Below are 72,089 nucleotides of genomic sequence, written 5' to 3'. Positions count from 1 at the left end.
GTGTAATGCTGTTAAAGCCTAGATTTGGAATTGCTGTTGTCATCTGTACTCATATTCCAGTGACCAAAGCAATCACAGGACGGAATCCAACATAGTGGGGCAGAGAAATATACTCCATTGCTAGCTAGTCAGAGAAAGTCTGAGGTCACATGACAGAGAGAAAGCTAGTGACGGGCTTGAAACAACAACAATCAAATCTTCCACAATATGAATAAATAACTGTCATACAATTACAATTCTAATTATATTCTTGGTTGAATAGCAGCTTCTTCTTCTTGATTTTAATAAACAAGAGTGTTTGCCCAGTAAAAAAAATCAATATTCTCTGATATATTTTTATGGAGACCAATTGATTATATATATATATATGAAATACCTGGGAATAGAGGGTTATCTATAATGCAAGGTAGTTATAAGTCCTTACCAAAGTGTTATATTCTATTAATAATCATTGCTCTGTTTTAGTTCTTTTGTGACACAAATTTTACATGCCTTTGAATTATACTTTTGCAAAAGCCCGAGTATACCTTGAAATTTGTTTTTATATCATTCAGAGGAAGAAAAGAAGGAAATTTAGCTAATCAGTTTACTTTTTTTAGAAAGTTGAGCCACTAATTACTAAATTGAATATCTTTAACGTATTTGTTAATAGGGTGATTCTGGGGCTTTATATGATAACACTAAAAAAAAAAAAAAAAAAAAAACTCTGGAGATTGCTTTCAAGATTGCTCTGTAGAAGACACTAGATGGGGATATGTTTCAATGGCAAGACCACTGGTCCTCACTGGTTTCATTCTAGAGTAAACTTATGAGATTAATTACATGATCTTTGGAAACACACACTTGATGTCATCTTCTGCTTACTAATGGTGTGGCCAAGGTCAAGCTATTCAACCTCTCTAAGTCTGGGAAGATAATTGCACAATCTACCTCTTATCATTGTGAGGGTTCAATGATAATCAAAGAGAGTAAAGAGGAAGACTCATGCCCTCTTCATCACTTCTCTTCTAGCACTTAGTGGAGTACTTGGATAACAGTGTACCCGTAGGTAATAGTCACTGAAGATATGAATGGGTGGCTATGGAGTCAGCAGTTTTCCAGATTTATGTAGGGTTTAGGCCTGACAGTTTTCCTCAGATTTATGTTGAAGATCCATTGAAGTTTCCAGTTAGGTTGATCTTATATTTTATCTTCTAAATAGTGACATTTTTTTAGAGAGAAAGAGAGAGCTATTAATAATCATAATGGGACAGTAGTCATAAAGCAGACCATTCCAGGCAATCAAGATATTCTGGAAACCCTAGTTCTAGGAAATACAGAGTATTTCTATAAGCTGTAATTATTTCATTCTCAGGTGTCAACTCAAATTCAATGAACCTCAAATATTGTTTGTTCTGCCCTCTCACAATGTTATATAATAAACAGATCTTTATTATTCACATATGAATTGTATTAGTCTGAGTCTTAAATCCCAGAAACTTCTACAAAAACATTTTGATTTTCTGTATAACTTGATTGTTATGGGCTGAACTGTGTCTACTTAAGATTCACCTTTTGAAGCCCTAACCCCCAGAACCTCAGAATGTTTCTGTATTTGGAGATGAAATCTTTAAAGAGGTACAATAAGGCTGAATGTGTGGGCCATCATCCAATGTGACTGGTCTCTTTATAGGAGGAAATTAGGACACAGACAGACAGAGGGGAGGCCATGTGAAGACAAAGGGAGAAGACAGCCATCTACAAACCAAGGGAAAAGACTTGAGAAGAAACCACACTGCCAACACCTTGATCTTGGATGTTCAGCCTCTGGAACTGTGACAAATGCATTTCTGTTGTTTAAGCCACCCAGTCTGTGGCACTTTGTGATGGCAGCCCTAGCAAACTAATATAATGATAAATATTCATTATATGTCTGTATTTCTTTCCCAGTCACAAAACCCATGGCTGCAACAGATCATTCTTGAATTACTACAGAACTTTTCCGATAGACTTCCTTTAAACAATTTCTTTCTCTCTGATACATTCTTTGTATAATACACTCACTTTCTTCTTTCTAAAAACACCCATCATTTCTACCATCCCTGAAAAACTTCCCCAAGATCAACTTATGACTCTTCAGACAAAACTTCAAAGATTCTGGCAGCGAATTCAATTTTCCTTCTCAAAAGTATTTTTTATTATGTTTCATGTTGCATTATGTATATTGTTTAGCACAAGCTCTGTCCCATGCACTATGAATATCATGTTTGTACCACCTGTATTTTCTGGCTCTATCACTTACTTCTGGTATACCTACTTGGATTTTTTTTTTTTCATTTTACCAATTTTATTAGAATATTTTACTATTCTGTACTATACACTATAAAAGTATGAAAAAAAAGGCTTGATTGGGAAAAAACAATACATACATTGTGTTTTCATTGCCTCTAGAGGATGAAGAAATATGCCCATAAACTTTTTGTTACCTGTAGTTCCCTACAATAACTATCAGAGCATTTAGTAAAAGGAACTTTATATCAGAGTCAGAATTTAAGGGCTGGTAATTCTTCTAGAAATGTTTGCTGAATGGTGCTCAGAGGATTATCAGATGTCAGTTTAAAACTTCCTCTGGGAGCCCAAAGTAATTTAGATTGTATGCAAAAGTATATGAAATTCCTCACGCAAACAGAACAATATTGAGACAAATAGAGTTAGCATATTATTTTTCTAGCCTGGTTTAAGAAGGGTTTAATGGCCAGCAATAAAGATGCAAAACATTAGCTGGAAAATAAAGGGATGATTTGTTACTCTTCTTTGATGTTATTGTACATGTAGAAAACCCACAAAACAATCATAAATTGTTAGAATTAATGAGTTTATCACATTTTATAGATACAAAGTTAATATACCAAAGTTGAATATATCCCAAAGTTGAATATATACCTATGCATCGTTTACTAACCAATAACTGATTAGTATCAGTAGAATTTTAAAGTTCCATTAGTAATAACATGAGCATAAAGTGCTTAGAAATAAATCAGATAAACAATGTACATTTATGGAGAAGATTAAATAATTAACTAGATTATGATAAAAAGAAACCTAAATAAATGAAGAGTTAGGCTATTCATGAAAGAAAAATTCACTATTGCAATCAACTGATTCAATGACAAGCCAATTGGAGTTGGAATGGGCTGTTGGTAGAAATGAACTCAATTTTGAACAAAAGGTCAAAAATATCCAAGGCTTTTGAAGAAGCATGAGTTGAGGGAGCTTAACATACCAGGTAGGTGGGCAGGGCCAGAAAAATGGAAAGTAGAGCAGAGATTCTAGAAATAAACTCATGTGTATAATAATATTTTAACTTGTGACAGACGAGAAAGGGTAGATGTTTTAACAAATGATGTTTGGACAATTGTTTGTCCATGTACAAAAATATTTCTGTCTATCTGTGTCTATCTGTCTTTAGATATTTATATCTATGTCTCTACTTACACTATATTTATATTATGACTGGATACCTCCCCCATATCATACATTAAAATGAATTCCAAGTTTATGAAAGCCTTATATATATAAGACAAAAAAGAAAATCTTAATGGAGATTATGGCAAAGTCACTTTATGACTTAAGAACAGAGGCATTTTTAAACAAAGCACAAAAAGCATACCGCAAAGTAAAAGACTAATCAATTCAACTAAATATATTTTATTAAAAGTTACCCTAACAAGTGAAAGACAAGTTAAAAGGGAAAGACATTATTTGCAAAACTTATAAGTGAGAGTTCATAAAGAATATATAAAGAATTTTAAAATACATGATGACCCTAATAGAACAATAGGAACATTAAAAATGAATGGAAGGAAAGATAGTGAAAGACTTGAACAGATATTTAACAGAAGAAGAAATGGAATTGGCCCAGAAACACATGAAAAGAAAATCAAACTCACTTGAGATGGCATGGTGCTTCAGGTCTCTGATGGCGCCAGAGAAGTGCTCAGAAGAAATAAACAAGAAGGAAAGAGGAAATCTCAATCCTAAACATTCCTTGAAGGACAAAGCATACAATATCACAGATTACAAAGAGCTACAAATGAAAAGTTTATAAGATGGTTTATAAAAGTTTATAAATTAAATAGCAAATATCAAATGAGTACAAAGATGAATTCACCATATTACAAAATTCTTTAAAAAATTACACACATAAAAATATTTAATTTAATTTTAAAAATTATACTGCAATAATTAGCATTTCTTTTAAATAAAGGAGAATTAATGAATGTGAAGGAAAATATCTTCTGATTTGAAAATTTTATATAAATTTCTAAAGCCCACAAATATTTTTTACAATTAATTTTCAGAACTCAAGATATTTCTAACAATTGGCAGTAGTAAGTCTTGTTTCTTTCAGGTAGGATTTCTTTCCTTTATCAACTTAATTTTATTTTCTGCAGCCTTTTATCAGACTGGCCTATGCAGGAGAGAGCAATATTTGAATCACAAAACATAACTATTTTTGCATCCTACAATGCAAAATTACTTTTTTATGGTGGAGGTTGGGGTAGAGAGCCTCATATCTTCTTCAGATTCTTGTCTGGACCACATTCTTCATTTGCCACATAAAATTGAAACCCTAATGTAGGCACTAGATTTTGGCATAGTATTAAAATACTGTGAAACTACCAATTAATATATTTAATATTTTATTTCTAACTCTATAAGCAACACTTCCACACTCAGTAGTCATATATAGATTGATATATGAACAAATGACCTGCCCAGGTATCACAAATGATGGGTCATTTGTATTCAGGAAGGAATTGTTTTCACTGTTAAAAATTGCTTTTTTCTGACACTTGTTTTCCTTTGTGATGAGCATAGATTCCCCCAAAATATAACATTTTCAAATTTTACATGCCAAATACTATTCTAAAACATGATAGGTATTTAGATATGGTATCTTTGCACAGGATTATTGTCTACATTTAGAGAATATGTAGCTATTTTAAATTTTTTATATTTTACATTTCAGTGCATTTTAAGCAGTTTAGAGCAGTTTTATTTTTATTTTTTAATTGAAGTATACTCAGTTACAAAATGTCAATTTCTGGTGTATGGTATAATGTTTCAGTCATACATATATATACATATATTCTTTTTCATTATAGGTTACTACAAGATACTGAGTATAGTTCCCTTGGCTGTACAGAAGAAATTGTTTTTTATCTATTTTATATATAGTAGTTAATATTTGCAATCCTCAAACTCTCAATTTATCCCTTTCCACCCTCTTCTCCTCTGGTAACCGTAAGATTGTTCACTATGTCTTCGAGTCTGTTTCTATTTTGTAGATGAGTTCATTAGTGTCTCTTTTTTCCTTTTTTTAGATTCCACATATAAGTGATATCATATGCTATTTTTCTTTCTCTTTCTGGGTTACTTCACTTAGAATGACGATCTCCAGTTCCATCCATGTTGCTGCAAATGGCATTATTTTATTCTTTTTTTATGGCTGAGTAGTGGAGCAGTTTAAGGTTCACAACAAAAGAGTGGAAGGTACAAAAATTTCTTATATACCTCTTTCCCTCTCACATGCACAGCCACTCCCATTATCAACATTTCCCACCAGAGTGGTACATTTATTAAAATTGGAACCCTTCTCATTCTCCAATGAGATCTTCTGAATACGATATTTCTTGCCTCAATACCCCTTACATATCTCCTCCTGTCAGCTGGAGTAATATTTCAATTCGTGTTCTCAAAATAAAGGAATCCCAATTTGCTTTGTTTTTCAAGGCATGGTATAAAATTAGCCAATTAATGTAAAGAGAATATAATATTACCTCCTTTTAGGGCAAAATTAGAAAAAAATAGCAAGAATGATAACTCATGTTGTTCAGTCTTGAGATGAAAAAGTCCTCTGTTCCCAATTTTAGATGTAGTTGTAAGTATATCCTACTTGGCTGGGATAAGAGTGATCTTGGAACATGACTGTGCATTCAGTTTCTTCATTACAAACAATAAATACACCAAATTGATGAAGAGACAAACTCAGGGATGAGTGAGGAGAAACCCACTTTGGAAAAGAAAAGAGAATGTGCTATTCTGACAGAAAAGATATAAACTTACAGGAAAAGGAAACAGTAGGGAGAGCTGGGGTTAAGAAATCAGATAATGAGGATCTGGTGAAAGTCCCAATCACTGTGGGGTGTATGGTTTAATATGAATTTCTACCTCCAAAATGTCAGTGCTCCTCAAGATTCAGTCTGTATTTGCTTACTCTTCGTTGAGTCTACCTGGGAAATTCAAATCACTTTCAGGTTTTTTTAGAATAAGGTTTATTGGTTTATTGAAGAGACTTACTCGTCCACATCCCCCAATGCCGCACATTTGTTCCCGCATCTTTTTGCAGGATTTCGCTGTTTTGATATTCTACTATTAAGTGCTTCTCAACTAATTATTTACTGATTTGTCCTTTTCATCTGGCCTTTCTTCTGAAGATTTTGACTCAGACAATCTAGGAAGGGAAGAACCTGAGAGTTGTTTATTTTTAAAATCTCCCCACTGAGAACCTCTTATATATAATCTGTGATCCACACTACCACCCATGAATCTCTCCTCCTTGTCCTGTTATATTTCTATGGTTCATAAATATTGAATAGTCTCTCTTTCTACAGAATAGGGGAGAATCAAGGTTGCACCCACAGCAGTCTGGCCTTTGCCTCCCTTTTCATCTTATGTTTTATTACCCTGTAGGGCATTTTTTATTTCAGCCCTCCTGATCAGAAACACACTTTACACAGTCTAGCATCCACACTTTATTCACATTTATCACCAGCCCTGAAATATCCTCCCCTTCCTTCTCCCATTACCTAAATTTTATCCAGCCTTTGGATTTTAAATAAAATCCATCCTGTCTGGTAAATCATTCTCAGACAGCCATGAACTGCAGTGATTCCTTCCTCCCTTTTCTGAACTCTCAATGCCCCTATATATTCTACTTCTAATTTGTCCCTCTCCATACATTGAGATGAATTATCCGGGTTTTTCTTTTTTTTTCCTCCAAAGCATGACTTTGATCTACCAAAATGACCTGTAAGAAAATGCTTTTGTCTTTCTCCAAATGCCTTGTATAGTACTTTGTACATAATACATTTGTAATAAGATGTCTATCTGTATATCTAGTCCTGGCTATGAAGTAACTGGTACCCCAGAGAACTATAAATAAAATAGTCACCCAGCCATCCTGAGTGTCAGAAAATGTGTGGTTTTTTGTTTTGTTTTGTTTTGTTTTGTTATTTTGTTTTGCCTCTCACTTGTCACTGAGTTGATCCTACCAACTTTTATCTACAGCTCCCTGGGAATGAGTTTCTGCCTTTACAGAGCTGCCATAGTCCCCATCAAAGGCTTAGACTGCTTGTGCTTTTTAACTGGATTATCTTGTCCACCTCTCATGGTCATAGACTCCTGGTTCTTGATTCTTTCTTGCACTTCTAGCTCCTTCTTATTTCTTTCTTTTAATTTTTTGAGTGTTTTTTATTGAAGTATAGTCAATTTACAATGTTGGGTTAACTTCTGGTGTACAGCATGTTTCAGTCATACATATATATGTATATATTTGTTTTCATATTCTTTTTCAGTATGGGTTACTAAAAGATATTGAATATAGTTCTCTGTAACTTGTTTATCTGTTATGTATATTAATTAGTATCTGCAAACCTCGAACGCCCAATTTGTCCCTTCCCACCCCCTTCCTCCTTGGTAACCGTAAGTTTGTTTTCTATGTCTGTGAGTCTGTCTCTGTTTTGTAAATAAGTTTGTCTTTTTTCAGATTCTACATATAAGTGATATCATATGGTATTTTTCTTTCTCTTTCTGACTTACTTCACTTAGAATGACATTCTCCAGGGTCATCCATGTTGCTGCAAATGGTATTATTTTATTCTTTTTTATGGCTGAGTAGTATTCCGTTGTATAAATATACTACAACTTCTTTATCCAGTCATCTGTCAATGGACATTTAGGTTGTTTCCATGTCTCAGCTATTGTAAATAGCACTGCTATGAACACTGAGGTGCATGAATCTTTTTGAATTAAAGTTCCCTCTAGAAATATGCCCAGAAATGGAATTACTGGATCATATAGTAAATCTTTTATCAGTCTTTTGAGGAATCTCCATACTGTTTTCTGTAAGAGCTGCACCAAACTACATTCCCATCAACAGCATAGGAGGGTTTCCTTTTCTCCACAGCCTCTCCAGCATTTATCATTTGTGGACTTTTTAATGATGGCCATTCTGACTGGTGTGAGGTGATACCTCATTGTAGTTTTGATTTTCATTTCTCTGCAAATAATTAGTGATACTGAGCATTTTTCATGTGCCTATTGTCCATTTGTATGTCTTCATTGGAGAATTGCTTGTTTAGGTCTTCAGCTCTATGCTCTTCTGATCCCAATATGCCAAAATGTTTTCAACCAATGGCTTAGAACTACCATCTTAAGAGGGCAAAAGGTAGTATTTGAGGTGGGGAGAAATTCTATGTTCAAATAAAATTGAAATTGCTGGTATAAACAAATTAGTGTCCTTTAACTCAGTGTTTTTAATATATGTATTGCACATCTTGTATAAGAGAATAAATCTGGTTGCATTTCTCAGAATTCTGCACAGCAGCTTGAAAACCCTTCCTGATTATTGTTTTAGAGAACTCCCAATCCTGGCCATTTCTTGCCTTCCCAACAGAGTGACTGATGATAAAGTGAAAATTCATACCTCGGCTAGGCTACATCAAATGTGATTCCATAAATAATCTTCTGCTTCCCTACCTAAATATAATTGACCCTTTAAAGCATATGGAAATTATTTCCATCTAAACAGCTTAATGAGTGTTATAATTGATTTAATGACTCACCATGGAAAATTAGGTCAACATCAGATTTTGAGAATCTACTGTGTGAAAAACACTATGAGATATGCCAGGAGTATAAGAAAAAATAGGACTCCACCCTTGGTCTTGAGGTGTTCACAAACTGCTTGGAGTGACAGTCTGATAAAAAAGGATGAAAGTATGATACATGTGGTTAATGCTATGTCCAAAGCAGCAACAGAAACCTGTTACTATGGAAATCCAACAGTCAGGATCTGGCCTACTGAGTATCTCAGTGATGGTCAGTGGATAGAAGAGATGATGTATGATAGGTTTCTTCTGGGGTTTCTGCTCAACCTATGGCCACCTCTGAAAATTGTCTCCAGCCCTGAGGGCTTCATTCCCAAAGCCACACGTACCATGAGATCAGTCCTTGTAATTGTTAATGGGATGGGCATGTGGTCTGACTGAGGAAATCAGCTTTGAACAGAGCTTTTCTAGTGCTTTGTTTGTGAACAGTAGATCCTTTTAGTTTAGTCATGCTAAGTTATCTGGAGATGGATCCACAATCTGGGTCAAAGAGAGCATTATGAAATGGTGCTGAGCCACAGAGGGAAATAACACCAAGAGACTAAATGACGTCAAAGAGTTAGAGACAAATAGGTTGCTGCTGTGAGTTAAATGTACATGCCCTCCCCAAATTTCACAGGTTGAAACCCTCATTCCAACTGTGATGGTATCTGGAGGTGAGCCCTTTGGGAGGTAATTAGGTCATAAAGGTGTAATCCTAATGAATGAGATTAGTGCTTTAATGAGAAGAGACACAAGAGAGATAATCTCTCTCTACCCTGTGAGGATACATAAAGAAAGGGGTCATCAACAAACCAGGAGGAAGGCCCTCACCATACATGAAATCTGCTGGCACCGTGATCTTGGACTTCTCAGCCTTCAGAACTGTGAAAAATAAATGTTTGTTATTTAAGCCACTCAGGCGATGGCAGTCTGTTGTTTACCAAACTGATCAATATGACTGACTTGAATTTTGATGGCTTTTAAATTCTCAGTACCATCTCTCACTAGCCCTGACAATACTTTCACCACTTAGATTCACCCCAAATGAATCTCTTGAGCATTTCTGTTCTTTGTAATTGAACAATCATTAACTAAGAAAGGCTATGTTGAATCAAATCGTACAGAAAAGAAGTTGAGATGAATTTGGGTTACAATGGAAAGAGGAACAGGAAGTGTGGCTAAGGTGAAGAAAGAGTCTAGGATGACAACAGTTTGTTAGCTATTGGATAAGCATGAGTAATCATCCTCTTATCCTTCTCCAGTTTCCCGAAGCATCTCCTCTGAAAGAGTCCGCCATTTAACAATGTGGTATTCAGATAGAAAATATTAAAGAACTCTAATTCCCTCACCTGAACTCCAACCCTGAATGAGTAGAGCTCAATATAGTATCACTTGATTCAAAACAATGCATAGGGCTAGATGACAATATGATTCCCTCTTCTGAAGCTCTGTTTCAGTTCTTTTCCTTTGTGAACCCAACCATAGCCATATTTATAGGATTGGGTACATCCCTTGGTTTCTCTCTCCTTTGGGCCCAACCAGCTGTCGAGCTCCTACTTGGAATATGTGGATTGAAAATTTGTATTTATTTATTTACATGTATGTAATTTATGTATGTATTTATAAAAAAATCTTTTTCCAGGAATTGGAACTTATTTAACGAGAATTATGTGCATTCCACCCTCTTTTACGTGGTAGAGTATTAAAATACAGCCTCAAATGTCAAAGTAGACCTCAATCCCATCACTCTATTCCCCTTGTAGCTCCAACTGTTTCATTCCTCAATACATCATAAAACCCAAGCACTTACTATATTTGCTCTTTTGATAAAAGGTGAAGTTCTTCTTTTAGCTTTGGGATTAAATAGATATTTAATAATAGAAAATTGTGTAAGGTTTTCATACCTCAGTCCCCAAATTTATAAAACCTGTGGGTAATTCATATTATCCAAAGATTGTCATAACAGTAGATTTTTCTATCCTTATCAATCCCAATTATATCATAATATACTTTTTCCTTCCTCTCTCAATATTTGTTCTCAAGTACTCATTTTACTGAGTGTGTCTTGCACAATATTTTAAAGCTGACATTTATTAATCACTTATTGAGAATTAGACACAGTTCTAAGCACTAAATATTATTAAATTATTTAGCTTTGTGAAGGCCCCATTTGCATCACTCTCCACATTTTATGCATGAGGAGACTGGGTGAGAGAAAGGCGTATTAAATTACTTTCATGGTGGTCAGGTAGTTAGGAAATAGATGAATCTAGATTCAAATTTTGACTGTTGGGTACTAGGGCATATGTGTCTGGCCATTATATCATACTGCTTCTCACTTCAACTGTTATCTCTCTTTCTTACTTTGTCTTGCTGCAAAGACATCACTTGCTAAATTGAAGAATTCTGAGATAGCAGAGGAAAGTTATGGAAGATTACAGAAGTAGAAAATGAATGATCAATGGTGTTCCAACTGCATGTATGTATGCATGCAGTTCTTCTGTAATTATTAACAAAACAGTAAAAAAAATATTGGGAGGTGTTCATCACCTTCATCATAAGTTCATTATTTTGATGAATTCATAAATTTAAAGGTGCACCTTAGTACTGTTGTACTGTTGTAATTTTGTTCCTTAAATTCCTTAAATTATAGTCTCATGCTTTTGCCCACCAAGACTAAATAGAAATGGGATAATAATTTCCCTCTCCAAGCTTGTAAATAAAAAATATTTTTATAAGCAAAACATTCAGACACCCAAACTCCACAAGCTGTGTTATGGTCTTGCAAACGGCATCATCTCCTGGTTGATATAATTGTACATTTCTGCCTGTATTTGTACATTTCTGTTTGCTCAAATAAAAATCAGCTGTAGGAGATTTAAGAAATCTCTAGTTCTGAAAGGTTATATTTCTAAATTTGTTTTGAACAGTACCATATATATGTGATATCATATACATATTATATATGCACACTAAGTAAATATTATTGGATTACAGTGTTCGTTTAAAACATTTATGTGAAATTGTCAGAAATGAAATTCAGATGTAGAAGAGACTTTACAAATGAACTGTGGGAAATAGAGAGCTGCTTTTCAATGAGTATAGAGTTTCCTTTATGCAAGATGAAAAAATTTTTGAGATCTGCTGTGCTTATAGTTTTAGTTATAGTTAAGAACACTATACATTGTGCTTACTGTTAACAGTACTGTACTGTAAACTTAAAGATTTCTTAAGAGGATAAATCTCATGTTATTTTTTAAACACAATTTAAAGAAATAATGAACTCTGTTACCCTTACATTTTGTAAGTTTGGGAACCAAGACCCAGAAAAGTTAAGTGACTTTTCCAGTATAGCTAATGAATCACAAAGCCAAGATAACAACACACAATACATGACCATCCTTGCATGATGTAAAGCCTGGGACATAGTAAGAAAGCATTGAATGCATTATAAGTGTATTATTATTTCCTTGTCCAGTAAGTTTATTTTTGCTCCTTTTTCTTAACTACGAATTAACTCAAGATTTCAAAATAGAGCCAGAAACTGGCTTCTGCCTACGTAGAAGCTGACTAAAAGTCATTTTAGAAACAGATGTGCAGAGAGTGATAGGAATGCAGACTTGATCTGTTTGACAGATGATATCTTCCCTGCACCAAACAGCTGGATAAAAGCAGGATCAAGAAAGAAAGCAATTGAGTCAAATGTCCAGATGTTTGATACAGATGCCCAAATGATTAATGTTTACATAGCCAAAACCATTGAAAAACAATTTTCCAAATTGTAATCAATTTAGACATTTAAAGAAAATGATAATAAACAAATGATATTTGGTTGACATTTTATCAATTTCTTCTTAGAAATACTTTATATAACTTTATATAGAAATATGACAATATGTGAGTCCATGAATCAGCTGCTTTATTTACTGGGGAAAAAATGTGATTTAGAAGAACCAAATGTCCCAGAGTCTTATTTTGAAATATGTTGTTTCATTCAGTGGGAGAAAAAGTCATGGAGAACCACCATCCACATAATTTTGATTACTAATCACCAGGAGAAAATTAGTCATTACCCAAAGGATATGACCTTGGAAAACAAAATTATTTGAGAGTAGAGTCATTTTAAGAAGACTTATATTTATACTTTGGACCAAATACTTAGATATAGACCAGTCCATAAAATATCTTGATGAGGGAATTTCTCTAATAAATTAATAGGCATTTTCTTCAATACTTGTGGAAACCAGTGTATATAAAAATGAAAATATGACTGATCAAATTGTATTATTAATGTCCAGTAATTGAAAACATTCATTTCTTAACCAACTAAAGGTAGTGATAGTATTCCTTTTTTTTTTTAGTAGAATGATCTGGTCTTTAGGAACTGCAATGGCTTATATTCTCGATGGTAAATATGGTGAGAAACTTTATGTTTTGAGTGACTCTAGTTAAAGCAGCCTTAAATCCAGTAGCAGTCACTTGAGAACTCCAACAACTAACTTACTTGCCTCTGTAAGCTACAGCCCGTCCTTACCATCCATGTGTTATAGCTTCTGTAAAGAATTAGATGTTCACATTGGAAAGTCACTTGGGATGCTAAAAAAAATTTAACTTAGCTGAGTCAAGAAGCACAAGTCATTTAAACCAGGTTTTGTTTATTGGCTTTCTTTTGTATTATAAAGTAGAATAAACATAATAATTTTAAAAGTCTTTGAAATATAGGTAACCTATTCCCCTAGGCCTCTATTATTATTATTATCATCTCTATTCCAGATCAGAAAAACAAATCAATTTCTTCATTCTTTCTCAGGAAACAAGGTAAAGGTTTAAATGTTGCTAAATAGAATTTGACAAGTCAATATGATAAATGAAAGCTGGTGAAAATATGCAAGGTATTCTTCCTAAATGCACATGATCGTGTGTAAAAATTGAGACAGTTTTAAAGCTAAATAACAATAACAAAAACAAAAATGGGTTAGGGATAGGTAAGTGCAATCATTTATAAACAGTTACTTTAATGAGCTGGATGAGTGAAGAAAACAGCCAAATAGAAAAGATGGTGCATTTTCAACTACATTTGAGGGTAAATCACATCTTGTCTTGGAAGTAAAAGTAGCAGAACACCCCAACAACAGCTGTAGATGTAGTAGTTGATTTGGTGGTTTTTGTCTCATCCAGACTTTTTTCAGAGTTAGTATCCTTCAGCACCAACTGTTATTTTAGTAAAATACAATCAAAAGAGCAAAACTCTCTTATGATTCTACAGAAATATTGAGTTCTGTTCTTTTGAAACAAACACTTAACTAAGCTTAAAATAGATTTGAAAAAAAAAAAAAACCTGTGTTTTCATCAGATTTTAAAAATTTCTTCAGATATCTCCCCAAAGCTTAAAATCCCTTGGTTGTATCAACAAATTATTCAGTGAAGACTGATTGGGAGAAGCAGGGATTCTGGCATCGTATATATAGAAAGAAAAGAAAATAATTACACCAACTGGATGTTTTATCCTCATATGATTCTTGAGTGAACTGAAATCAGTTAGCTCTCTTAATATTGACCAGATATTCTGGAAATCACATTGTTTTCTGAAGTCTAAATGTACCTTGAGTTTTCCAAGGGCGAAGACTTGGCCAGCTTTCCAGTCTTGATTTTGAAGTTTACTAATCACATCTGAATAATGGTAATAAGGGTAAGCTGGATTTTGGCCCTGCTTCTAGAACTTTCAAACATGTGGAAAGTTTACCTTATCTCTGTGAACATTTATGTATTTATGCCTTCAGCAACCCTTTCTCAAAGAACCAAGAGGCTATAGGAAAGAAGGGAGAACATTCAATAAGAGTAGGAGTGATTTGAATTTCATTGACCTAAATAACCCTCCACGTGCCAAAAACAATGCCTGGAAAAATATATCATGTGATTATATATATATAAAGTATATATATAAATTTTTTTGTTGTTAAGTGTTTGGTCGTTTCTAGGACTTTCTCTGTTAAAGACACTGCCAGATACTTAACTTCAGATCAGCATCCAGAATGCATTACTTTCTTTATTTTATCTAATTGTTTCACAAAGAAAAGTAGAAGAACTTGAGAGAAAAGAAGGCTTCAGGAGATATGTGATTTTTATCAGGAAATATTGGACAGTGTCTCTAGAATTTTTTTTTGTTGTTTAGAACAAGAAACAGGGGGAAAAGAGAAAATATATGTAAAAGAAAGATGTTCCATGAGCTTCGTGGGGTAGGACATAACCGGGCACAGGAGGGAAGTAGAGAAGGGGACTTGGGTTGTAGACATGGTGGTGAGTGTTGCCGCTTATTGCATCTCTTCTCCCCAGTGGGCTGGTGGACTGGTAGCTGAGGCCACAGTCCCCCTGGGGAATAGGCAGATGACTTTGGCAAGGGGCAGGGTGAGGGCTGGGGTTACTCCATCTGGGTGTTGTAATTGGCTCCCTGCCTTCTTGAGCTCACTCTTAAAGATATCTTCCTCCAGCTACTTCCCATCACCGATAACAAACACTTAAGCAAAATTCTTGGCTTCAGGACTCATCCCTACAAGCCTCAGTTTCCTCATCTGTATCCTAGGGTTTATAACAGCATATGGTCCATGATGAATAAGCCTGGCCCTCCACACATGATCCCCAGCACCACTGTTAACAGGCTACTTGTGAACCTGGAGAAAAGAAATCCTAGTGCACTGAAAGTAGATTATTTGAAGACTTTTGTTGCTTCCTAAGAACTTGACGTAGACATACTGTTCTGAATATTTTTGAAGAACATTTTATACGATCAGTAAAAATTTATTTATTGGATACACACATACACACACATAATACATACATAGCTATTAAATTTTACAGAATTTAGATAAAATAAATGAAAGCTATAAAAGTCTATTTTCCAAGAATTCACAATTCCAGATCAGGGAGAGATATGTGAACAATTTAAAGATAATCTGTAACAGAAATTCAAACAATGGAAATATACACAAAGAATTTTGTGTATTAATTTTGATTTGTGGAAAATAGAAACATTTTATAGACAAGGTAGCATTTGAATTAGATTTTATAACAAGAATATAATCATGGCAGCAAGAAAAAGAAAACAGAATAATATAAACAAAATTACAAATTATTCTATAACTGTGAATGATCAGAGACTGAGTGCAGATATGTGAGAGGAGTGGGCAGAGATATGACTACAAAGGTTAGGCTTGGATTCTGGAAAGGATCGTCCACTTCATTGAACCTGGACTTTGTTGAAAGAGGATGAGCAAGAAAAAATTATCATAGGCTTTATGATCTGGTGGGAGTAGGATGTACCACAATGAGCTGCTGAGTCCAGAACAATAATTCTATGGGAAATGGATGTATATTTGGGGAGAAATGGAGGAAAGATTGGAAAGAACAGAAAATGTTAAGGACAGGGAGAGAAGTTAAAAAATGTCTATAATAGTTCATGTGAGAAAGGCAGCGCCTGAACTGGGCAATGAATTGGAAGGAAGATTTTTAAAAGTAACCAGAAAAAAACCCAATATTCTTAAATTTAAAAAGAATTAAAAAGAAAGCGTTCAAAAGATCAATCAATTAGAGGCATGAGAATCGGGTGAAAGGCTATTAACATGTAACTGAACACTTGTTTACTGTCAGAAATTAACTTAGGCAGACATTTTATTAAAACATAGGCAGTTTCCTTTTCATTCCTAGTAGTAAGTTGTGAAGTTTTTTGCCTGTGGTTCTAAGTATCAACAATTAAAAACACAGAAAACTGCCTAAGGAAGTGAACACTTCTCTTTCTCAGTTTACCATTATTTAAATATGTCACGATTGTATTCAGCAAACCTAATTTTGCATCAACTGTGCTTTCGCAAAGAAAATATAAACAATGAGCTTGGAATATAGACAACATTCTCTCATGCACGCACTTATTTCACAATCAATAATCCAGCATAGAGTGTTCAGGATCAACATGCAACAACAAAACTGTATTTTCAAGCCAAAATGACAGATGACATAGCCTAACTAAGAGAAGGGTCCAATCTTAATTACACAAACACGAAAGGGTGATTTTTTTAAGTAACATCCTCTTAGCTTCCTTTTATTGGTTGTCTGTTTTTCAAATTTAATATTGAGCTTAAGCTAGATTTATTTGCTCATTCAGTCCACAAGTATTTATTGAATGCCTACTGTATGTCTGTGCTCTGTTCCATCAGAGAAACCAACATGGAGACACATTCTGGTGAGACAGTGAATGTGAACTCATTGTTGCAATGTGTAGTGTGGTGTGCAGTGTGTAAAAGAGAGCATAGAAGAATATTGGTAGGTAAGAGCGGAGTGTCCAGTGCTGGGGGAAGCATATTATTTTCTAGAGGAGGACAGGCATTCATCCTTGAGCGGAGCCTTAAATGACATTTAGAAGTGATTCAAGAAGAAAGCAGGAGGACTACTTCCACAGGTAGAGAGGGATGAGAAGGTATGATGAGATCAGAAGAAGGGCAGGGAGTTCTCCGGAGGTAGAGTTAAGGGAAGGAGAAGTGGAGATGGATGAGCACAGATTTTATTCTGAAAGTTATGGCTTTGGGGGAGAATTGTGGAGAAAGAGTTTAAAACTGAATTACGACGTGATGTGTATATGCATGTGTCTGCACATCTGCTCATATGTCCATATCTCACTTCCTATATTTAATCCCATGCAGTCCTCACAATGTGTGGTCAGCATGATGTACCCTTTTTGCAGAGGAGAAACCATGGCTCAGAAAGGTCAATAAATGGGCCAAGGCTATACAGATCACAATTACCAGCAGTAGGATTTGAACCTAGATATGCACTCTCCGAAGTAAGAGGAAAAGACAGGGAAAAGTGAAAGAACAAAACAGAAAGAAGCCAAGGTCAGAGTCGTGATAGTTGTGGGGTGGGGGCAGATGAGAATGAGAAATGGAAGCCCCTGACCTCCCCTTCACAATTATCCTCAGTATTCCCCTATTCTTGCGTAAAAGGTTTTTCTGAGATTCTGGGTGTTGAGGTCTTTTCCTGGTACTAAATACTTTTAATGAAAATGGTTGAAAGCAAGCTAGGAGACATTTGTCTTCAGGGTGCATTGTCAAAGCATAGTTTTCTGGTAATCATTAACTCTACTGCCTGTATCTTCTTTTGTAAACTGTCAAAAGGCAAATTGCAGAGAGGCAGTGTAGCATATTAATTATAGACTTTGGGGAGCCAGATGTCATAGATCAAATCCCTGCTCTGCTAGAAACTGGTTCTGGGACTTTCAGGTAATTAGTGTCTTTGTGTCTGAAGTTTCTGTTGTTTCTATAATACTGGAGGAAAATATTGACTCTATCTTGTGGAGTTGTTGAAATGATTCAAATCTTTGATACACATAAAATACTTAGAACATGAACGGGCACTTAACTAAATGATCGATAAAAATTAGTTGTTATTATTAGATGTCTTTAATAGATTTCATCTACTTTTAATGAATCATTTTTCCATTTTGACTGAAGGAGTTCTTTATGCATGACAAATAATGAAGATAATAAAGATTTTCTAATTTATCTGTTGCAAAGATTTTTTTTTTCTGTTTGCCTTTTAAATAATGTTATCTGAGATACCCGACACATTTAATTTTATGTAGCCACATTTATTAATAAAAAGACAGTATTTTAATCCTTAAATATCTTTTCTAGCTTATTAATCCTCTTTACAGATACCTCTAAAATGTTTTCCAATCATATCTTATTTTTCCAAAACACTGCTCTACAATGTACACATACAATGGCACTGACTTTTTTGGTGAAGCAATTTTTTTGAGGGGGAGGGGCAAATTATTTACTTATCTTTGAAGGGGATGAAATTATTTTTCTTTTTAACACCAAAAATTCAGGGCCTTTTAAAGTTTAAATATTATTAGGCTTTTGTGAATCAGAGATTTTTACAAAACTATCCAAATGAGTTTGCTTTGTCTTAGCTAAGACAGTGTTATACAATGTGAAGCTTTCCTGACCATATCAGAGTCCTCTACTGTACACCGAGACCCCCTCTGCCTCCTCTGTGTTTTACCCACTTATTTCTCCTAAGCCTCTACAGTGGAGACCAACCCTGAGGTGCTTGTCCAGCTCTTGCCACAGTGACTAACCAATGACCTGACCAGGGCACAACCCTTGGGCATCACACTCTATGGGCGCTGACACCCCCTGTTCTCCTTCTGCTGGAAGTGCTGAGGACGTAATACCTAGAAGGTGAGTCTGACCAACTGAATGTGGGAACCCACAGTCTATACCTTTCTTTCCTCTTTTTGCCCATTTGGGCTACCATAATGGAAATACCCTGAACTGGGTGGCTGATATCAACAAATATTTATTTTTCACCGTCTGGAGGCTGGAAGTCCAAGATCAGGGTGCCAGCATGATGGAGCCCAAGTGAGAGCCCTCTTCCTCATCAAAGACTGCTGACTCCTCCTTGTTTCCTCACATGGCAGAAAGCAGAGAGGGAAGCAAGCTCTCCTGTGACTCCTATTAGGGCACTAGTTCCATCACGGGGACATCACCCTCATGACCTTCTCTAATCTCTATTATCTTCTGCAGTCCCACCTCCTAATGCCACCACATTGAAGAGGACAGTTTGAACATACGAATTTTGGGTGAACACATTCACTCCATAACATCCCCCATCCCATCACAGACTGTCTGGAGAGACAGAATTTCGTATGGTTTCTTGGCAGATAGAACAAGAATTTGTCCCTAATCCAAGCAGTGGCCGTCTGGGAGACACTCTTGTTTGTTCTCCCTTCTTCACTGCCTTCTTTCCTTCCCTCTCACATCCTTGGATGGCACTCTCTAATAAAATAGTGACATAAATTTATGCCTCAGGCTCTGTCTGACTTTTGAGAGCCAGGATCACAGTGAGCTACAAAAAAAAAATATCTTAGAGGAGAAGAAAATATCATTCTCAGTTATATCTTATTTCAATTAAATTATACAGTAATTATTTTTGTGTCCAAATCACTGGCATACTTTTTTGGTGTATTTAATATCTTCAACACCAAGCACCGAGGAACAGAGCTAAAATAAGTTAAGAGTGTGACACCCTGAAATCGTCATTATAAAAAACATGAAGAGACTAAATTCTTAAAATAATTTTTTATGAGCTGAGTTGCCAAATACGTACTCTTATGGCTGTTATGTTTTGGAGCTCAGAAATGCTCCCAGTTTTTTGTTTCGTTTTTCATTTTTAGCAGAAAACTAAAATATCATTTCTTGATATTTCTTAGGTAACCTAAATAGCCAAAAATTTATGAGCTCATAAAACCCTGGGAACTTAAGATAATTAAGTAATATTATAATATAATTGCCCTTGTTTTTAACAAAACTAAGATGATAAATTATTTTTATGATGATATAAAATGTGTATTATTCTTAATTTAAGGTTTAGTTAAAATAGCTGGGAAATTAGAGATTCTATCTTTTATAAAAAGTTGTATAAAGAAGTATAAGGAAGAAAACACTTGGCTGACATGTAATGAAACATACTTGGAATTTAATTTGAGGCCTTAATAGAGTTGTACAAAGGCTTTGTTCTGAAATTTAGATTTGTGAATTATATTGTATGCAATGAGTATTTGAAAAAACTTACTTTTCTTATAGCTAATGAGACTTCAAAAATAAAAGATATAAAGAGACCAGATATTTAAAAGAATGAAGTAAAACTATAATGTTTAAACACAAGAGATTTGGCTATTTCTTCACAGATAGGAACAGACTGGTAGAGCTGAAGCTGGGAAGAAACTATTGCCCAGGGGAAAAGGCAATAGAATTCAAAGAACTGCTCATGAGCATTACAATACTTTTATTATAATCTGTGGTATTTTTCTTCTGTAGGAGGTATTGTAACATAACCTTCTCCATCTGAAACATGGCTGATAGCTGCGTAGGAGGTGGTTTGGTGTGACTATAATAACCAAAAGGGGGGGGGGCGTGGTCTGCAACTTAGAAGTAGAGTGACAGAGGGACTTTGAAAAGTTATTTAAGTTCATTGAACCTCAGGTTCCTTCCAAACAATAACCACCCCAGAGCACTTTTTGTGAAGACAAAATAATGTAATAAAACAACACATTTATTAAGTCCTCATCTTACGATGGAAGAGTCAACAAATGCAAATCTTCCATCCCCCTGGAGAAGAAGCTCTCAAGTACTAAAACTGTCCACACAACATAGCTGGGGTTTCACTCTTTGTGTTTAGTAAGCAAGTTCGATCAGCATGAAGCCGAAATGAAATGACTCGAGCATTATGATAATTTTCCTGCTTTCTCCCTGTAGAGCAGTTTGTGCTAGACACCTCCTGCCCCCTGCCCATTCAGTATCCATATGGGCCACCTTTATCTCCAGCCTTTGCTGCAGACACCAATTTTGTATGAATGCAATCTTGCCCCACTTCATTTTGGCTGCATTGCAAGCCGTCCACCTTTGGTCTTTGCAAGACGCAGCTTACAGGCTAGCTAATGCCATATGGGGCAACATGTGATAAGTGGACACAGATATCCATGAGTTTATGTTTTGTTACTTTAGTGGGCAACTTAGTGGACAGTTACTTGAGTGGACAATTCCAAGACACATTCTAAAGAGCACCTCAGCAGGACGTGGCAGGAGCCAAGCCCAGCTGCACACAGTGGTATCAATTCAACCCAAGACTGTCTCCTGGCTTGGCTTTCCCACCTCCTTTCCTTTTGCTTTCCCCAGTCACAGGCAAAAAAAAAAAAAAAAAAGCTGCATTCAAGTCTTTATTCTAGGCTCTTTTAGGTTAGTAGAATGGAGGAAATCCAAGGTAAAGAGAAGCCACTAAGAGATTAATTAAAACATGTTAATAGGATGGTGACTTGTAGTATTTAAAAAGGAAAGACACAAAATTATTTGCCAACCTTATAATAATAATAGTAAAAAAAATAAATTTAAGATTTGATAATAAAAATTCAAAAGGAGCATTTAAGCCCCCTAAAGCTATTGCTATTCTAAACAATTAAGGCAACTTATGTCCAAGTTACTGTCTTCTAAGAGTGAAGGCTATCTGTTATTTTTCAATATATTCCAATGGAATGAAGCCAGAACATTGAAGAGTTCTGGAATTTCCTTACTGCTTGGCTTGGCAGAGATTCTGACTGCAATCTGAATCCACCTAACTCCAGTTTATGCTTTATCGTTTGCATAAATCATGTACAGAGTTTCAGAAAGACATGAGCTATTCAAACACACCGATGCCTTTTCCCACAAAACTTTCCACATCACAGCTGATCTCTGAGGATTTTTTTTCCTTCAATTCTCAGAGGCCAAGGGAATTTTAACAACTAACAATATGGATTATATTTATATAGTCCCTAGTGTGTTTTTTCACAATGAAAGTATTTTCCTTTACCATTTTTGTCACAAGTCTTTTCAGTCCCCCCTCTTTCTGTTCCCATGAGCATATTTACATAATGACCCAAAACACTTCTCAAAGCAGCTTCTGAGTATAAAGCCCATAAACTGCAGGACACCAAAGTTGTGTGTGTCCTACTTCCAAGTGCCGTTCATCTTGGTCTATGATAGTGAGGTCTCCTTGAAGATGTGCAGCCGGCAACCTTCATAGCCACTCCCCTTAACCTCTCAGCGTGCTTTTCCCACCTGCTCCATCCTACACTTCCTACAACTGAGTGGTAATCACAAACCCTCCTACAGCACATCTTATAGAAGTCAATGCTCTAAGGACTTTACAAAACTCAGCTCAATGAATCTTCTTTAATGCTTTGGGAGGGTTATAAAAGTAAGGTAGAGAGTAATCAAATAACTTCCCAAGATGACAAAATAAGCTCAGGAGGCTTTTGGGAGTCACAGTCAAGCTGTTCCACCCTGTGTACACGTTCTTAACCACTGCAATATGGTTTCTCTTGAGGTAACAAAAATCCTTGCCAGACTAAGAGAAAGGTTAATGCAGAAGCAAAAAGCAAGCAACCAAGGAGCAGATACAGAGAGAAAAGCACCTCTAAAGAGAAACAATAGCCATGTAGTCACTATTTAAAAGTAATAACTGCTCTTTGAATCTTTCATAACATCTATACATGCAAAACGAGAGGTAATGGAAAAGACTTCCACATAGAGGATTCCCACAACCAGCACAAGAGGTTGAGATGCCAAGAAGATTGTTGCCATTTTGATCACTCTCTCAACCTCCACATCCATGTCTACGTGTTTCATATATCAGCACTTGGCCATACTATGAAATATCAGCCACCCAAATTTGATGAGATTCTTAGAAAAATTGGCAAGAATTTGAAGTAATTTTACCATTTACATCACATGGAAATTTTTAACATATTTCCTCCCCCATCTTAGAGGAAACTCTTATTTAAAACAAGGGTGTGACACACAATGGTAGTTGTGTCCTATTATATTTCGATGTTCTATATGTACGTAATGTGTATATGATTCAGTTGTGCTGCTACACTTGAAATTTAAGAGGACCACCCAATGTAAGTTTCAACTATAAACAAAAGTGTAAGTAAATAAAGTAGACTCCCACTACTGAGTGAGAAATATTCAGTTAAAATAGAAGAATACGTCAACTCTTTCCTTTAAATGAGTCATGTCTCATTGACAACAACAACAAAAATGGCTATGAAGAAAAGTTTCAGATCAGGAATACAATCATTATTGGAAAAAAAATTGAAAAAAAGAGAAAGTTTGGTCTGGTAAACTCTACTAAGCAAACGTCAATGTGATAAAACCAAACAAAGGTAGGCTGTGATAGTTTGTTGACATTTTAGCATATACCTGCACAGTCTTGTCGGTTAAGAATTTGGTTTAAAATGGGGAAAAAAATCAGTCACCTGAGGATTCTGCTGAGAGCACCAAGAAATTCTGTCAAAGACTTTGGGTGTGATTTCTTTAGTTGTATTTATAAATACAACTAGAAATAGAGACATAAATCAAGAAACATAGAAATACACATGCATATATATGTATGTATGTATATATGTGTGTTTTTATGTATATACATATGTATGTGTAATTTTCATATGAATATAAGTCTTAAATACAACCATAAAATCAATTTTCATTTGTGGTATGTATGTTTTCTATGTTTTCATTATGTTTTATATAGTACCTTAAAACATATTTATATACTTTAAGGTATATTTTGTATCCTATTTTAACATAAAATGCTTGAAGATCTTTAGTATATTTGTGCATAAAATTTCTCCTCTCTTTTAAGCACTTTATATAACAATATTTTTAAAGTATGCCTGCCCAACAATGTAATCACATGAGAGATATGCCAAAGTTTAATATCCTGTTCAGTTTCAAGAAATACATGTTTGCCAAACATTGACTTACTCCATATAGAGCGATATCTGAGATATCACACTAACAATAACAAAATATAAATTCTGTTTTGAATTTTGTTGTAGAGTGGTATTTTATAAGCACATTCATTCTATTCATTGGACAAGTATTTATTGAACACCTAATTATGAACAAGATACAGCTTTGGGAAGGTTTGGGATTCCAAGGAACATTTAGACACAGAGCCACTGTTTAGGGTCCAAAAGAAAAGAAAATGCATGTGTCCAAATAGCTATAAAATCAATTGAAAAGCAGTATGTTTATCCATTGATATATTGTTAAACACCTACTCTGCAATAGGGAAAGTTATAGAGACTATGTTCACAACAATGAAAAAGCAGACAAAATTCCTGCTGTAGTGGAGATGAGGCTCTTGTTGGAAGAACCAGAAAATAAACAAAATATATAAAGAAAATACATAGTAGATTATATGATAATAAGTGTTAAGGACAACAGAAAAGTAGAAAAGGGAGAAACAGAGAAAGGAGTGGAATTCTCAATGGAGTATTAAGGGAAGCCCCTTATCTTTGTGCTACTTTATTGCTCTGGTCAGAATAGAACACACTCTACTGGGGAGAGCAGGAAGCAGAGAAACCAGTTAAGAGACTATTTCAATAATTCAGGAGATAGCTGATGATGGCTTGGATCAGAATGTTAGCTGTGAATTGGTTGAATTCTGGAAATGTTTTGAAGGTGGAACCAACAGAATATATTAATGGATTCAATGGGAAGTATGAAAGAGGAGCCAAGGGTGACTTCTAGTTTTTTGCCTAAACAACTGTAAAAACAGAGTAGTCAGTTTTTAGTAGAGTATTTTTTTAATGTTAAAAAAACAATATATGAATGATCAGTGTCATTTTTTCAAAACCAAGATGGTCACCTACTGATAACTAAAATGAGGAGTTGACTTAATATGGTAGGCACAGGATAGGGAATTGAAAGGTAAGCAGATTTATTTTTAATAGAATGGAAAAATAAATCACAGACTGGGAGAAAATATTTGCAAAGCACATATCTGATCAGAATTGTATCCAAGGTATACAAAGAACTCTTAACATTCAACAATAATCTAGCAAAGAACCTAGAGAAAGATTTGGACATCTTACCAAAGAAGATATACAGGTGGCAAATAAAAATATGAAAAGGTGCTCAATGTATGTAATTAGGGAATTGCAAATTAAAGCAACATATTGTTCTACCACCAAATTTAAAATAGAATTTAGGTCCTATCATTGTTAGTGCAGTATCTCAGATAACACTCTATAGTGTGTCAACATCATATGTCATTGGAGAACTGTAAATTGAAACAACAGTGAGATAGCATTACACATGTATTAGAATGACTAAAATTTTTAAAAACTGACAGCATCAAATGCTGGCAAGGATGAGGAGCAGCAAGAACTTTCATTCATTGCTGGTGGGAATGCAAAATGGTTTGCACTTTTGGAAGACATTTCTTAACAAGGCAAATATAATCTTACAATACTATTCAGCATCTATCCTTCTGTGCATTTACTCAGTTGAGTTGGAAACTCATGTCCACACAAAAGCCTGTACATAAATGTTTACAGCAACTTTATTCATAATTGCTAAAAACTGGAAGCAATCAAGATGTCTTTCATAGGAGAGTGAATAAACTAACTTTGGTACATTCACACAATAGAATATCATTCAGTGAAAAAAGGGGCTTAACAAGACATGGAGGAAACTTAAGTGCACAAAAGTGCTAAATGAAAACAGCCAGTCTGAATAGACTACATACTCTATGATCCCAATAGTATAATATTCCAGAAAAGGCCAAAAAAAAAAAAAATGGAGACAGTAAAAAGAACAATGGTTTCCAAGGCTTCAGGGGAAAGTAGGAAGGAATGGATAAATAAAGCACAGGAGATTTTTAGGGCAGTAAAACTATGTTGTATGACACTGTAATGATGGACATATGATATTATATATTTGTCAACACCCTTAGAACTATGCAACATAAATAATGAACCTTGATATTATTGCAGACATTGGACTTTGGTTAATAACGTATCAATACTTTACTTAATTACTGGTTGCTTAATTATAATAAGTATACCATAGAATGGCCAATGTCATAGGGAAATCTATAATAGTGAAAACTGTTGAAGGTGGGTTCTATGAGAAATCTCTGTACCATTTTGCTTAGTTTTTCTACAAATCTACAACTATTCTAAAAAAATGAAGTTTATCAATTTTAAAAAAGATAAACAGATTTTTCATAGGGATGGTTAATCAGAGATTTCTAGCAATAACTGGACTTCCAAAATTAAAACAAATAGATTTATAAATAAATTATTTGAGACTCATTTGCATTGAATTATCAAATAAAGCAAGGAAATTTGGAACTACTTGCCTGAGCTGGGGAGGACTTGTTAAAAATATCTGCTACTTCCAGGCCTCACCCTAAACCCACTGTATCCATATATCCAGGGACTGGCCTGGTAAGTTGTATTTTCAGCAGTGGCTGGAAGTAATCGTTATATTCAGGGAAGATGAAATATCATTCTACACAGCTTGAAGAAAAAGCAAGATGGACTGGAATGGGAAAATTCACAATATACATGAGAAGAGGAAAAACCTGGGGAAAAACTAGTAGTCCCAGCAAATGGACTTACTGGAAATCAAGTGGAACAGAACCTCTAGGTTTGGACTTTGTCAAGAGAGAGAAAGTGAAGAAGCTCTAAATGACTGGCAGGGGGAGAAGTAGGTGGGTTAGAAGGATAAGTAAAGAGAGAGTCACTACCTGCTGAGACACAGAGGGAAAGATGTGGAGAAATTCTGAAGCAGGGTGAAGTGAGTCTTCTTTTTGTTGTTAGGCATTTGTAGAAGGCCACAAGTTGCTGAGTGGGGCTGGGCGGTATAGAGGGCTTGCCAAAAGTAGATGAAATCTGAGGTTTGTTCTGAGGGTGGTCCCTCCATATTGAGGGGGATATACTTAACTCTCAATAAAAAAAAAAAAAAGTGGAATGGAACTATTTGAACATTTCAGTGATTTTACTACTGTTTCTGCTTCTTGTGTGCAACAGATGGGAATGAGAACATCTGAGAAAGTTAAAATTGAAGGACAAACCATGAAATTAGTTTAAAAGGCCTGGAAAAGACTTGTTAACACAGTGGTTTTGCTTCAGGAGGCCAGACGGGACAGACTGAAGAAAAGGGAGGAATGGTTGAGGTGCAGAAAGCTTTGATGGAGACAAAAGTAAGTTCACCGAGAGCAGGGGAGTGGGAGAGGTGAAAAGAAGGGAGATTGTCACTGGGGAAGGGGATCATTCTCTTCCATTTTGGTTAAGACCCATCCAGCTGCTGAGAATATTAGCATACATCAAGTGGGTGCAACCTCACCCAGGTCTGAATCAAGGTGAGACAAATACAGTAATATATTAGGACCTCTTTCCCATTAGACAGTAGGATGGTGTTGCCAAACTTTGTGTCCTGTGTCTGTAGAAGTGAACGGGGTCTTCTGAGTATTTAAGGGAGCATCAACCTGGGGCCTCCCAACTGAACCTCAACCATCTGTGACCTCTCTGCCCAACTAGCTTTCAGCCCAAGTCTCCTGTCACCATGACCGTTAGTCCCTGGATGAATTGAGCTCTGAAACACCACCTAATCTCCTCCCAGCTGCCTTCCAAGGGAAGACCTGCTTCAATTCCCTTTCCCCCAGAGTAGATGTAATCTCCCTGATTACCACCTAAAACGTAGGTGTTACTGTGTTCGTCTTTGATATCCACCACCAAGCCTTCCTGGAGAACTTTACATCGATTCCTCAGATATTAACAACAAGGTAAAGGCAGCAGATCAATTTTTTCTAGATTTAGTCCTTTTTATAGAAAGCGCTTCCCTGGGAGAAATTTAAGAGTTTTTGGCTCCTCTCTGATTTATTTTTCCTAAGTTTTCTTCTTTATATTAGCAACTTCTTTTTCCTCATTCCCTGATATCTGAGTGTGCTGTATGGCCAAAGAAATAGCATGCATTATTGAAAAAATTTATTGGGCATCTGCTATGTGCTTGGCACTGGACACTTGGGGGATACACCACTTAAAAAAAATAAACAAACAAATCTCTTTCCTCAATGAGCCTATATTTTGAGTGAAGGGAAGCACAAAATAAGATATATGATGACAAAGGGCAATAAGTATTTTAGGGAAAAATACAGCAGATATGAAGGATAGGGATCTTGTGCTAGGGAGCTGTTATTTCACATAGCACGGCCAAGGAATGTGGAAGTGACATTTGAGCAAAAATCTAAAGAAAGTAAGGAAGTTGACATTTTGACTTAAATTCCTAACAGAATTCATTATTCAAATAATTGAACAGAGGAGTTCTAAGACAGGACAAAAATATAGTCTGTAGCCATCCCCCCAGGGGAATGCAAATGATGGCAAAAGGTTAAAAAGTTCTGAAATAAATAGAAATAATAGATTCTGAAATATCTCAAGTTAATAGCAGAATAAGCCACTGAGAAGAAGATGGCCAAGTGATGCTAATATCCTCACTCAATTTGGAAAAAGCTCTGGAGGTTGAGATGTGACTTCAGTTCTTTATATAATAAAATTCTTTGTCTATGTCATCAACTTTTACTAGTGTAAATGCACATTTTGGATGGAGGAATGGATTCACAGTCAGTACATTTCACATCTGTTCACCTAAAACCACTGGACCATCAATCGGTCCTTGTACTTCAAAACAGAATCACTAGTTTTTCGAGAACATAATGAGACTCTAGTTAGCAATACCACATCCAAGTGCTTGGATTATCTTCTGCACAGAAGTGCCACATCTAAAGGGTTGCCATTCACACTGAAGATTTATTCATAGTCTGCAAATGTGAGGTCAGAGGCAGAGATTCCAAAGTAGAGATCCCCAACAACTGGCCATGCAGATGGGGAGGGACCCCACGGCACACAGTGATGTGCAAAGCTGCTTGCTGACCTTGCTCCTCATACCCACTGAAATCCCTCCTCTCACATCCCTGCTGCCTCAGCCTGAATATAAACTTGACATGGTCACCCCTCCGTGGAAGGCAGGGGGCAGAGGTGGCAAGACGTGTGCATGCTGCTGGTTGTGTGCACCAGAGCACGTGGGAGGGTCTAGAGTGTGTAATTCAGCAGCCCAACTGCCAGCAGCCAAGCCACTGCCCCTTAGCAAAGCTACCCAGAGCAGAAGCAACATTTTCAAGGGCTGCTTCATACCTTATTTAAAACTAAACTTATATTTCAACAAGATATATCCAGGACTTTTCAGCAAGTTGTCATTTGAGTCAGTTTACATACAAGCAGAATTATTCTTTTTCCGTCTTTCCTTTGGAATCAATTAACAGTACAGAATTCGTTTATTTGAGAGAATTTGTGCTAATATCGTGTATCATTCCATTTGATTCTCGTATCAATGGCATGAAGTAGGTAAGATTATAATGCTCATTTTATAGAAAAAAACGAAGCTGAAAGTTCAATGCTATGCCTCAAATCACGGAGGCTGTATTTGATGAAGACAGGATTTGAATCTAGATATTGGATCCACAGAGCCCATGTGTTTAACCACAAAGACTAAACTGACTTTGCTAAGCACTGCTCCAGCACCACCCCACAACAGGGTGCCCACTGCACAATGCATTTGCAGATTATGTGTAAATTGCAATTAACCGTGCATTAGAATGCTTAAAAACATCAAATTCATGCCAAAATGGCTTGCCTTCATTGGTAACATTAGATGAGAGACAATGTCATTTCAACGCAGACTAAATCAAATGCAACTCACTACGTTTGTTGAAAACCACTATACTTTAATTAGTACTTCTGGATCTTAAATCCAAAAGCTTCTTAACCTTGCAAGAAGGAATTTATAGATACTTTCCCCTCCCCCTCATAAGCCCCTAGTTGGCTTTCAAGATAGAATGTCCTACTTAAATAATTTTTGCTGCCAAAGTCTTGAAAAAAATATTGTGATACACACACATAGTATTCACTAGTTTTTTATTTCAGTAGACATGTGGGAATCCACCAAATATTTGCTTGAAGAAAGAAGCTTTTGATATGCAACCCATTTCCCTCAATATATTAGATTCTTGATTTAATGCCTAAAGTAGTAAACCATAAAGGAATATAAAAAGCAGAGAGAAAGTAAGTTCATTGTTACATAGAATTAAAGATATACGTGTAGTGCTGTTTTTACAAGGCATAAAAAATGTTCATAAAATGCATTCTGTTATCCACACTTCTCAAAGTCCTAGAAAAGTGCAACCCAGCCACATTTTTTATATTTCTCAGGTATAGATTCTTATGGAATTTTAGTATCAAACAGAATAAATTACATCACTTAATCCTTCCTCTCAGATTTTTATTTCTTTACCTAGTAAAATAGAAGTTATTTCCAATTTTAAAACCTGAACTATTTTCAAGTCCAGCTGTTAAAGATTACATGTAAACTCCTGTAAAACCAGCTTATAGTGGCTTTATGTTGGCAACCTGAGTTGACAGAAATAATATAACACAGTTTAGGATTTACAGTGAAAACAAAAACTGGATTATAGCTGCACACACAGGCATAATAAATAATTAATGAGAAGTCTCTCATTTTCTAAGACTTTTGCTATGTAATAATGTTATCTACCTGTTTATGATTGTTTTGCAAATCACGAACCCACAAGAATAAGTGCAGAAGCAGTTCATTTGAATTATATGGGGCTTCGTGGTAGAAAAACAAGCCACCCTATATGTTTTAAGCAGAAATGAGTAGCAAAGTGAATTTCATGCTTAGAAATCTGTGGAAGGGCTAGCTCATCCCACCCTGGTCAGGGCTCAGCTCAAGATCTGACCCTCCATGGAGGAACCCTTTGGCCAAAGTCCGGACAGCACCAAACAGCATGTTCAGTTTGTTCACTAGCATACACTCATAGTAACAAACTGGGGATCTGAGACCTAGAATCAAGAAAATGCCCCAAATGTAGGTGGAGAATGCAGTGAACTTCTAGAATCCTAGCTGTTCGGACACCTGTGAAATGTTAACATTCCAACCCCTGGAAATAGGTGCTCCGTGGGAATCCCACACATCTAGCACAACTTGACGCGTATTTTTGAACCGAATGACAAATCTAAATATCATTTTATTATTTTAATATAAACTAAACACATTCAAAGTTGTGGGTTCCCACCAAAAAGCAAATCAACAACAAAGTTCCTGAAACTGATGCTTCCGTGTCATCTAGAACTGAACTCTGTTAAATTGGTGACTCTACGTATGGCTCTCAAAAATGATGTAACTGACATGTCAGCCATTTCTAGTACTTGTAAGTATAGATTTAAAAATTTAATAGGGAGCAATATGGGTCAGTTGCTAGCAAAGGTAAAAACTGGGGGGCAATCCGTAAATAACTTCAGTGGCTGTTGAGACCCAGGACACAGGAGCCAGATAAGCACCTGCCTTAGGGTCTGCATGAGAAGTCACGTTCAACACAGACTCTGGTAGCAGGGATTCACGAAAGGAATAATAACCAAACAAATCACTGAAACAAATTATTTAAAGTGACAATTCCACTCTGGAAAGCTGCATTCAATCTACCAATGAGTTACTGTTGAAATTGTCCTAAGAGAGCAAATATAGCACATTCTACATAAGTTGTCAGAAAAGCAAAGGATGAAACACAGCCAATGTGCTGGAAGAATTTAATGTTGAACGGCATTTGGAAAGTTGTATGTTTCTGAGGAAGGATGCATACAGATGTTTCATTATAATAGTCATTTGACTTACTTTTTTTCTTATTAGAATGTCAAGTGTGATGTTTTTAACTGGCTTATTTCCAGGAAAACTCAATAAAATTATACCAGTTACATGGACTTTGATGGGATTGTTTTAATGACCTTTCACAAAATTGCATGAAGACAAGAAGCAAAATTACCTATTTCCGCACTTTTTTATAATTTACCTTCCTCAGAGATTCTCATAAACATTAGTAACATGCTCATCTATGCTCTTATGGTGGATTTTCTGTTTACTACCTGATCTTTAATTAAAAAATTCAACATTTACTCGGGATGGAATTTTTCACTGTACATTTTTCATCAACAAACAAGTCAATAGCTTCAAATCCTGAGAGAGGTTTTTCTAGCATCTTATTAACATGTGTTGTCAAATGATCTAAAACTTCATGATGTCCATAATGAGCTACTTAGCAAATACATTTAATATCTTAAATTAAAACATATTCCTTTTTCCAAATTCAACAGTCTTGGATATACACAGTACATCTGACGAGGAGTGAAAATTGGAGAGGAGCACCGTTGAATACTGGAGCTTGGCTAGAAATTCACGTCTTGAACTGACATTTATTTTTATTTCAGTGATGAAATGAACAGTCATACAAATTTACATTGTATAAAATAACTTGTCTCTTTATTGAAAAGCAAAAGAAAACAAACAAAACAGCATATATGGTATTTTAAAGCTGAAACCATAATAAGCATATTTGGTATCACTAAAAGCTTTAGTGTCCAAGAATTACAGAATATTTGTCACAATAACTGAATGGGTCCATTAGTGATCATCTTGTCAATTAATCCTATAATCTGAAAAACACAGTCAAAAAGCTTATTTTCTTATCTCTGTGGAGAATGAATTCAATAGACCTTAAGCATATTAATAAAAATAACCACCATTTATCCAGTGCCCATCATTTATATTGTGCTATAAATATGTTCTGGGAAGCCCTTTACAACAGTGATGTAAGATTGATCTCACTTTGCAGTTGAAGAAGCGATGGCGAAGCCAAGTTAAGCAGCTGAATCCAGAGCACATACTAATGACATCATGGCCAGGACTTGAACTACCTACATCTGTGTGGCTCAAAAGCATATTCACCATATCCAGATGTTCCTGTTAATTTGCACTCTAATGATGCTCTAATAATACTTCCAAAAGACAGCCTTCTCACGTACCTTTCCAGAATGTTGTTAATCCCTCCTCACAGATAACAGAAGTCAAAGCTGCTTCCATCCTCCCAGCTAACTTCCAGTCAGAAGGTGTCCTTTCAAGATTTAAAATAAAATAAATAATAAAATAAATTTAAATCAGAAAATACTTAAAATACTTTGTTTTTAGAAAAATAGGGCAGAAAACCAAGAAAATCCTAAAGTTGAAAAGACTCTAAGGGTTTGATGCTAGACATAAAAAAAAATTGCACCTAATTCTAGGAGTAATGGTTAACAATTTTTTGGCATTGATTTGACACAACTAGTGAGCAACCAAATAGATTAATGGATTTAAGACATTATTAGAAGTAGAATAGCAGCACATAATAAAAAAGAGGGTTCTTGGGTTGATTCTAACTTGGCTCCTCCCACTGGTAGCTGTGTGACCTTGAACATTTCACTGAATCCACAGTCCTTCAGTTTACTCACATCTAGAGCTAGAAATGTACAACACACAGTGTGTCCCATAGATGCGCCTTGAGGGTTTCATGAACTAGTGCAGATCAAGTGCTTGAACAGAATCTCTCAGAAAATGTTAGCCTCCATTATTACTATTACAGGGATTCAAAAGTACTTAGAAAACAAAATTAGAAGTAAAGCTTTGAGAGCCCTAATAAATACATGAAACAGAATAATAACCACACAGTAACTACAAGTAGCACCAAGACTAATATTAATATGCAGACCTAAAATTAGTAGCATTAAGCCTATTAGCATAAATCCTCTATCTTCCTTCCTCACTAAATATATTTCAGGATCTCCACCTCTACAAGCTTCCATGCAATATTTGAAAATTTGTTTTGTTCAGTTGTGGATAATACACTGATAAAAGGAGGCATTTCTTCCTTTGTTTCTTTTCTTTTAACTGATGACTCAATGTCTTTTCAAACAAATGATTCAAAATAAATCCCCCAGCCTCTCAGTTTTATAATCCCAGATCCTCTTTTCTGACTCCAGTCACGATCTTAGAGATTCAAAGAAATTTAAATGCTTAACAAGGAAAACAAATATTTGTGTTACGTGCCTACTGTTTATATAATGTTCTAAATATGTTTTAGCAAGCCTTTACAACATTGCAAGACTGGCCTTATCATGCACATTTGGCCAATGAACTTTGCAGATGAGCAACTATCTGGTATGTGGCAATGCCTGCCTAGAGGATGGAGCATTTAGAGTGATGGATGGAGGATAGATGGTCTGGGGAGACCAGCCAACTGCACATCACCAAAAGTATCTTAACTGTACCATTCGCTAGTTTAGGCAGATTCCTCAATCTCTATGTGTCTCTTTTCTCTATAAAATTCTGGCAGAGTCTTGGTCCCACCCATAGAATGTAATGACATTCTCTGAGAAGACACAGTAACTAACTCTCTTTCTCACTTTACAGCTAATAAAATTAGAGCTCGAATCCAAGTTACAAGTATACTTCCCAAACTTCATTGATAAATACCTCAATTTTTTCTGCACCATCTGCTTTCTCTCCCTTCCAGTGTTAACACATTTAGCTAATATAAATACAGGATACTCAGTTAAATTTGAACTTCAGATAAACAACATTATTTTTAGTATTAGTACAGTATCTTAAATATTACATGGGACATACTTATGCTATAAAAATGTTTATTTGAAATTCAATTTAACTGAGCACCCTGTACTTTATTAGGCAACTTGCTTCCTTCCTTTCCCTAATTATTCCAAATGAGAATGATTTGAAATTGGAAACATGTTATTTTTAAAAATTGGGATTAAAAAATAGAAAATTCTATTCTATAAAATCAAATGTTGCATAATAAATCACAAACTTGGGTAAAAATGACTCTAACGCGTGTACAATAAAGTTCTATTTACTTAAGCATACAGAATATGCCACCATCCCCCACCCGCAATAGAAAGGGAATACTTTAAAATGTTAATGACAACAAAACTTTTTTTTTAAGTGAAATTCCAAATAATTGATCATGGAAACTGATTTTATTTTCACAGAATACATAAGGTGAGCTTGCCAAATTTTGTTATTTGATGTCCAAGTGATTTTTTTAACATAGGAGGATGATAGGATTTGATAGCGCAATGTGTGTGCCAAATATTCAACAACAGGGAGGCAGTCCTGCCAAAGAAGTAACATTTCTCATAATACTTGCACTGTTTTCCTAAAAAAATAGCTCCTTTTTAGAAGCTCATGCATCTTAAGTAACAACACACAGGAATTATCTCCACAGATCTTAAGTCACACAATTAAATTATTTACAGAATTCTATTAGCATTTGATGTTGTAAACAGAATATATGTTTATTGCCAGATAACTTGGAAGTTAGACATGGAGCTAATAACTCTTGAAGGAGATTATGATCCTAAGAAAAGGGGAAAATCACAGAAATTCTATATCTCTTGGATGTGTCTTCATAGTAACATTCAATCAAATGTTTTACTCAAGTTTTTTTGTTGTTGTTATTTCTTTTCTATCATTTTGTTTTTGCAATATCCACACCAGATGAAAACATGTTTCTAGGCTCAAATGAATGGTTAAGTTTGGAACAAAAGCTGATTGACTCTTGGATTCCAAAAACATATCATGTGGGAACCATAGGAATGGTTCAGTAGATTTTACATAGCATTTGTTATCATTTAGCTCCAGGAATACACTAACTTGTCAGAAAAGAAAAAAAAATTCAAAATAATTTGAAACAGCAAAATTTGGAGAAATGATTTGGAAAGGCCTTTTTAAACATCAGAGAGAAGAGACAGAACCCTCCTTTAACACTACTGGGAATTTCTGAATGAAATGAAAACAGTCTAAATTAAAAGAGAGCACATGTATACCCACCCAGAAACAGACACAAACCAAACCACCATGAAACTGAACATCAGGAATTAAGGTCAAGTCACACTAAACACTTGAGGTTAAGGACGAGGGGACTGACCAAACTGTCCTGATTTCAAGTAAACGTGAGGTTTACAGGATGGCGCAGAAACCTAAAAGGGCAGAGGCAGGTTGGAGAACTCCAGTCAGGAAACAAGAAATTCATATCAGGAGCTATACCACAGTCCAGATGGACAGACTGACATAGGAAGACATCTGGAGAGAAAAGAGGGCAAAGACTAAGCATTTCACCTTTTTTTGTTGTTGTTGTTGGTTTCTCTTCTACCGTATGGCTATGATTTATGGATTCTCCCCCTTACAGTCTCATGAAATGAAACAATGTAAGCCATAGCCTCCAAGGTAATGTGAGGCATACTTATTTCTTTAGAGTTGGTCCAGAATTTTCTTTTTCTAAATGCCCTTTCCTTTGTTATCTCACCTAAGTTTCACAGCCATCATGCAAGGTTGGGCTTATAGTTTAAGTTGAACCAAAATATGGATTTCTTTGGGTCGCTATAACAAATTCCATAGATTGAGTGGCTTAAGCAACAAACATTTAGTTCTCACAGTTCTGGAGGCTGGGAAGTCCAAGATCAAAGTGCTGGAAGATTTGACATCTGGTGAGAGCGCAAGTTCAGGTTCATAGCTGGGATCTTCTCACTGTGCTCTCCATGGAAGAAAGAGAGGGGGATCTTTTTCATAAGGGGACCAGTCCCGTTCATGAGGGCTCCCTCTTCAAGGCTAATCACCTCCGAAAGACCCATACCTCCAAATGCTATCACACTGGGCATTAGGTTTAATATATGAATTTTGGGAGGACACAACATTTAGTTTATAGCAACAGATAAAAGGAGATTCAGAAAGATTAAGTAATCATCCTCATGTCGAAAGCCTGTAAAATGGAGTGAGAGCCAAAATCAGGGCTTCTAAATGCTAACTATTCAAGAAAAATATAAGTTACATATCTTAAATCTTCTTAAGTGATAGATCTAAGGATAAAAAGGAGGAACATGAGAAATTAAGACAGCTGGACTCTGGGGAGAACTCTCACGTGGTTAAGGAAAGCTGGCACCTGAAACTAGTGTTGGCAGACTTGGCAAATAAAAATTTACAGACACCTAGTTCAACTGAAATTTCAGATAAACAGCACATTTTTTTTCCCTTGTTAGTATAAGCATGTCCTAGTGCTTGGCATAATTATGTCCAAGTTTCAGTATAAGTGTGTCTTGATATTTTGGTCATTTTTACACTAAAAAATTATTTGTTAATTTTCTGAAAATCAAACTGTGTTTTACCTGGCAACCTTTCTAGTTGCAGGAGGGAGTGTTAGGGTATGCTCAGCAACCACTGTAAAATTCTCACTGTTGTAATAAAGTATTATGAATGTTATGGCTTTATCTTTGCTTTAACTGTGAAAAATTTAAGCATTGTGTGTACAATTTGGATAGAATGGTACAGTGGAAGGAGCTGTAATACCCTAAGAATGTTGGTCTCGAGACCAAAAGTAATGAACTTGAACAGAGAAGAAGAGTAGCCAGAGTGAAGGAGCTGACCAAGAAGACAGAGGGACTTGTGGCATCTGCCTTGGAAGCCCTCTCTGGGATTTCCAGAGACACACATGGGGAGGAGGACCTAGTGAAAGACTGGACTTTTTGCAGCAAAGTAGAAAATGAGGTTGAATTATTGGTCTTTGGAGATTTAAGAAATATGGAACCTTATGACTGGATAAAACTCTGCTTACACATTAATCTAGAAGGCTCTCTTTGCAAATAGAACACAGTGACGATGATTCTCTGACCATGAAGAGATTCAGTAACATCTAATAGGTGCGGCAGGCGATTAGTTATTTACACTAAAGTTTATTGCCAATCTTCCCACAGGCTTTTAAATCTCTTTACATATTTCACATGGGTAAAACAATACATATTTTTTATAGTCATCTTACTCTAGCCAAGATCTAGCTTCTTCACCTATAAAATGGGAAGAATCTATCCTAAAGGAATATTAGGAGATTACAAAGAGGTCAGTCTTCTAAGGCACTGGCATGGGACGCAGCACTTGGAAGGCACTCCATTTTGCATGTCTTTCCTCCTTTTTCAATTCGTACCGCTCATTAGATGTGTAAATTTGATCAAGTTACGTTAGCTTTACATCTCTTAGTTTCAACCTAAGTACTGGAAATAAATGATCTCTTAGCTTCCTTCACACTCAAATATTTTATTATTAAGGCAGAAGGAACCTTGAGAAGATATGTATTCTAGCATTAAATCAATATCATAAATAAAATTCCACAGGAATTAGAATTTTCCCCAGAAGCAGGGAGTGATTGGAAAACAAAGGATTATCATTACGCAAGATTTAATGATTTTTCACTGAAACAAGTACTAAAATAAGATTTGACACAGAACATTTGGAATTAGAAATACAAAGGAAAAGATACGTGACAAAAAGCGGTATTTATTTTGCTCACACATTTCTCTAATATAACCAAAAGAAAAAAATCCTGTAATTACCTAACTTTTCCTCTGGTTGGAGACTTAAAGAAAGGCATTTCAGTGAAAAGAATGTGAAAGGGGGAAATTGTTGAACTACTTACATCATAGTTATGAGCCTCATAAACCCAAAGCCAAACTTAGAAAAGCAAGTTGCTTCATTTAATGTATGAAAATTAAAACAGCAAAAGTTAAGCCACATACCAGGAAAATGTATCACAATCTAAATATCTCAAAACAGATAATTTGAAGAGTCTAAAAGGAAAAAAAAGTATTTCAATACTTTATTCCATGTACTTTGTGTCAAAGTGATTAATGAGAATGAATGAAAAGAGATCAAATAATGACTTACTACAACTGAAATGGATACTGTGTGTCAAAAGCAAATTATAATTCAAGTCGAGGATTTACCTGATTTACTTTACAAAGGTGAAGCCAATAATTTCCTTTTTACATTAATTTAATTATCCATAAATATATACATATATATATCTCCTTTTTTGTTTCATGTGATTCCACCTTTTTGGAACTTAACAAATTTATTCTTTAAAACTGTTTAAAATGGAAAATTGCTATATAATTTCAAAAGCCATGCAGTAGTGTCATAAAACTACTATATGCTCCTTTTCAAATGATTTTCAGTGTGTTTTTCAAAGTCCATTTCAGAAGTCATTAAAATAAATAAGGCCAGAGCACTTTATTCCCCATGTAGAACTATTAAACTTGACTTGAAACTTTCCAAATGAAATACTGAGCACTTCATACACTGTAAAGATTTTAATTATTTTAAATTGCATGCACTTGAGTACTTGTTTATGTTATTTTAGTTCATTTTATGATACACTACATTTCATTATTTAAAATAACATCAAAATTTTCAGAAAGAAAATTATGTGTCATGAATAATATTTTTCTTCAAGCATATACTATGATAAAACTCTAAGGTGAGTACCAAATTCTATGTGTTGTTGGATTTTTAAGATTTAGTAGTCATAATTCAAGATAAAAATTTTTGATAAACAACAATGCCTTTGAAAGAGGGACATAGGAAGGTTAAATCATCCTAGCATATGTCTTCTAGTACTATTATACTCTAGGAATCTATTGAGGTTCCAAATTTACTTTTATTTTTTCAGTCTTGCAAAATATCTATGCTCCTCAACAAAGGTCATATGTTGGGCCTTTGCTTTTGAGCCTTCAGATGATCAGAGAGAATGGCAAAAGAATACCTTACAGAGCACCAGATGCTCAAACATGCTATGTCACCTCCTTTTCGCTCCCCAACTCCTTCTTCAACTTTAAATGTCACCTAAAGTTCTTTCAGAAATTTGTTTTAGAAACCTCACAACAAAGCCAGTGAAATCATTTTAAACTTAAATCACTCCCCACTGAACCTGCAAGATACCTACTGTTTCCTTCTAGAGAGTCTCATTATTTTTCATTTCTGGAATATCATTTATAGCACTTTTCATGGAAACTGAAAATAACCTGTATTATTATAAACAAAGAGGGGGGAGTCCCAATTTAATATGAATTAATTATTGAGTCTAAATTGTAAATAAAAAATATTGATAAATGGCTTTAACAGACACTCTAAGTACAGTTCATAAAGTCCAAAAGTACACTCAGTGCTTTTAATGGCAAGGAAGGATTTTAGCCAAGTTCTCCTTTAAGCATAATGGACAGTTTAACGCTTCACTACCCCCTTTCCAGCTGTTAACTGCATGTTATTTTTGAAAGAGTGTTTCCTTTATCTAAAACAGTCCAAACCATTCAAGTGCACTCTCATGCTTAAGGGAGAATGATGTTTTGAGTGACCTATTTTTTAAAGAACCTTAACTCAATTCACCATCCAAAAAAGGAAAAATTTTATAGGGTTATATGCAAATAGTCTCATCTAGATTTTTTTTCCCTAAAATTCTAAACATCAAACAAAAAGGCAAAAATTAAGAAGGGCTTTGTTTTACAAATACATAAAGGCTAGATCATCACATAGATCACAGGAAATTCAGTGATGCTATGAGGGAAAAATCTATTCATCATTTTTAGTGATGAGCTCTGAAGGAGATCACTTTCAGGTTGATACTAACAAAATTTCAGCAAAATGTGACATTAAGAAGGCTAGTGATAAAGAAGTCCATCATCAGGTCATCTGGATTCCTTGATTTTTAAATGAATAGATGTTGTATCTTTAACACTACCAAACATAAATAGAAGAATTTAAAGCTAACTAATTATGAATAATGCTTTACTGGAGCCGAGCAGTCACTGTGAGATGGACAAGGAGAGTTCTGAATTCAACAAGATGGCTCATCGTAAGACATGGAGATACAACGGAAGACACGGTTGCCAATGGAAGCCAAAGAAGTTGTTTTCACTGTCTCTTGGGAAAAACCTATAGTGAGCCAAGTCCCACCCAGGATCTGTGGGCAGGGCTATTCTAAGTTGCTGGGAATCTGTCCCTGACAATTTAGGGAGGAGTAAAATACATGTGTATAAATAGCTATGATACAAGTAAACTGATACATCGAAACTTATAAACATAATAGAAGTAAACTGTATTTATTTTGCTGGACTGCAGAGGCTGGAAACGTCCAGAAAGGTTTCTTGGATGAGGTGAGGTTTGAGCTGGGATTTAAATAGCACTTGTCAAACTCTAGTGTGCTTATGACCTGAGACTTTGTTAATACAGAGATTCTAGTACCCTAGGTCCAAATGGGACCTAAGATTCTGCCTTTCTAACAAGCTCCCAGGTGAAGCCATTGCTGCTGGTTCTGAGACCACGCTTTGAGGAGCAAAGACTTTGAAGGGTACATAAAATTTTATTTATTACCTTCCCTGGGTAATAAGTGAAGATAAATACAGCCCAGGCATAGAAAGTAGTTTGAGAAAATACACAAAGGCAATAAAATGCAGTATTTACTGAGGAAGAACAAATAGCCAGTATGGCTGTTGTGCTAAGAGGGTAAAATGTAAAACTGTTGATTCTACTCCTAATGGTCTTTTAAATCCAGTTCCACCTACTCTGTGCTGTTTCTTCAATTTATACCTTAATCATCTTTTACCTGAGTTATTGTTAACAATTATTTAACTTGAATTCCTTCTTCCATCTTCTTTCTCCTAAAATTTATTCCTCATAGTGTTGCTAGCATTGTTATTTTTTAAGTGGCAGTTTTTATTTATTTTTATTTATGTATGTATGTATGTATGTATGTATGTATGTATGTATGTATGTATGTATTTATGGGGCTTATTTATTTGTTTTTTAATGGTGGTACTGGGGATCAGACCAGGACCTCTTGTGTACTAAGCATGCTCTCTATCACTGAGCTCTACCCAACCCCAGGAACCAACCGTTGGCTCTCTAACTCTTGTCAAGTAAAGTACAAATGCTGGGGCATAGCATACACCATGAGCTAATTTTTCACTCTAGCATTCTGGAGTTTCATAATCTACAGCTATCCCTGTGGACCACACCATAGCAATGCCAAGTGACAGTTTTTTTAATGAGTCCCGTGATTTCACACAACTAAATATCTGCACGTGCTATTTTTTTAGCCTGAAATACACTTGCCAACTCAGATAATTCTATTCATTCTCCAATATGAAGTTCTGTTTAATATTCTTATCCCTCTCCCTTGCTCCCTTCCTCTCTTCCCTAGCCCTTTGTAGGAAGACTGATTCACTTTCTCCTCTGTTCTTCTCTTGTTTTGAATCATGGATGCATTTATTCAAAAATACATTTTCTGAGCACTTGCTTTGAAATAAGAAAGCTAAGTCCCCAGTCTTCATGATGCTTAAAGTCCATTGGGGGAATGCAGGTACTAAACAAATGATTGCATGTGTGTTATTCTTAGAAAAAGACAAATAAGTTCAGCTTTCCTGAAAAAAAAAAAAAAAAAAAGAGGGATGGTCAAGAAACACTGACCCTGTATCCTTTTGTGGAAAAATCAGCCAAAGCTGACAGTGATGGTCCCCTTTGAGAGGATATCACTTGCTCTCTAGTTCTCAGAAGATTCCTGGGTCAGTCTGGGTTTTGCCACACTTGTGTTCATGACTTCTTTTTAAAGCAAGAGAGTGATACAGTCAAATTTCATGCTTACAAGTTCATTGGCCAAAAGTATAGAGAATAAGTTGAAAGGTGACAAGACTTGATACAAGGTAACCCATTATGAAAACATTATTGCAATAGTCCTGGAAATGAATGAAATTGGCCTAGATTGAGGATGGGGTGAGTGAGGATAGAGACAAATGGGTTAATTACAAAGATAGTTACATTGTAGGTTAACGGTATTTGCTAATTGCTTATGGAGCATGATATGAATGGAGAAGTAAAGAATGACCCCTAGAATTCTGACTTGAACAACAGGTACCTGCTGGTCATAAATCATAAACAAAATATAAAATACCAAGGGTTATGAAGCAAGTTAGAGATCATAGGTCTAGGTTTGTGCATATAAAGTTTGGAGCATCTGTGTGATATTTGTATAGGGATGGAGCTAAGAAAATATGCCTGGGACTAAAAAAAGAAGTTAGGCTGAGAGATGTCATTTGGGACTTGCCAGCATATACATGATAATCATATATATTAATGCAAGAGGATGAGACCACAAGGAATTAGGTTTAAAATAAGAAAAGAAAAATGCTTAAGATATCCAACATTGAGTAATTGTATGACAGGAAGGCAAGATGGCCTGAAAGACTCAGAAAGAATGAAAGACTCTTCCTCTAAAAGAGACAGGAGCAAAACCAATTTTAAAAAATTCCAAAGAAGGTAACTGTTTCAAGAAAAAGGGAGCAGTGAATAAAAGATCCAATAAGCTGCACTCAAAAAGTTTCCAAAGGAGTGTTGACATGGAACTAACAGATCCTATTAGTGAGAGGAGTTTCTGAGGAGATGTTAGCATAAACCAGTTAGAGAGGGATGAGAAATGGAGGGTAACAAAGACAGAGATGCAATAAGCATAGACAAATGTTTTTAAAAGGGGCGTATAAAAAGAAAAGTGGGGGAAAGGTAGTCAAAGTGTGAAATAAAATTTATATTTATGGTAAGAGAAAAAAGATTTCAACATGAAAAAAAAATTATCTACTCTTTGGCCTCCTCTCTCGTCTCTACTATGCGTGGTGTATTCATATGATGCATCCACCAAACCTCCCTCCCCATCAGCAGGAATACCTGCTCAGCCATAAAGACCAACTTTCTCCCAGCACCAGCGAGACAACTCCTTAAAGATAACATTCCTTCTTGATCTCGTCAGGGACCACAATGATCCATGACCCATGACCCCACTACTTCCTAGACTGTATAAACTGTTGATAATATATCATTTAATATACAGTCTTCTGTCTCACAAACTTATAACTGTGCTTTGAGTTCTAAGGGGAGTTCTAACAGTGCTCAGAGCTTTCTGAGAAGCTGTTCCTGCGTTATAATCCTAAATTTGGCTCAAAAAGAATTTTCAATTTCTTCCTTAGATCGACTAATTAATTTTTTTCATTGATAAAAGGCTAGAAGGAGAAGCAAAAGATGAAATGTTAAGATGGATGGTGTTGGATGCTTAGAGACTGGAAAACTAGCAGATGCTAGACAGAAAAGGAGCAGACATAAAGACATGTCATAATGACCCAATGAAAACTAGAGGGGCTGGGAGAAAGGAGAGATCAGCCTTAGATAGCTTAAGGGTATGATGACCCTATTAAGACCAAAAATCAGGAAGACTGGATGTCTGCAGACGCAAATATTTTTATAGAGTGAGATGTTCAGGCAATTAACTGTGATGGCTTCAGTCTTCCCTATGGGATGTGAAGGAGGTGATATCCTTAAAACGAGGGAAGGAAGAGAGATAGTAATGCTTCTCAAATGTGGTTCATCCTCAGAGTAGAGTCAGTTAGGATCCAAATATGAGAGCTCTGTGTGAATTAATGAAATACCAGCATCTACATTTTAATACACTACTTCAAATGCCATTTAAACACATTGAAGCTTGAAGATCACTAATACAGGAGAAAGAAATAAATGAGTTGTTTTATTCAGAGATTGCCTAATTTTCCTCAGAGAAGAGCCCAAAGATATTCTTTTGAACTTCAGGCCTCAGATCACTCATCTCTCTTTGTTTCCTTGTAAGTAGGGATCTTTGTTTCCTTTCCAGATTGTGACATATGCTTTCCAAAAGTGGTGAGTCCCTCAGCCAATCCCTGATGGCTGCATGCCCCACTGTGAGCTGGTAATTAACCAGGATCCACCCAGGGAGGCACCCTTCCTTCACATCTCAATGACCAGCTACTAAAAGAGAGTCTGAATGTCCTTTCCTTTCTCTTCTTCTAGTTCTTTTATGGTTTTATCATTATGATTTTTAAAGAGATGGCTAGAAGGAATATATTGTAAGAAAGATTGGATAATGTTCATATGATGCCACTTTGTCAGCAATGAGTTATCTATGAATGTCAATTATTTAGACAACTTGCAGTTTATTATAAAGGTATGGGTGAAAAGTTTAAAAAGCATTATTTTAAAATTAAAACTAAGCTGCTTAAATTTCTCTTTTCTTCTAAAAATAATCAATTATTCACATACTTATTAAGAAATGGTTTACTGTTATGCTTTTTAAAGTTGTTTTCTTCTATTTCTTCCTGATCATTTGTTAGTCTTCAGAAAGAAAGTAGAAGCAGGATTGCCATGGGATTATTTTTACCCCACTGAGAATTGAAAGAACAATATTAGGCCACAATATTTGTGGGTCAAATTCTGTGGGAGTAGTCAAGGCTTGCTTGTGCTATTTCATTTATGTTCTCTACAGGGCTTGCAATAATTCTACATAAACTCTAGATCTTTGAGAAAGATTGTCAGATAATTAGTATGAGGGAATTACTCATTCTACATATATTCATTAAGTATCTACAGAGTGTCTGTGATAGTCTATAGGGCTAATGACCACCTGGTGAAGGGTTTAAGAGATTGAACCACACCACAATGCAAAAGGTGCTCAGTTTTTGGTGGCCTCACCTTTGAATAACATCTAGTTGGAGAAATTGACCATATGTTATCACGTGACAAATTGTAGTGTGGGGATGTCCCAAGGCAGCAACGGTGGTAGAGGTAGTGGCTGGATCCTGCTGAGCTCCCTTGGTCAGGTAAAAAGAACTGAAGCTTGTTCACCTTCACAGTGACACCTCCAAATACAACCCTTCACCTACTCCAACCATGCTTCGAGGGTCCCATGTTATTTCTCCATGTTCTCATTTCTTTCCCACTTGTACCAAAGATCTCAGGAGCAGGAAAATGTACAGGGTTCTGAGAGGGCTGGCTGGGCAGCCTCATCAAAGGATGAGCCCTGCCTGAGATGGGTATGGGTGAGAAAGATAAAGGGTTTTATACGTGTCTATTCATATTTTCATATCTACTATCTCTATCTCTTGTTCTAGAGACAAAGGGAAATTAAGTTCTTAGATGTAAAAGGAGAGAGCTTTTTAATAATACAGCCTGGAATCAGTGACATAAACATGTAAGAGGCAATGCCTCATGGGAAATGAGCTTATTTGCATAAACTTCCTGAATCCTAAGGGTACCTAACTTGACAAAAGCCACTTGTCTGGCCCCAGAATTGTGCAATTTTCATTTCTCTCTCATTTTGTATCATCCAGTAGAGGCAGTGCTTCATCAAACTGTAAATAAAAAACTGTATAAAGTGTGTGTGTGTGTTTCATTTCTTGGATCAGAAGTCTCCCTCATAAAAATTCCAGAACATTAACTCATCAGGTACCAAACTAGATTCCTATCTCTAGTCAAACTGTTGGAGTTAAAATGGACTATCAGATGGCAAATAAATACAGGAAAACAAAGATAAGAACTTCTTAAGCAGGATAAGATAGCCACCTCAAACAATGACAATAGTAATTCTTTATAATATAAGAGTATTTAGCTAAGGTATTTACAGAAGCTTAATTGAAGTATAATTGACATAAAAAGAACTCCACATATTTAATATGCACAATTTGATGAATTTTGACATATGGAAATACTCCTGATGTCATCACCACAATCAAGGCAATAGACATAGCCAACACCTCCCAAAGTTTCTTTTTGTCCCCCGCAACTTTGTTTTTGGTAAGAACACTTAAGGACACATGGGAGGGCAGAATATGAAATTTACTGTTAACAAATGATGAAGTTCATAATACTTTATTAGGCATTATATTGTACACCAGGTCTCTAGAACTCATCTAGCAGAACTGAAACTTTATAGTCATTGTACCACTCCCCATGTCTCCACCCCTAAGCCACAGAAACCACTATTATATTCTCTGCTCCTAAGAGTTTAACTTTTAAATACCTCATATAAGTGTATGTAATATTTGTCTTTCTGTGATTAGCATAATATCCTCCAGGTTCATGCAGGTTGTCACAAATGGTAGGATCTCCTTCCTTTTTAAGGCTGAATAATATTCCATTGTATATATATCCTACATTTTCTTTATCCATTTATCTGTCAATAGATATTTGTGTTGTTTTTATATCTTGGCTATTTAAATCATTCGCAATGGCTGTGGGAATAAAGCTACCTCTTTGAGATACTGATATCAATTCTTTTGGATATATACCCATAAGTAGACTTACTAGACCAAATGGTAGATCTATTTTTATTTTTTTGAGGAAATTTCATACTATTTTCCATAAGCTGTTGCACCATTTTACATTCCTATCAGCACTGTACAAGGGTTTCAATTTCTCTACATTCTTTACAAAACTTGTTATCTTTTGGAATTTTTTGATCATAGCCATCCTAACAGGTACGACAATGTGTTATGGTAGTTTCAACTTTCATTTCCCTGATTATTAAAGGCACTGAATTCCTTTTCATGAACCTGTTGACCATTTGTATGTCTTCTCTGAATAAATGTCTCTGTAAATTCTTTGCTCGTTTTTAATCAGGTCATTTGGTCTTTTTGCTGTTGAATTGTAGGGGTTCCTTATATATTTTAAATAGTGATTCCTTATCAGATAAATAGTTTGCAATTTTTTTTCCCATTTTCACTCCAAAGTCTGCTTTTGCATTAGGTCAACTGTTTTCTTTGCTGTACGAAAGTTTTTTCAGTTTGATGTAGTTCCCTGTGTCTATTTTTGTTTTTGTGGCCTAAGATTTTGGTTTTATATCTAAGAAATCATTGTAAGACCATTGTAAGAGGCTGTTCTTCTATATTTTCTTCCATCAGGTTTACAATTTCAGGTCTTATATTTAAGACTTTAATCCATTTTGAGCGCTCAAAATGTGACATCTTTGGCTTTATTCTTATTTCTCAAGATAATTTTGAATATTCTGGGTCTTTTGTGGTTCCATACAAATTATTTTTTTTCCTCATTTCTGTAAAAAATGCCATAAGGATTCTGATAAGCATAGCACTGAATCTGTAGATAGCTTGGGGTACAATAGACATTTAAAAAATACTAAGTCTTCTGATTTATAAACACATGACGTCTTTTCATTTACTTGTGTCTTCTTAAATTTCTTTCATCAGCGTTTTGTAGTTTTCAGTGTACAAGTCTTTTACCTCTTTGGTTAAGTTTATCCCAAAGCATTTTACACTTTTTGATGCTATGAAAAAGGAAATTTTTTCATAATTTTTATTTTGGATTATTGGTTGTTACTATATAGAAATGCAACTGTTTTTTAAGTTAATTTTGAATTCTGTAATTTACTGAACTAATTTATTAGTTATAACAGGTTTTGTGTGAGAGTGTGTGTCATTAGGGTTTTCTACGTATATGATCATGTCATCTGCATTTTAATTCTTCCTTTCTGATCTAGATTTCTTTCTTTTTTGTTCTGCCTATGCTCAAATTTTTTTTTTTTGCTTTTGAATATGTCATAATAATGGTAACAGATGGATTTTAGTAATTTTTAAGTAATTCACTTATGTGCTAATTTAAAAATATAAACATACATGTCTGCACACACATATATTCACATATTCGTATCTCTATAAAATAGTAATTATTTTTCTTGAAAAAGAATCTGGTATATACAAAATTATTATAACAATAACTCTTTGCAACTGTAATTTTAAGAATCTAGGTTTTATAAAGGAAGGATTATGGCTTGCTTTAAATAGTTAAAAAAAAATCAACCAATAGAATGTTCTAATTATGGAGGAATAGATGGAGCCAAATACATTTGACAGGTGGAAGTTACTCTTAGTTATGACTGAATTAGCCACAGCTGCTTTCCACAGAATAATGCCCAAATGCTCAGTAAAATGGAGATTTAGTTTTTACCATAGGGTAATGTTGAGTAATAATATTTAAGGAGCAATGTTAATGCAAGCTAACTCCATTTGTATCTGTGCACTAAAAATTCAACACAGAAAAAATGCACCATATGTGAAGGGAATTACGTACGTGACCTCCCAGAGTTATTCTAGGGGGCTACATTTCATGGAACATGGACACTTTCCATAAATCCTGATATTTCTCCAAATTGCTTCATACCCTGTAGATAGTTATACCTAGGGACCTGGGCATTAACTAATAATTGAATTAAATATAGCTCAGGTTCAATAAAAGAACTGGAGATTTGCCTTTTTCTTTTAGAACTAATAAATTTAGTAAAAACCCATGGTATTCACAGTGACAAATGGATATATTTATTTTGGGCATGTGGCTTCATTTTTCTCCTGATTGTCTTCCAAATACTCAAAATTATTACAACTGTTAGTCATGTTTAATCACTAGATGTTTAATGGCATTATCATTTACGGCCTTGTGATTTTATAATGAAAGCATTAGCTATTACATAAGAAAGAATAGGCCAAATACATTCAGTGAAAACAATGTTTAGATATCCTTATGTAATGTAACTATGGAATTAAAATTTAATGTATCAGTTTGAACTTCACACAGTTTGAATCACCATGAAATAGCCCCTTGAAGCTTAAATTATATTAAAAGATTGCTTTCTTTGATCTCATGCAGATCCAAATGTTCTCAAACCTGGAAAAAGCAGAAGATGGAAAAATTCTTCCAACCAAGGAAACCTAGTATGTTTCCTATTTAAAATAACATTATGTTTTTAATCAAATGAAGGACAGTGAAGGGTAAGTGTGAACTGAACATATCTTATTTTATGGAATTAAAAACCGAAACAAAACTCCATTTGTTCCTCTCCATGTAAGAAGCACTTAGGCCAGTGATGATGGTTGCATGCCCTGTCTGGAACCCACAGCTCTATCTAGGATGCCTGGTGCCACAAGAGGTTTACAGTAAGGTCCAGGGGCCTGAAGTAACAATAAACTAAAGAAGCAGCCTCTTTACAAAGCCTTTTTGGGAACTTAGAATCCTGGAGTCAGTGTTTCTCATTGTTACAGCCTGAATCCAGTGATAACCAACAATAAATAGTTTGGATTCATTGGGAAGCCATATCTGCTTTTTCTTGATGCATGAGGAGAAACTAAATATGCCTTTATCTTTGGTGGATCTGATCAGTTCTGAACTTTCACACACAAATATGCTTATTATGTCAGCAATGCAGGAAATGCTATCCAAATTCTAATAATACTTTCCAGGTTTACAGTTTAACATTGACACCACTTATTCATGGATTATGCTGAAAATTTTACTATTCTAATTCATGAATCAGGAATCAAGGCTGAAATATTTTGAATTCTGATTTTTGGACCATATAGATCCATTAAAATATAGAGAAATAAAAAGATGAAAATATAGAGAAATAAATGTTTCCAAAGCCATTTTACGTGTGTTGATCGATTTGGGGGATTATTTTCCAGGGATTTTTCTAAAGCTTTTAGGCAAAAATCATTTAGAAATATTTCAAGAGTTAAATATCTACAGAGATTTCTATGCTTGCAAAGAATTTTGCACTAGTCCCCAACCTTTTACTAAGTCATTAAACCCTCTTTAGCCATAAGATGATTTTACAATAAAACACATATTTTTACACACACGCACACTCTCACACACACTTCTACTCCAACGTAAGCTACTAATTCCATTCTGTTGTACAGAGAGTTTCAAGGAAGAAAAGGGATTCTAACTTTTGGCTTCTAAGTTTTGTTCCAAACAAACAAACAAACAAAAATCAGAATCAATGGCACAGATAGGAAATCTACTGGCAGTTTCTGCTCCAAGATTGTATCAGCCCTCTCCACCACACCCAAGGAAATGCTATTTCCTTCATGCCTGACATAAAGAGGCCCATTCATGGTTCAGGATTTAATGGAACTGGTGACGATCTCATTCATAGGACGGATCGAAGTCCCCTGATGCATGAAACAAATGTACTGCTCTTGAAGATCTATATTCACATCCAAAATGGTTGTAAAAGGAGACCTTCTCTCTCTTCCTCAAGGACAAATAAGTGCAGAATCAGAAAAGTTCAGGACACATCGTGATATATTTCATCGACAATACCCTCCTCAATAATAGAACACAGCATGGGCACGTTAGGAAGTTGTGTTATGAAAACCCTCAGCTTATTTTTTAAGCTACACATTTCAGAGAGTCAAAAGCTACCAATGTTTTAATAATCCTATTTCTGCCTTCCCCCCAAAAAGTATTAAAGTATTCTTAATAAACTAAAAATACAGTAACAAAAAAGAGAGTGAAAGAGCCAAATTGCCTTGTATAATCCAGGAATAACTGCAAGACTGAGATTCAGTGAGATGCTGAATATCTGGGGGGCATCTTCAATGTCTGATCTGTTAGATCAGCTGACATCTGATTGGTTTAACAAACACATTTGAATATAAGAAAATCACTCCTGTTATGGACTATCATGATACATCTGCATGAAATGAGTACAGTATTTGGAGGTAGGTGTGGGGAGAAAAGCCTGCTTTCACTGGCTGAGTAACACAATCCTTGGCAGCACCGAAGGTCTGGAATCTACACTGAATACAGTGTAGTCAAGAATGGAAGGCTCACTGTTGGGTAGATACGTTTAGCAAGGCAGGATGCTGGGGGAGGTCCTGGTTCTCTGTTGGGCATAGTTGGGTTTGCATTCTGTCTCCATCAACCATCATCTTCAGTTCTTGGGCAAGTTATTGAAACGTCCTTAGCCATATTTTTCTCAACTCTAAAAAAAGGTATTAATTATACCTGTCTCACAAAGGTGTTGGGGAGAGGATACAGGATGGTGTAGGTAAAGCAGTTGGTTCCCTCTCCTCCGTATAACTGGTGACCACTCTATAAACTTCCATCTTTGTTATACTTCTTCCTTTTTTTCCTCTTAACACATTTTTTCTTTTCTCTCTTTCCCTTCATAATTTTACACCCTACTTATCAATACTTGGATATTATAATGGATAGAAAAAAATTAATTTTCCAAATGAAAGAGTATGTCCATTTTTTGGTAAATCCTCCAGTAAAAATATGCTAAGATAAAATATTAGCAGAGATCATGACAAGCATATTCTGCATTTCTGGCACATGGGAGGATTAGTAACAATCTTTATTGAGTGATTGTCATGATCCAAGCATGGAAATTATGTTTATTTATTACACATCAACATTTGATCACAGTTGCATAGTTTTTAAAAAATGTCTTCCTCCTCCTAATTTTAGAGACCTTAAAATGCCTGTGCCTAAATAAGTTTAGTTTCTTCTATAAGACATCACAGAAATTCCGTGTTGCATCTGTGCCAAAATATCTGAGCTAATAACGGACACATTAAAAAAAAAAATCTGAGCTAATCCATATTATTTTTAAATTACCTCTCAAAATGTCATTTTCACATGTGAAACAGATAACTTTATATAGTTTAGCATCTCTTTCATGTTTGGAATTTCCTCAAACAATTCTATTAACATAAAATCTGCAGGTGGGGGAAATAACAGTTTTGCTAAATGCAGAGAAAATACATTTAATCTTGGTGGTTAACTTCAGAAAGTTGACTCAGGCTAGTCAATGATCAAATTTATTTGCCCTGGACCAAATATATTTCTTGTGTTTTAAGAAGCATGCTCTAGACTGGCCAATCTGAAAATACACAACATAGCTTCCCTTTCAGGATTTATCCCTGAATTGAATATTCCACCTAGGTATTCCACCTAGGTCCCCTGGGATACTTGTACCACTCGGTGTGCTGTGTGCTTTGCCTCTAATAACTGGCTCCTGTGACATTCCTTAGAGGGCTTTTCCTGGGGTGGAGGATCTCTTAGGGCCAGAGGTGCCTGGAAATTTACCTTCCCTGAGTTCCCTCTGGGCAGCCCTATAGCCAGTAACTGATTGGTCCTGGAAGAAATCAGGATCCCTCCTTAAGAGGGGCAAACAATGCTGTGTCATTTACACTGGGAGCCCCTAGTAGGATTGGACTAAAGCTGGGACTTTGACAAAAAACAAACAAATGAACAACAAAAAAACACAACAACAACAAAAAACACAACAACAAGAAAAAAAAACAACTTACCTTTGCTCAATTTCTTCTTCCCTGGTTCCTTACTGCATTCTCCTGGGAACATGTGCATATAAATATGTATCTCCTGGTTGGCTTCTGGGAACCCCAGTTTAGTACCCTTATTGATATAAAAGTGCTTTAAAAGAAAGGCAATTTTACATTTGGGTTGCAGTGTAAAAATCATCCTAGGTAGATTATCAGCAATGAAATCTAACAAGAAATTTTTTTAAAGATCAAGTAACAGTAATTTCAGAAAAGTAAAAATGTTATCTAACAGATGGGTTTTAAAATATAATTAACAATATTAATTTTTCAAAGGAGAAAATTATCATCATGATTGCTACGTAATAAATAAGAAAAGTAAATAAGACAGACACTTCTTCCTTTAAATTTATAAATGTGTGAACCTCCTACTTATTTGAAAGTATCTAATCACATTCAATTTATAGGAAACTTCCTGGATTGGAATTCACATCTCTCTCAGGTTTTCTAGTTCCATGACAGCTTCTTCTCTTGTATAAGTTGTAAAATTCAGACAATGTGTATAATAAGCTCTGTATTACAAGATTGAAAATGAGATCATTATAATGATATAAAATAGAAAATAAATTGGATGAAGTTGTATTTGAAAAGCACTAAATGAACAGCTCTACCATGACTACATTTTTAAAGTAGTCCATGGCACTTGATTTAACTCCATTGTATTTCCTGTATTTCTCAGAGTAAACCTTTAAAAAGCTGTTTTCTTTTATTAGTAGTAGTTTTATGTATACAGCAGATGTGTTTCATTTTGTTTTCTGACTATAAAAATATGCTCCCTTGTGGCAACTGAGTTAATTATTCATAGAGATGGCTTAAAACCACACCACAGATATCAGTAAAAGTTTATTCAAGATTTAAAATAAATAACATCTCTGAAAAAGCTTACATGGGCCATCCTTTTACAATATTCCAAAGTGATATGACTGGGAAAAAAGGGATTAGTAATCTAAGGTTGCATATCTCCTCAGATACTTAGAAGCAACAGAAAAATGGAATTATTAACACTGGAAGATCAAACTTGTTTCAGCAGTGATTAGAAGTAGAGCAATTAGTGAGAAATGTCATTTTTAAGTTTAAAAGAAAAAGTTTTACACAAACTCATTTTCTGAATAAGGATATACTGAAATCAGAGGGGAAAAAATTTTCTTCTCAAACCAGTAAACTGTTAGACTATATTACAACACATCATGTTGGGATGTGAATGAATACCAAGCTTCCCATGGGAGATAATGAAAGGAAAACAGGTATATTTCACCTTCAGTCACTAGAAGGAAAAAAACAAAACAAAATAAAACAAACGCATAAACCTGAGACGTATTGTAATCTCCACTTTTCCCAGGAGGAAACTGAGATTCAGACATGAATAAACAAATAGGCATTATTTAGGCATTAACATACGCCTTAACTTCTCCTAAGGATCTTGCCTATAATCTTGACTTCTTCTCAGAGATGAAGTGCTGATCCCTGAAAAACAGCCACACCTTCCTTCTCTTCAGTTCTCTCAGACACAGATAGAGAGTTAGAGAAGCCACCAGAACAAGTTTTGTTAAAAGGACAAATAAGATGAACAGTTTGAAATTATGCTGGGTGTTTTTAGATTTAATGGGAGGGAGACACAAGAGCCACACAAAAACTGGCAGCAGGTCAGATTTGGCCTAAGGGCTCTTGATATAGAACATGGAAAATTAAGCAGGGGCTTTATGGGGATTACACATCACCCAAAATACTGAATTTGAACGTGGATGATACTTTGAGTTGTTTGTATTTGAGAAAAGGTTGGCTTTATTTTTATATCAGCATTTTTGACAGAATGTATAAGAAGGGATGGATTGTGGTCGGTATTTTTGGTGGAGTCCTCCAAAACATCCGTGTCACACCAGATGAATGTTCTATTCTGGTGATGATTATTCCTTCTTCCTTGATAACGATCTGGTTAGAAATGGAAATGTGACATAATTCAGGATCTATGGGGAAGTCCACTTGGAGAGCTCTAAGAAAGATGTTCTTTCTCTTAGAAGGAGGCCTAAGAAAGAGATGATCCTCTTCTTCCTTTAAATTTCATCCAATGTAAATATGAGATGTGACCCCAGGAACTACTGTAGCCATCCTGTTACCAAGTAAATGTGAAGCCAAAATGAAGGACAAGTCAGAAAGATAATGTCAGTGTTTTACTAGCTCTGCTTGTTTCTCTACCCAGATCCCAGTAAGTCTGCAGATTCAGGTCTCTTCTGAATATCCTTCTCTCCCATTTTTGGTCTCCAAAGATACTTATGAGTTTTGTTGTCATTGTTCTTTTTATGGTTGTTTTTCACATTTTAGCATTTTTCTATTATCAGGGTGATTTTTTTTTATCATTGAAGAATAGAATGTTTTATTAGTTTCTGGGGTATGACAAACTCCAGGTCCATCCATGTTGCTGCAAATGCATTTTATTCTTTTCTATGGCTGAGTAGCATTCCATTGTATCTATATACCACAACTTCTTTATCCAATCATCTGTCAATGGGCATTTAGGTTGCTTTCATGTCTTGGCTATTGTATATAGTGCTGCTATGAACATTGGGGTGCATGTATCTTTTCCAATTAGAGTTTTCTCTGGACATATGCCCAGGAGTGGGATTGCTGGATCATATGGTAACTCTAGTTTTAGATTTTGGAGAAATCTCCATACTGTTTTCCATAATGGCTGCACCAAACTACATTCCTACCAGCAGTGCAGGAGGGTTCCCTTTTTTCCACACCCTCTTCAGCATTTATTGTTTATAGACTTTTTAATAATGGTCATTCTAACCAGTGTAAGGTGATAACTCTTTGTAGTTTTAATTTGCATTTATCTGATAATTAGTGGTGTTGAGCATCTTTTTATGTGCCCATTGGCCATCTGTGTGTCTTCATTGAAGAAATGCTTGTTTAGGTCTTCTGTCAATTTTTTTATTGGGTTGCTTGTTTTTTTTTTTTTTGTTTTGTTTTGGTTTTTTTCGGCCATTGAGTTATATAAACGGTTTGTATATTCTAGAAGGTAAGCCCTTGTCACATCATTTGCAAATATTTCCTCCCATTCTGTAGGTTTCTTTGTCATTTTGTTTAATCACTATGATCTTGAAGCATTCTGATGTTCATAGATATTTAAATCTTTAAAAAATAAATACTTAGTTTTTTTTTAAATTTGGCTTCTATCCATCCTATTAAGCATTTGCACAAGAGCATCCAGTCATGACTTACATGGACATCTTGACCTTAAACATCCAGATTTTCTGTAGATCTAGTATTTCATGCAGGCTAATTGACGCGCTTTATTTATGGATGGTCTCCTCTGGACTGGCTTCAGCACAAGGCTGTGGCGTGCACTGGTCAGTCTGTAAATGGCTGCCTCACTGCCAGTCTGGTCATGGTAGTAGAATGGCATGGTACAATTAGATGTGGTCAAGGCAGACAATATGAAGCAGGGGGCAGAAAGAACCATCTGTGGCTGCTTTTGTCAGAAATGCCAAGTGGGTGTGGAAATGTTCCTAAATTGGAAATCAAGGGCCTCCTAAGAGCACAATATATTCCCGTGCAGGAGGAATGCGGGTAGGTCTTTCCCCCCTCCATGCTTAGAGAGCTTCTTCGATGTGATGCAGAGAAGTTATATAATTAGAGCTGTATGGGTCTGAAGTATAAATGTAAACATCACAGCATCAAAAAAGTAGCCAAAGCTGGAGTTGTTATCCTGTATCTGGCTTTCAAAAAAAAAAAAAAAAAAAGTTCAAATATAAGTGGAGGGTCCCCAGGAAGTAGTTGAAAAGTTGAAAAAATATATCCTTAAGATACACAAAGATAATGGAATTCCACCTTAGGTGCTGGGATGAAGCTAATCTTAATCCCAGGTTGTAGGTTCTGTATATAATCCTTCTTACTTATGCTCTGTAGTCACTTTCCTGCAGACTGAATTAAGCACAATTTAGAATGAAGGAAAGTCCCCCACCCTCTCTCCTTCTACCAGGTAAGGATAGAGCACTTCCTGCCAAAACTCTCCCAAGTAAATAAATTACACTGAACCCGAGCTCTTGAATCTGGACAAACATTTCCAAAATTCAACTATCAACCTGTCACTGAGGTGGGGGCAAGGAGCCCTTCTTATCTGGCAAGTATTAAAGAATGTTGGATGAATTAATTTTACTACTGCTGTATCTCATGGGAGTGGGGTAGGCTAATAAAACAAAAGTGTGAGCTGATTAATTCTTTGTAATTATTGGCTGGGCTTTTCTAAGATATTCCACCACATACTCCCTAGGTTTATGTTATATTGGAGATGTTTAATATGTTTTTAAAATCCATTATTCAGGAATAGAGGGAGAAAAGTCTCCATCTTTTATGTGCCAGGCCATAAAAGAAAGTGATCATTGAAAAAAAAATACAAGCAGCCTTTGTCCTAGGTAAATTTCACATAAACTCTGCACGTTAGAATTTGGAATTGCTTTGGGATCCCGCCAGGCAACAGCCCATGGGGTGACAGGACAAAATAAAGGAGGAAATGTGCTATCTAAGTTTAAAGTACACATTTCTTAAAATGAATCCTATCTAAAGTAATTTTGAATGCTTACCCATTGGGTCACATCCAAACAACTTCTGAAAACATTATTTATATTTGATGAATAAAGAATACCAAGTTACAGACACAATTTAGATTGCATTTAGAGAGCAGGCAATTGGTAGCTGGAAAATCAAATTGAACCAAAATGTTTCTGCTATTATATTATCATAAAGAAATTTCACTGCTAAATAATTCCCAACAGACTGAACAACTGATTGGCATTCTGAAACAATGAGTTTATTATTGTATAATCCTTTCCTTCATTCATTTGTTCATTCATTCAATCAACAAGATTTGAGTGTTTACTCTATGTGAAGCCCTGTGCTTAAGGTTGGACTATAGTCCTCAAACTCATGGAGTTTATATTTGAGGGTAATTTCTACCCACTCAACCCAAAGTTAAGGTTTCTAGTATTTATCATAATAATAATATAAAGTTAAAAAAATTGGAATTTAGATAAATAATGACTCTAGCTTAAGACATAAAAATAAATATAATAGGATATTGTTATAGTCAAGAGACCAATAATTTTAATGTGAATATTTTTGGAATTTTATGTATTTCTTCTGATTTAGATTTTCAGTCAATGAATTGAATATCTTGGTATAAAGAGTGGCTTAAAAAAGCAAAAATTCTCCAATAAAATGACATAAACCAAATGAATCTTTATATTTTATATATTTTCAGTTATATCTGTTTTTATAAATCAGGAATTCAGGAGTCATCCTTGACTTCCTTCTATTCCTCACCAGTTCCTTAATCCCTGTTGCCCAACCAATCCAACCTACTGATTCTATATTCTTAATACAGCTCAGATCCAGCCCCTACTCTCCATTCTCACTGCCACTATCTTAATTTTCTTTAGATTAAGAAAATAGTCATTATGTATGTGTTTCTGCCTTCTTTCTGACCATGCTCTATATTTATCTTCACACATCACATGGAACTCATTCTGGAACCCATTTTTCTTCCTTTAATTACAATCCCCAGTGTCTATCCAAAGCATATGATGCATACAATGTAAATTTCAAATCCTTTAGCATCACTTCCAGGACCGTTTTGGATCTATTCTCTGCCTGCTTGGGTGGGCTTCAATAAGCACCACTGTCCCATCTAATACCCTACACTCTGGTTCCTGAAACATCATCCTCCATCATGCCTCTATTTTTTATGCTTTTCTTCCTCCCTAATTGATCCCCCTCAATGTTCATCCATCTGGTAAAAACTTTCAATTTTCAGGACTCAGTTCAGCCACTTCTCCTCAACACTTTCTAACCCACACCTCAGTATAGACTTCGCCACTTCCTCTTCTGAGATCCCATAATGGCTACTCCAAACCTTTATTAGAGATACCTCTCTAAGGATTTGTCCAAACTATACCCATCAAACTTTTTAGGGACATGAATGGTTGCATGCACAAACCTTTTCCCAGAGCTTTGTGCAAAAGCCTGATATATATGAAGTTCAGGCTCATGTGTATTTAGAAAATGAATCACTGAACACATAAGTACAAACAAAGTTATTTTTAATATAGTGCAACCCAAAGAGAGCGGAAATGCAATAACTATACCAATGACCAGAGGAACTCAGTTATTTTCAGGTTATGGATCGAAGAATTGCTTTTCCAGTTTTACTGAGGAATAATTAACTGTATAAATTTAAGGCATACATCATGAGAGTTTGATTTACATATATTGTGAAATAATTACAATAGGTCAGCTAACATTCATCTTCTCATATAGAAACAATAAAAAGAAAAGAAGGGAAGAAAATTCTTGTGATGAGAATTTTTAGAATTTACCCTCTCAACTTTTCTAACTGCAGTCATGATGTTGTACATTACATCCTTGGTACCTATTTATCTTATAAACAGGAGTTTGTGCCTTTGAGCCACCTTCCTCCAACTCTCCTTTACTCACTCTCCACCTCTGGTAACCACAGTCGAATATCTTTTTCTATGAGTTTTTTTTTTTAACTTTTTGTTAGATTCCACATGTAATTGAGATTGTACAGTATTTGTCTTTCTCTGTCTGACTTATTTCACTTAGCATAACGTCTTCAGGTTCCAACCATGTTGTCACAAGTGGTAGGATTTCTTTCTTTTATGTCTGTATAATATTCCTTTATATATTTATACATATGTATCATAACTTCTTTATGCATTCATCCATCTTGACTATTATAAATAGTCATGTCTTGACTATTATAAATAATGCTGCTCTGAATATGGTGATGGAAAGTATCTCTTTGAGTCACTGCTTTGTTTTGCATATATTCCCAGAAGTGGAGTTGCTGCATCATGTGGTGGTCCTAGTTTTAATTTTTGAGGCACTTCCATAGTATTTTCCATAATGCCTGTAACTAACTTAAAATCCCACCAACAGAGAAGGAGTGTTCCCTTTTCTCCACATCCACACCAGCATTTGTTATCTCTCTTTTATCTGTCTTTTTGGTGATGGTCATCCTAACAGGAGAGAGATGATATCTTATTTTCATTTTAATTTGCATTTCCCTGATATTAGTAATGTTGAACATCTTTTCATGTACCTGTGGCGTTTTGTATATATATTTTTTGGAAAAATGTCTACTCAGGTTGAAAGAATGTTTTAAATATGGAATAAGAAAACAAAATTCTCTTTGGGAAGAGGTCCAATTCCCTATGTTCTTCTGAGACATTGCTATTTTTTTTTTCTTTAAATAGTATACCTTTAGCTCAGGGAAAACAGAGAAATACAATTCATGGCAATTTACAAACAACACAACATAGAAAAAGGAGGGAAGGATGGAAGGGAAGAAGGAAGGAAGGAACGAAGGACAGATGGGAAAATGGAAGGAGGGCAGAAAAAAGACCTAGAAACTCCCACCAGTTCTTTCTTAGGCAACATCTTTTTGATGCCACCTGCCTAGTTACAGAGCCCAGCTGATGTACGTGAATTTTGACCCCATGTCACCTATTTCCTTCATCTGTGCTTGCTACACATATCCTGATGCCCTGTAAAACTCCTTCTTGCAGAACTGGAGCAAACATCCTCCCATAAATACATGAGTCCTTACAGCCTCTATCCCTGACTGACTCTAGCTTCTACAAATGTGTACAACAAATTTGGAAGTACGAATAAATAATTCTTCATTTAATCTTTCATTCTGTTCTTCAAAAATAGTAGTTACTGATTACTTCTTAGGAGGAAGACCTTAGGGTAGGAATATTATATCCCAGAGACCCTAGAGGTAACAAAGGATAGTAGAGGGGGCACAAGTAAGAAAAATACAAGTAATAATGTTAAAAATCTAGAATGAAGGTACAAGCAAAATGCCTAGGTATTCTAAAAAAGCAAAGTAACACGATCCTGTTTTACTCAATTATTTTAATATCGTTTAAAATACAGTTGTTTATAATATGTCCTAAATTTTACATTTCTAAATTAGTCTTTGCTGCTAGTCGCTGACACAGTACTCTGTTTCCTTAGAATGTGAATTCAATCTAAGCTATTTTTAATTCTGATTTATTTTTTCTGTTTTCCTCTACTCCCCACTAGAATCTGAACTTCAAACAGAATCTGCTTGTCTTAATCTCCATTTAATCCTCTTAACACTCAGTTCAATCTTTACTTTAAAATCAATGAATATATTATTTTATTGGTTTCTAGTAAAGACACAATGAAGGAAGAGGTATTAACCCGGTATAACGGGTGACAAGGAAACTGAGCCATAGAGGGGCAAAGTAATTTAACAACAGCCAGGGTGTAGTGGAGTAAGAGGTCAAGCCCTCCCTCTCAAGAACCTTGCCCCACTCTGCTCCCCCTGCCCGCCTTCAGGTGAGTAGCATCCTATACAGCACGTGGTAGATCCTCTTAGAATCCCTAAGGGCTTACTGCGCTGGTTGGGGCATAAAGAAGAAAGTAAATTCTCTTCTATCTCACTTGACATGGAGGCATTAAATGTAAACTTAAAAGAGTAAATCGGCAAACTATGACATTATTTTGACAATTCTTTAATGAATGCCATTTTTATCCAGTTTATTCTTCAGGAATTATATAATTGAATTTTTACATCTGCATAGAAGATTAAGTAAATAACTATACAAATTGATACTTAACTCCAAAGAACAATCAGTCATCTAAGAAAAAGTAAGTTCATACAACTTACTGAGATGTTAATGAATGACTAATAGAATGTCAAGTAGAAATTAGATGAAAAATTTTGAGTTATTTGAAGACTGTAAGTAGCATGTATACTAATGAACATTTTACATGAGTAAACGCCTATAAATCGACTGTACTTCAATAAAAAAATGACATTCAATTGGAAACTCATTTCTCCAAAATTCTACTAGATTATTATAGAAAATATTTAAGAAGAGAATGAAAATGTTTAGTAGCATTATACAATATATTATTGGGTTTAAATAAAGTATGAAAGATACGGATATTTGATCTCATGAGATGGTAGTGGAAGCTGGTGGAAACAATCATTAGATAGGATTTTCTGAAAAGGAATATATGTATGACTGAAACACTATGCTGTACACCAGAAATTGACACAACACTGCAAACCGACTTCAATTTAAAAATTATTTTAATTTAAAATTTTTAAATATTGAAAGAAAGAGAGAAAACCTCAAAGGGCTGCTCTGAGGCTTAGATAAATTTACATTTTAGATGCATTTTGTATGGCCCAGGGTAGAGAGTGAGTGCAATGTAAGTTTTGGCATAAAAACAGGAAAAAAAAAACCCTGAAATGAATATTTTGTTTACGTTTATGTTTGAGTGTTTTTGCATTGTTAAATATTACATTGTTCATCTAAATAAAGATAGCAACAGGGGGCCTATTTATGTTTTCTATTTATATTTCACATTTACATTTTAATTGTATAACTTTTAACAAATATAATAGGATATAACACATACAATAAACCTCATATGTTTGAAGTGTACGTAGCATATTAAACACTCATTAAACCATCAGGGATTGTTAATTTTATGTGTCAACTTGACTGGTCCAAGGGATGCCCAGGTAGCTGGTAAAGCCTTATTTCTCATCATGTCTGTGAGGCTGTTTCTGGAAGAGATTAATATCTGAATTGGTAGACTGAATAAAGAAGGTTCACCTTCACCAATGCAGGTGGGTGTTAGCCAGTCCTGAGGACCTGTATGGAATAAAAAGGCAGAGGAGGGGGGATTGGCTCTGTTTGAGCCAGGGCATCATTCTCGCTTGCCTTTGGACACAGGTGCTCCTGGTTCTCAGGCCTCCGGACTTGGGCTGAATCGCTACCCACTTTCCTGTGTCTCCAGCTGGAAGCAGACTGTGGGACTTCTCAGCTTTCATTACTGTCTGAGGCAATTCCTATAATAATTTCCTCTTATACACACATATGTTCTACGTATTCTGTTGGTTCTGCTTCTCTGGAGAACCTTGACTAATACACCATCCAATATGAAGACAGTAAACGTATTAATCACCTACAATTTACATCATGATTCTTGCCTTCACCCCTCCCAACCCAGGCATTCCCTTACCCACTTTCTATCTCTCTTGATGAGACTGAATTTTCTAGAATTTTAGGAAGATAGAATGGTACAGTACGTTTGGCTCTTGTTCTTTTTGTTAATGTGGTTCGTCTCACTCAGCATAGTTATTTCGAGATCCGTCTATGTCGTTAAATAGATCGAGTTGATTTCTTTTTCTTTCTGCATAACGTCCCATTGTTAGGATATATCACCATTTGTTTATCCACCTGAGAGGTTGTTTTCAGTTTTTAGCTATTACAAATAAAGCTGTTCAAACATTTGTGTATCAGTTTTGTATAGACATATGTTTTCATTTCCTTTGGGCAGATACCCAAGAGTGGAACAGCTGGATCTTATAACAGCTATACATCTAATTTTCTTTTTAAAGCCACACTGTTTTCCAAAGCAAGTGTACCCGTTTCCACTTCCACCAGCAGTGTGTGAGTGTTCCAGTTCCTCCACATCCTTGCCAACGCTTGTGTGGCTAGTCATTCTAATTTTAGCCTCTTTAATAGGTGTGTACTGATATCTCATTATGGTTTAATATTCATTTCCCTAATGACTAATATAGTCATTATAGATTGTCCATCAATGTATCTTTTTAGGAACATTATCAAGTGATGCAATTATTACCATACATCAGTTTTGGAACATTTTTACTATTCCCTTTAATGAGATTTATCATTCCCATTTACAGTTAATCCCTGTTCCCACACTCAGCCCCAGGCAACTAGTCATCTAGTTTCTATTCTATAAATATGCCTTTTATAGACACTTAGACAAATGGAATCGTAAAATATGTGATCTCTGTGCCTGGCTTCTTGCATTTAGCATCGTGGTTCTGAGGGTCAGCCCTGATGTAGCATGTAGCAGTAGTTCATTTATTTTATTGCTGAATGGTAATTCATTGTAATAGTAATCCATTGGCTATAACAAAATTTTTTATCCATTCACCCGATGAGGAGCATTTAGATTGTTTCCAGTTTTTGGCAATTATGAATAATGCTACTATGAACATTCATATGCAAATCTTTATGTGGACAGATGCTGAGGTCTGGATTGCATTCATTTATTTGCATATGGATATTGTTACGAACTGAGTTGTAACCCTTCCCCCCAATTCATACACTGTAGTCCTAATGCCCAGTACCGCAGAGTGTGACTGTATTTGGAGACAGTGTCTTTAAAGATGTGATTAAGGTGAAACAGTGTTGAAAGCGTGTCCCTGAATCACTATGACTATGCCCTTTCAAGAAGAGGAGATTAGGACACAAAACACAGAAGGAAGACCATGTGAAGACAACAGAAGAGGACGGCCGTCTGCAAGCCAGGGAGACAGCTCTCAGAAGAAAGTAACCCTGCTGACAGTTTGACCTTGGATCCATATGCTCCAAACTTGAGGAAATAAATTTGTTTTGTAAGCCACTCAATTTGTGAAATTCTATTATGGCAGCCCTAGCAAACTATGGTATCAGTCTGTTCCTGTAACATTTTTTGAGAAAAGTAAAACTTTCTCCCCTGAATTGTCTGTGTATGTGTATCTTTGCTCATATTTGTGGGTTTATTTCTGATATTTTCTATAGTGTTCCATAGATCGATATACCTGTGTTTAAGTATAAAATTGTCTTCATTTGTCTTTTCTCCCTCTAATGTATGTTTACTGTAATATGTTATATAATAATATAAATTTTTATTTTAGGAAAAAAATTCCTAAATTCCACTCTAATAGTTTTCCCCCAATTCTGATATGCTGAGTTTTCCTTTTCATTCAGTTCTAAATACTTTCCAGTTTCTCTCTTGATTTCCTATTTAAAGCATGGTTGTCTAGAAGTGGGAAACTAAATTACAGTTCCCAAGTATTTGAGAATTTTTCCAGTTGTCTTTCTTTTATCAATTTATATTGTAATTTTATTGTGTTTCAAGAATATTATGTCGTTTCTTTTAACTTTATGTGTTCATGTCATATTACTTGAATACCTGTACATTAACTGGGACTTGCTTTATGGCCTATAGTATAGACTATCTTGGTGAATGTTATGTGTCAGTTTAAAAAGAACAGATGATCTGCTGTTGTTTGGTGAAGTGTTCTGTAAATATCAATTAGGTCATATTGGTTGAAAGTGATATTGTTATTACTACATTTTCGATGATTGTCTACTTACTTATTCTATCAGATATTGAGAGAGAGTATTGACTCCTCTGACTATAAATGCAGATTTGTCTATTTTTCCTTGCATTTCTATTAGTTTTGGTTTTTTGTATGTTGAAGCGTCAGTCTTAGGTGCGTTAATATTTAGGATTGTTTTCTTGATGACTCACTTCTATTCTGTTACAAAATGTCTTTGTTGTTCTGAAACCTAATTTATTTGATATAAATAAAGCTATAACAGCTTTCTTTAGATTAGTGTCAGTATGGTGTATTTTTTCACATGTTTTTACTTTTAATCTGTTCATTTCTTTACGATTTAAGTATATTTCATTTAGGCAGCATATAGTTGGATTTTGCTTTTTATACAAACTGACAGACTATTTTTTAACTGAGTTATTGAAATAATTTAGATTTAGTGTGTTATAGATATGTTTATGGTTAAATCTTGTCTAACTGTATATTTTCTCTTAGTTTATCTTTTCTTTGTTCCTTTTTCCTCTTTTTTTCTGCTTTCTTTGGGATTAATTATGTATTTTCATGATTCTATTTGTCAGCTTATTAGCTATAAATCTTTCTTTTATTGTTTTAGTGGTAACTTGAGTATTTATAGTGTAAGTCTTTAACTTAGAGCCATCTGCTTTAAGTAGAGTTATAATACTTTATTTATATTGTACAAAACTTACAATAATATATTTCCACTTCTCTCGTGCTAAACTTTGTCATATTTTTGCCATACATTTTACTTGTACATATTTCATAAACCCCACACAATGCTGCCATTGCTTTTCATTTAAAAACTGAATTATCTTTCAAAGATATTGAAACAATAAGAAATGATGCTTATGTAATTATCTATGTAGTATATTTCAGTTGTTTTTCATTTCTTTGCATAGATACAGATTTGCATCTAGTATTATTTTCTCTCTGTCTCAAGGGACTCTTTTTATATTCTTGTAGCACAGAGACACTGGTGATGAAACTGTTCAGATTTTATACATATGAAGACCTCCTTATTTTGCTTTTATTTTTGAGAGAATGTTTCTGCTAGGTACAGAATTCTAAATTGACAAGATTGTGTTTCAACACTTTAAAATGTTGATCCATTCTCTTTTTGATTTGACTCTTTCCAATCAGAGACACTGATGTTATTCTCATCTCTCCTCCTATGTACATAACACATGCTTTTGTTTTTTATTGTTTTTCTGCAGTCTAACAGCTTTTAAGATTTCCTCTTTATCATTGATTTTGAGAAATTTAATTATGATATTCCTTGGTATAATCTTCCTCATTTTTCTAGTCCTTTTTGGCTTATTGATATTTTTGGATCTGTCAATTTAGAGTTTTCATCAAATTTAGAAATATTTGTCCATTATTTCTGCAAATATCTTTCTTTTACTGAGGCTTGGTTTGATCTCTAAAAGTTTGGCATGAGTTTTCTAAAAATATCTTCCAGATCTCTTCATAAATTTTTGTACATATGCAATATAGTTAAAATAATCATGTGAATGTCTTTGCCTGCTAATTCTAGCATCTATGGTAATTCAGGTAAGTTTTAAGTCTATTTTTATTCTCATCATGATTTGTATTTTCTGATTCTTTGAATGACAAAAAATCTTTCAGTGGACCCCAGATGTTGCACATTTTGCCTTATGTTTGCTAAGAATTTTTCTATTCTGATAAATCAACTCAGCTTTATTCTGGTTGCAATTAAGTTGCTTGGAAACACTTTGATCTTTTCAGGTTTTGCTTTTAAGCTTGTTTTTAGGCACAACTGGAAAGGTGCTTGGACTAGGAATAAGCACTTTCTACTGCTGAGGCAACTGCCATCTGAGTCCTCTACCAAATAACCTGATTCATGAGTTTCTCCAGTCTATCCAGCAGACACAGGCACTATTCCTCATCCTTTGTGAGTACCTAGCATAATTAACTCTAATCTCTTCCTATGGGTGTTTCCTTGACCTCATGGAGTTTCCTCGCATGCATGCACCAACTCATATTCAGATGAGTAACTGGGGCAGAACCTGCAGAGTTTCCATTTTGTCCAGCAATCTCCTCTCTAGTACTCAGTCCCGCAAACTCCATTGACTTTATCATCCCTGTACCCTCATCTCTGTTTCTCTCTCTCTTGACCTCAGGGTTTCCACCAGACTTGCCTGTGTTTCCTCTCCTTACCTGGTGGCATGGAACCCCTCTCAAGGCAGTAAGCGGGGGCAATTATAGGGCTTTCCTCATTTTTCCCTCTAACAGGTTACTGTCTTGAATTATATCATATCTAGCTCTAGTGCCTTGAAAACCATCATTTCACATATGTTATCTGTGTTTTGATGGTTTTATGCAGGAGTGTAAATCTGCCAAATTACCCCATCTTGTTTGAGAATAGAAGTCTCAGTTCTCTTTAATATGACACCATAAGATAAACCCATAGAGAATATTATTTCAATGCCACAACATTGGGGCAATATTAATATCTGCAATATTTAAATCACTTATTCTGATTCTCACTAAGTTAATCCAGGTGAACCTTGGTTCTTCTAAGTATCTTAATCCTCCAAAGCAATTGACATTTCTGACCCCTGCCATTCAGGAGCAAACCTTAAAATGCCTTGTAATTAAAATAAATTAATCCTTTTTTGCTTAAGGGTAAAAACTTAGGGGAAAATACAGGTTATCACACTATTTCTAATTTTTAGCAGAGACTTTATATATATGTATACACACATATATATGTATATATATATGACAGAGAGGGAGGCACAGAATGAAAGAGAATGAAAGAAACAGAAAAGGAAGTGATATGTGCACTTGAAATTTCTCTCTAAATGCTATTTTTCTAGCTAGGATTTCAGTGCATATAAAGTTCACAGGGCATAAAGCCGTTAGCAATTTTACATTCCTACTATAAAATAAAATACATGTCTTCTTTTTTAGACCACTTAAAAGATTACCAAAACCAAAAGGGTGTACAAAGACAGACAATCATACATTTAATCATCATTAAAAAAAAAAAACACTCTGTAGCAGAAATCATACTAATTTTTCAAGTCTCTAATAATGAGTTCAAGATGGACTAACCACAATTTGCTGAATCCTTGCAGATTCTGTATTGTCTTTAGGACAAGAGACTTACACTTTCACAGTATGTTTTTCTTCAAGAGGCCTCAGATCACTGAGACTTTCTCCACCCTCATGAGTTTCACCATGAAATGATTCACCATGGGTGGGGAGTGTGGATATCACTCTTCATAAGCCCACCAGTGTGGTCTTGGCAGTTACTTGAATCTACTGGAAAAATGGAACAGAACACAAGGAATCCATCACTTTATAATTTTTTTTGCTACACAGGAACTAGTCTTACAAAAACATTCTGCATGAGTGTAAAAAAGTCTTACAAATATGTGAAATATATATTTTTTTAATGTTTTCTGTTTTATATAGATGTTTCTCTCTATTTGGAGTCTATCAGAAATATCAGTAGTAAAATTTACTTACTGGAAATTAGAACCATCCTCTAAGACCACCAAACCAAAGTCATTTAGATTTTAAGATTTTTAATCATATCTTAAATTTTGCCAAGCCAATTTATTATATATTAGGGGAAGAGTCATTTTCCTGATAATGCAAGAAAGGAAATAATCACAGAAAAGTACCGCCCTAACCAGCCCTCACTCTCTGGCTTTAGCTTGAAATAACATCAGTGGCTAGTCTTGCTCCAACTTGTGATGATCAACAACTCATAAAACTGCGACAGGGGCAAAATTTTTATCTTTGTTTAGCTCCACATTCAAAAGTAAATTGAAAGAAAACTGACCAAAGCTAAGTAGCTTTTGTGTTAGTGAAAAAAAAAAATTAGCAAATGTAAATGTTCAGATTGTTCTTTGGGATATTTTTAATACATTTCTGTAAAACTTGGTTTATGATATTTATTGAATGTGTTATTAATCACTTTTGAAATCTTGAACAGAAAAAGAGAAGAATTTACAACAGAGTATCTGTTTTGATCTTAAGTGTCTGATCAATAGGCCTGTTTTCTCAAATATGGAAACAGCCGAAAGGATGCAAGAAATCAACAGGCCTGTGGAGGTGTGTGAGCATCACACTTAGTAATGATAAAAGGTGGGAATCAGAAGTGGCTGAGATGCATGGTCATAATTGAATTCCTGATGCCATAATCAATAATTTAATTTTACCCCCCAAACCGCTGGTTTCCCACCTCGAGGAAATTACCTGGCTTACTACAAGGCTCCCATGAAAGCAGAAAGCAAGAGGTTTCAGAAAAGACTGAGCTAAGCTTACTGAGTTTGCTTTGTGATAGTTCAACACATTGTGAAGTACATATTAATCTTCATTCCCTTTATACCAATATTTTAATCGCATTGCTTAAAAGCTGCAAGACATCCTTGCATTTTAACCTTGAAATTAGACTTTTTCAACAGTGCACAGTGGCAAGTAACAATAGTGTGAGTTTCCTTTGTAAGTGAATACATTTAACAGATGGATTTCACATTACAAAAAAATAAAATTTCATAGCCAGAAAGATCTTAGTGATATCACATGTAAATATCTCCCCTAATGAATGAAGAAACTGTAGCTCAGAAAGGTGAAGTGATGTGCCCAATATTCCCCAAGATTTTGATGGCAGAAGTGGCCTTGAAACACATGCCTTTTCACTGCCGTATTTTCTTGGATCGTGAACTTCACAAGAACGTCTCAGGTTTCCTCGCCCTCGACCGTCACTCTGTAGGACATGACGGTTAGAGCAGGCTGGCCTTCTCCCAGGTTGATTAGGCTCTGATAACACACCAGCAATTTAAGGTCGGCTTAACTTGTTCCTGAGGGCAAGCCATCTAAGAAGAATACCTCTATTCCAGGATTTTTCTCCAGTATTTACTGTGCGAACCTGGTTGAGCTCCCAGGTGTAATTCTGACAATCTCCCCCATCTTATGGATCCAAGAAGTGGTGTTGATTTTTGAGTCTGTTCAGCTTTTCACGTGTTACTAGGATGGAGTGGCAACTTCCAAGCTCTTGACATGAGGAATTAGAAACTAGAGATTCTATATTTGTTTTCATATTTTATCTTTTCAGTAATGCCAGATGTTTATAAACATGACTAAAACTTAGAAAATCCAAGGATACAGCTGTTCCATTTTTCATAACCCCAAGAGAATTAATATTAAATTCACCCTCCATTTTTACCCAAACTTGCATACATTGACACATTTTTTTGAATGTTTTTCTTCCTCTTTTTATGCTTGCAAATATTCTTCAATCTTTTAAAAATCAACACTGTTTTCTGGTTGGAGAAGTGGCTTTCACTGTGTTCCTCACAGCTGGGTGAATAGATTTCCTTGGGAATGCCATCAAAATATAAGCCCATCTTCTGAGTGTTTTCATAAGTCATCATAAATGTTTTTTTTTTTTTTTGGAGGGGGCCAGGATTTGAATTTTTTTACCAACTGAATGATGTAAAGATTACCGCATGAGAATGTTCCTCTTCGTATCATGAAGAAGTTGCCTTTTCACTACTTAAGAAAGAAAGTTTTCCTTCAAAGTCAGGGGGATATTCCTTTGTTTTCCATTCCATTTCTGTGTGACCACAAGTCCACCTCCTCCTAGAGGAGTCTCGGGTTGGGGAGAGAGTTGTGTTTCTCCTTCTCTTTGGGGCCCAAATTAAGCCCCAGGTGCTGTTTCTTCAGACTTCCCATCAATGCTTTAATCATGGTGCAAACTAAGCTAAATAAAAACCAAGCCATTTCCTGCCTCATTCACAGTCTTCTGCGTATTATGGTTAATGGTCAAGAAAATTAGTCCCATTCATTGTAAAGATACTGTGTTTAAACAGTTTGTAAAGTGAAACTTTTAAATTTCCAATTATTTTCTATCCACATTAGAGAATGCCATTGAAATATCTGTAATATTTGATACATCCTTTAACACGGCGCTCCTTTAGTCAGAAGAAAACAAATTCTTCTCTTCCAAGGAAAAAGAAAAAAAAAATGAGGCTCTGTGTTAGTATGAAAAAGAAAAAAAAAGGGGGAAAGATCTTATTAATGCCTTTTCATTGTTTCAATAAATCTATATTTCAAATAAATTTGAATGAAATATGTCCTTCATTTTATTTACGATAAAAAAATTACTATTAATGACTTGAAAACTATATAAAATGTACCAAGCTCAACCCAAAAAAATTATCACAACCCATTTTTCATTGCATATACTCATTAAAATTATTCCCAATGCAATTCATATTTTCTATGTGAAAATTAAGTATAATTATTGTGATAAGGATAATACTGAATTTTACCTTCATTAGTCTGCAAAGACAAGCTACTTGTTTGTTATGTTCATTTTTCTAGTATTTCACATTAGTTAAGGAGAAATATATTTTAAATATACTATCTATGGTATTCTTGAGTTTTAATTTTTTAATAAAATCTCATCTCCAGTGTAAAATATAATAATGAGAATGCTGAATTCAGCAGGAAAATGAACTTTCCATATCATATTCACTTTTTTTTTTACCTGAATACCTACTTCTTTGGCAAATCTTGACTGAAAAATAAATGATAAGCATATAATGATCAAAGAAATTGGTAACTTTATGATTAATATTAGCACTCTATGTTTTCTTTAAGAAGAAAGAAAAGAAGTAGACATAAAAAACACAGCAATTGCTGCTATAATTTAATTCTCTCTTACTCTAAGTTAAGCAGTTTAGTGAGTAACCTATGTTATATCTATACAATTTTTTAAGTTATCAACTGTCTCTGTTTATAGTAAATATAAGCCAAGAAATTA

This window comes from Camelus dromedarius, chromosome 2, assembly GCF_036321535.1.
Source record: "Camelus dromedarius isolate mCamDro1 chromosome 2, mCamDro1.pat, whole genome shotgun sequence".
Classification (NCBI taxonomy): domain Eukaryota; kingdom Metazoa; phylum Chordata; class Mammalia; order Artiodactyla; family Camelidae; genus Camelus; species Camelus dromedarius.
The sequence above is the reverse complement of the archived record's forward strand: the minus strand, read 5'-3'. Positions refer to the sequence as shown.